The sequence below is a fragment of the Ictalurus punctatus genome, chromosome 8, assembly GCF_001660625.3.
Source record: "Ictalurus punctatus breed USDA103 chromosome 8, Coco_2.0, whole genome shotgun sequence".
NCBI classification, from domain to species: domain Eukaryota; kingdom Metazoa; phylum Chordata; class Actinopteri; order Siluriformes; family Ictaluridae; genus Ictalurus; species Ictalurus punctatus.
Window position 1 is genome coordinate 24,692,489 of NC_030423.2, and position 72,089 is coordinate 24,764,577.

At 39.3% G+C, this 72,089-nt stretch overlaps 4 protein-coding genes across 5 annotated transcripts; 2 read left to right on the top strand and 2 right to left on the bottom strand.

The window, feature by feature from the left end:
• Window positions 1–3,242: 3,242 nt before the first annotated feature.
• Window positions 3,243–33,646, top strand: LOC108269017 (C-terminal binding protein 1). Of its 2 annotated transcripts, none has more exons than XM_053682009.1 (9): window positions 3,243–3,332; window positions 16,983–17,137; window positions 24,002–24,146; window positions 24,291–24,497; window positions 25,061–25,275; window positions 25,628–25,758; window positions 25,988–26,115; window positions 27,781–27,892; window positions 32,216–33,646. In XM_053682009.1, exons 1-9 carry the CDS (start codon window positions 3,326–3,328, stop codon window positions 32,400–32,402), a joined length of 1,287 nt encoding a protein of 428 aa, XP_053537984.1. In that variant the 5' UTR covers window positions 3,243–3,325; the 3' UTR covers window positions 32,403–33,646. The 2 variants fall into 2 exon arrangements, with proteins under 2 accessions (XP_053537984.1, XP_017329979.1); XM_017474490.3 differs by lacking the exon at window positions 3,243–3,332 and adding an exon at window positions 10,073–10,384.
• Window positions 32,982–46,529, bottom strand: ppp2r2cb (protein phosphatase 2, regulatory subunit B, gamma b). Its single transcript, XM_017474489.3, has 10 exons — window positions 46,379–46,529; window positions 42,672–42,767; window positions 41,134–41,231; window positions 40,842–40,983; window positions 40,558–40,670; window positions 39,414–39,591; window positions 37,405–37,569; window positions 35,980–36,149; window positions 35,079–35,170; window positions 32,982–34,990 (listed from the first exon to the last, which is right to left on the bottom strand). The coding sequence occupies exons 2-10, from the start codon at window positions 42,727–42,729 to the stop codon at window positions 34,642–34,644; spliced, it is 1,365 nt and encodes a 454-aa protein (XP_017329978.1). The 5' UTR covers window positions 42,730–42,767; window positions 46,379–46,529; the 3' UTR covers window positions 32,982–34,641.
• Window positions 46,530–50,141: 3,612 nt separating this feature from the next.
• Window positions 50,142–54,896, bottom strand: si:ch211-175m2.5 (uncharacterized protein LOC568697 homolog). Its single transcript, XM_017474492.3, has 5 exons — window positions 54,720–54,896; window positions 53,620–53,781; window positions 53,351–53,450; window positions 53,099–53,229; window positions 50,142–50,621 (listed from the first exon to the last, which is right to left on the bottom strand). The coding sequence occupies exons 1-5, from the start codon at window positions 54,771–54,773 to the stop codon at window positions 50,331–50,333; spliced, it is 738 nt and encodes a 245-aa protein (XP_017329981.1). The 5' UTR covers window positions 54,774–54,896; the 3' UTR covers window positions 50,142–50,330.
• A 378-nt stretch (window positions 54,897–55,274) lies between these two features.
• On the top strand, window positions 55,275–58,197 carry smim19 (small integral membrane protein 19). Its single transcript, XM_017474493.3, has 3 exons — window positions 55,275–55,535; window positions 56,670–56,794; window positions 56,905–58,197. The coding sequence occupies exons 1-3, from the start codon at window positions 55,405–55,407 to the stop codon at window positions 56,961–56,963; spliced, it is 315 nt and encodes a 104-aa protein (XP_017329982.1). The 5' UTR covers window positions 55,275–55,404; the 3' UTR covers window positions 56,964–58,197.
• The last annotated feature ends 13,892 nt before the right edge of the window (window positions 58,198–72,089 follow it).

Genomic DNA, 72,089 nt, shown 5'->3' on the forward strand with positions numbered 1-72,089 from the left:
CCAGAGGACCTGGATATTTTGTTGGGATACATGGCAATAACAAATATCAAATATCTACAGATATTAAATGAAAACCTGACTGCCTCTACCAGAAAGCTTCAGATGGGCCGTGGTTGGATCTTCCAGCAGGACAATGATCCAAAATACATCAAAATCAACACATAAATGCTTTACTGACCACAAAATCAAGGTCCTGCCATGGCCATCCCAGTCCCCTGACTTGAAACCCACAGAAAACCTGTGTGGTGAACTGAAGAGGAGACTGGACCTCGAAATCTGGAGAGATTCTGTATGGAGGAACGGTCTCAGATCCATTGCCATGTATTCTCCAAGCTCATCAGGCATTATTGGAGCAGATTCAGAGCAGTTATCTCGTCAAAGTGAGGTAGCACAAAGTATTAACTAAAAGGGTGCCAATAATTGTGCCACACACATTTTTAACAATTTTTTTTTATATAAACCTGTTTTGTTTGCAAGTGTTTGATATCCATAAGAGCAGAGTTTTTTTGTGAATATTTTTTTTTAAACAAAAGATCCAAAGGTTAAACAATAAAGACAATTTTTCCCAGGTTTCTTTATTCATACTTACCAACTGTGCCAATATTAATGGAGGGCATTGTATATGATAGAATGATAGAAATGTTTCATGGAGTTAATAAAGTAGGACATTTTAATTGATATTTATGTAAGATTGTCTTAAGAGGTAATCATGCTATGTTGCATTAAGCAATTAGACTATTAGATTAGTAGGCTGGCCCATATGCATTTTTCTTGCATTGCTAGATTTTTAGTATGTAAAAGATAACTGGATTGTGCCCACAATCCCCATTTTTTACAATTTGCCTGTGACACACAATGATTTCATCCTAGCAAACATACAGCGTTTCCCTAACACTATCATTTTCCTTGATTTTAGTTATTTTTTGGGAACTTTTTCATAACAGACTGGGAACATTCTACTTCAGCTAGCAAAGTCAGTGCTTTTCCCAAAAACATTCTAGAAAAATACCTCCATGGTTATGTGACAATTGGCAAGGAATGTTTGCCAAAGGTTGTTTTAGGTACTATTTTTCTGTAACTACAAACTAATATTCCAGGAATGTTCCTATAATGTTGCTCATAAGAGGAAGGTCACCAAATAGGTAAGCCTATTATTTTTGTTACTACAAACTTAACATCTCATTAGTTATGGGAATATTAGGGTATTGTTCTGTGAACGTAATTCATATTGAAACTCCAGTGTTATATTTCCGTAAAGAAAACCTTCTTGAAAAACCAAACAGGAACAAAAAAATGGAACTTTCTCAGAATGTTTCAGGAACTAAAAACATTGTTAGCGTGTATATAAGCAGATGCAGTCTGTAAAATGATTCCTGTAAAATCATTATTCTGCAAACAAGGATTTTATTTGTAGTTTTATTTATAGTACAGTTTTTGTATTAGATGTTTATTTTTCTGCATTATTGAGTCAGTACAAAAAATCTTTCATATTTCCAAACATTTCTTTTCCAAGAAAAAATGTAATGTTTCAGAAAAATATTTGTACACCAGAAAAGAAAGCAACATATTACATAACAGACCGCTCCGGGGGAAAAAAGAAAAAAAGAAGACGCATATGTGACCGTCAAAGTCTCTAGAGGAACTGTGGCAGATTGTCCAAGATGCTCAGCAAAACTTACCAGCTAATTTCCTTATAAAATAGCACAAATAATACCTGAGATTACTATTTAAAAGAAAGCACACAACATACTGACTTCCCTTAGTTTATTACTGTTTACACTTTCTATTATTTTCTTTTATGTAGAAAAATATGAATTATTTTTCAAGGCATCTTTACTTTACAGCATGTGTTTGTGTGTAAAGTAGCAAAAAGTCAATGTGAATGTCAATGTGAACTCGTAATTGCGAGGAAAAAAAGTCAGAATTGTGAGATATAAACTCGTAGTTGGGAGAGAAAAAAGAAAAATTGTGCGATATGAACTTGTAATTGCGAGAAAAAAGTAAAAATTGTGCGATACGAACTTGAAATTGTGAGAAAAAAAGTCAGAATTGTGAGATGTAAACCTGTAATTGTGAGAAAAAAGTAAAAAAAATTGTGCGATATGAACTCGCAATTGTGGAAAAAAAAGTCAGTATTAAGAAATGAGAAATAAAGTTGCAATGACCTTATTTATTTATTTATTTATTTATTTATTTTGTCTCTTCTTCTATGTTGGAAACAGGCTTCCGTACTCTACTGCTACGATCATGGATAAACACGACGCTAGATGAAAGCAGCTGCTTCTTGCAGTCTCACCTTCCGTTCGTTTATAAGTTTCGTTAACAGACCACACCGATAAACGTTTCGAAACAGTCCATAAATGTAGATAAAATAAGATTTGCATGTAAAAGCCTGAAAAGAAATGCAGCAGCAGGCTGGTGTAATAAATGTGTGTGAAAAGCGTTTTCATTTGGAAACATGGCTGTTCTCTTGTCATCTGATCGCTCCAGGTGTGAACACAAACAAGCGTTCTGGAATGGACTTCAATTTTCCACACGGTTTTCTCAACCACTTTATACACTTGTGCTGAGGCGTCGGTTTAAAACGTTGTATTCCATCGTGTTTTACTTATCTTCCAGGTTATTTGAACACGTAAGAACGTTTTTAAAAAAACAGTTATTGCACCTTTAAGTAGTCAAGCAGTTTGTAAGGTACTGACATTTACAAAATGTACTGTAGTCTGCTTTAACCGACCCTGTATTTGGTCAAAATGGGGGAATGCTTCTAAACTTCCTGTGTTGGGAAATGTTTCTAAACTAATGGAAAACCTTTTGACCAACCCAGCCTTATACCAAAACTCATTTTAACCTTTCATCCTCAGCCAGCAAAAACAACTCATGTTAGCTTGGCCATTCCACCTCACTCCCTGTTCATCTCTGGTGAAACAACCCTCCCCCACACATTCACCTCCTTCCCTTCTTTCCCCTCTTCCCCTGGTTCTCCACCCCGTGCTCAGATTTCGTTTTCCTGTCCTAGCAAGTGACAGTGACCCTCCCTCATGAGCCATTCATACTTCAATCCCAAATCACTAAATAGTGCACTACATATTCTGTAAAAGTCAGTGTTATACACGGTTTAATAGTGTGCCTTAGTAGAAAGTAGGGAGGGGTTTGGAACAGCAGTTACAGCACGCCGTGATCCGATTGGCTCCTTCCCAAAGGTTGCCCATCACTGATTGGTTGGTTTGCGTTCCATCGGTTGTGATTGGTCAGCTTTTTTTCCTGCAATGGATACCCGAATCTCAGGCACGCTGAGGGACTGATTGAGGCTCCGAAAGCGGGCGATATGCAAGGTTTGTGATTGTTTTTGCCCCCTTTTCACCTACTTCCTGTGTGCTGTAGCCAGCTGGCTCGTCATGTGCATTGACACAGGCTTTGTTTTTGTTTTCCCCACAGGCAGGGAGAGGCAGTAAGGAGGGACTGGTTTAGTGTCGGCCGGCTTTTTAGCTAAACACACTGTATTCGCGGGAAGAGTGTTAGGTGTAAAAAGAAAAACAAAACAAAACAAAACAAAAAAAACCCCAAAACAAACAAACAACAGTCAAGCCTTTGATTTGGTGTGTAGGATGTGAATTTACATTAGAGAAACACACTAATACAAGATTATAGATCTTCAGGGTTATGATTGTGAATGAATTTCTAACCAACCAGGCTGATCAGTTATTTTAATTAACCTTCAGATATCAAAATGGGTGTTTCAGAGTTTTTTTTTGAAAATGTCCGTTAATGTTACGGACACTATTACGATAGCATTACGGGGGGGGGGGGGGGGACGACAACTTTTTCTTTTCGATGACTCATCCTGTACTAGTATTGTGTTCGTCCAATTAAACACTTTCCAGGTTGTATATGTCCCGCCCCTTGGATAGAATAGAATAGGATAGGGTAGGATAGAATAGGCTCGGCTGTTGTCCTCGTTAGAGTGGACAGGTGTAAATCAGTCCGAGTTTTTTTTTTTTTTTTTGTGATTGTTTCGGCCAAAAATGTTTTTTTGTGTTTTTTTTTTTCCAGAAAGCTACTTGAATTGGCGAAACTGCAATCGCAAGAAATTATCTTGCGTGCTCTTTCACGGTGATGTTTGTGGGTAAATGAGACCTTTTCGTTGTACTCGTTCGACGCACGTGAATCAAAGAGGGCTTTGGCTGAACGAAGTGTGATGACGTCACGTGACGTGTCTTGGCCAAAATCTGCATTAACTCCTCTGAATATCGCGGCGTTTCATTGATTTTCTGTTAATTTCTACGATCGCAAATTCCAGGAGGGATGGCTAAATGAAACGATGATGGGAAATAGTCCACCATTAAAAACAGGCCCTTGTTAAAAACTCTTTTTTGCTGGGTCTCAATTCGCCTACTATATACTATCCATCCTAAATACTATCCGAGATTAGAATGAGCGTGTCCCAGAACATAGTATGTTGAAATGAGCATCCCAAAAGTACCCGTATGGTTTACAGCTTCTTGCATGAAGGAGGAGGAGGAGGAGGAGCTTTGTGACAGTTTGCTTCGCCGAATTCAACCTGCAAACATGGTGGGCGAGTGTAACGTCTGTGATGCGTATTTTAGAGAGGCGTAAATGAAATGTGGAAAAATAACTCAACGGAATGGGAAATTAAATGATATAGTATAAATGATATAAGAAATAACGAATGAAGAAAAGCTTAAATGCAACGAGGAGGTTGTCTACGGCGACAGCATGCGTAACTAGGCAGCAACGTTCTCTTACGTTACGTGATGTGTTAGTGTGTCCCAGTACTCGCATACTCTCTTGCTACACACTCAAAAGTATGTACTTTTTCTTCACAAAAAGAGTACATACTCGTAGTGCATAGTATAAGTAGGCGAATTGAGAGAGCGTTTGTTGTTCTCCATATTTATCTAGCTTGTTAAGCTACCGTTAAACACGAGTGAGAACTGAGGGATGATCTAGGACAGGCCCAAGCATTATACGAGTATTTTCTGGCCTCTGTAGAACAACATATCCTCACAGTAGCACAACTAGACCAGCTAAAATCCTGTCAGAGAGGGTGTGGGAGTTAGTACAGCTATGAAAACAACTCGAGTACAACCCAAGATTGTGCCTCACAACAAAAATAAGAAGGAATTGTAGCTCACAAGTAATGAAAGTCTGCATTAAGTAAAAGGGTTTTGGTGTGAGGAACATTAGTCTTGAAGTTCCAGTGCACTACTAAAGAGGCAGTTGGTTACACCAGATTTGTTTTAGCTGTTACGTTTAGCGTAAGTAGGAAAACGATGCGAGTCTGCGACACTCCTCGTTCAGAGCGATCTCCATGGTGCATATAGCACAAAACAACAGCAAACCTGATTGACGTAGTGTTGTGGGTGAATATTCCTTTTTTTTTTCTTTTCTTTTTTTCCCCCGCTTCCCCTCAGACTTACTGGTCTGTTTTCTTATGTACCACTTGTTCTGGTTTCACATTTAGTCATCGTTCTTATCTCCGGTGAGATCTTTAGCAATGGAACATTGTCCAAAGGTCATGCTGAACTGTCAACAGTAAGCACCTCAAATCAGCGCCTTCAAAATAAGGAGAAGGATCATTTCAGGAAATGGCAACCTTGGCTGTAGGGATAGGTTTACCGCTGCAGGGATCGTTTGGATAAAATGGGCTTTACTGTAATGGTGGACTGCAGCGTCATTTTTAGCACAACTGCCTCATAGCCACAGTCTCTGTATTCGTTACAAGCGGAGTTGAATAGGAGGCGTGCGGTCACACAGAATTTATTACAAGTGGGAGGGTTGAACTGAACAATTCTCCATGCTGTTGTGTGTGTGTGTGTGTCAGCGAGGCAGCAGCCGTGCATGCCTCATACAGTTTAATCTTTCATTCTCAGGGGCTTCTCCTCTCCCCATTCGTCTCTTTTCCCCCGTTTCTCTCGTTCCATTCCACAATGGCATATTGTAGTTTTAAGCCATCCAGCTGTCACGGTCCTCTGACGGCTCTCTTCCGCTCTCCTTCCTCTGTCTTCCTTTCTTCCTATCAATAGATTGATCAGACCAGTGTGGGTGTAAAGTGTCACCAAATCATTACTACATTATTACTTTGCCATTTTCACAGTGGAAACAGAGCATGATGGAAAATGCCACTAATGGACAAAAAACATCAGTATTGGCCGGCTTTATATGCTTAATACTTGGGTTGTAATGAAATGTACTTTTAAATATAATCTTAAATAGGGACATAAAGAAATAAAAGAAGTTCCTTGTTTAAAGAATCTCATTTTAAATCCAACTTTTAATTTACTTATAGGACATAAAATTGTTTTCGTTTTTAATAAGAAAGTAACTACTAAATAGGCTGAACATCTCTAACCTTTACCCTTTTAGGATTAGTCATGAATCTGTGAATTATGCCATTTGAATGTGCCCCAGAATCCTCCTACTATCCTAAACAACTAGCTGACTATTTAAACACGAAAGTTCAGTAAGCGGACGTTTCCTCATCGGTCGACACGGTCAAGTTTTCAGTATCTGAGCTAGGATTTATAGTTATTGAGCTGGGCAGTATGATGAATATAATACACTGATATTGCGATTATGACGCAATACACCTTGCGGTAATATTGTTTTGTACTTGAAAAACAGTGAAACATTCTGGATGTAGCTTATTTCAGGATAAAATCTGTGTACTGAATTTTAAAATCGGAAGATGTTCAAAATTTTACCCATTTTTTTTTTCTCCACATATTTTCAAAGTTGTAGAGTTTCCCCAATTAAATGGCGTGAATTATCGTGATATCTTTTAGTTTTGTTAATCACTAGCTCGTCACAAGGACGATCTGTGGATAAAGGTTTTAAAGCACCAGACCATCCTTGAGTTATTTCCACTTTGAATCAGACGTGATTAGTTAGAATTATTTCCATATCAGACTGGTGATTGGTTGAGCATATTTTGTGACCTCACAAACTAAGTCGGTCCGTACAGATTTACACGGCGTTTTTTTTTTTTTTTTGTGATCGTTGCGCCCAAATATGCTTGATTTTGCTGCGGCTTTTTCCCAGATTTGCGATGCAATTTGCGGAGATTTTTGTGCTTTTCTTTTAGAACACTACTCGAATTGGTGAACTTGCAATTGCAAAAATAGTTTTGCACGGTTTTTCACAGTAATGTTTTTCGGTAAATGAGACATTTTAGCTGTACTTATGTTCGACTCACGTGAATCGAAGAGGGATTTGGCTGAACACGCGTCGTGATGACGTCACATGACGCGTCTCGACCCAAATCTGCGGTTATTTTGAAAAATCTCAAGCTCCTCCGAATATTACAACGCTTCCTTGATTTTGCGTTCATTCCTGCAATCGTAAAAATCCTGGAGGGACTGTTAAGTTAATGCAAAACTGCTTCGGGTTTTTTATGACTTAAAGGGAAAATTCTGACCATGTTGATAAATTATATAGTTGAATCAGCCATCCAAGAGGCGTTAACATTGATCCTAACATTTAATAACAGACAATACATTTGTAATAAATTTGTTCTGGTCAGATATTAAATGACTGACACTGAAAAGGACATTTCTGATTTTTCAGTTCTGTCGAGGGGGAAAAAAACTATTTTGCTTCATTTACTCAGGACATGAACAATTATCTTGGAAACCTGTGTACCAAGATTTCCCAGTAACACCACGGCAAACACATGGTTGTCACCGTCCTTTTGTTGGCTTAAGTCAACATGGCGCGAGGCCAAAGGTAGGGTGGGTCCCAGTGAAGTCACAAATAAATAAAAGAATCTTCTGCTTCAGTACAAATCGGCCTGGACTTCTGCACAACAGTACACGTGCCTTGTTTGCTCAGCTTCCCAGATTGGCTCGTTAATCAAGAACTTAGCAGCTAGCTGCTTTGTGTAGTATAAATAGCATCCCAGCATCACACCACTGACAGTTTGAGACTTTTCAGAATGAGTGTGAGGAAAAGAGGGCGTCATCTTGGTAAACGCATGTCCAATGTCTTAGGAGAAAGATATTGTATTTAACTGGAAAACAAATCGTCAGTCATTTTCAGGGTTTAACTGACCTTTTGTATGGCGAACAGAAGAAAACTAGTAAGGGCGCAAGAAACTAAGGAATGGAGCACAGCCTTTTTTTTTTTTTTTTTGCGAAACTCTACCAAAAATGCTCCCAAGGAATACAAATAATCCGAGAAATGAAATGTGATTTATACCTTCTTGACATCATATATTTTGACTTCTGTGCTAGACTACAGCTACGATGTTCAGAACTTATCTTAAGTATCACTTTACAGAGTTCTTTATCAGAATACAGACACTTCCAGTACAGTAAATGACTGCTGGCAGATTTTCACAGTCATCCATCTAAAGAATTTTGTTCAAGTTCAGTATTACTCGTCACACTGTATGAGATAATCCCAAGAAAATCTTGGCCAGATCGTATTACTGGCTGTACAGGAAAGAAGTTTACTCCATTCTGATTATGATGTCAGTGAGTGTGATCTGGGCATGTGCAGTGAATGGGATCGTGTAAACAGTAACATTGTTCAAAGTGAGCATGAGGTAATAAGGATAGCTTGTTCTGCTCATGACTGTATCTGTAGCTGTCTCGTGAGCTTCGTACCATGAGTGTCCCTTGAATTCCGCATCCTGTGACGTCCCCCTATTGGCAGCTTTTAGACTAACATCATATCAGCGATCAAATCTTGATGATATTTAATCAAAAAACATCTGACGTCTCCCAAACAGTCGTCAGCTGTCTTTGGTGTCTCACCATGTCACTAAATTGCCTGCTTGTGAGCATCTCGTATTACATGTCGTAAGACCACCAGTCTCACCGGACAACCAAAGAGTTATATTGTGTGATTTTTGCCTTACAGCTCCGGGGTAGGGGGTTGGATTCCCGCCTCTGCCCTGTGTGTGTGTGTGTGTGTGTGTGTGTGTGTGTGTGTGTGGAGTTTGCATGTTCTCCCCGTGCTTTGGGGTTTTCTCAGGGTTCTCCGGTTTCCTCCCCCAGTCCAAGGTATGCGTTGTCATTTCCCAATTGTCCGTAGTGTGTGAATAGGTATGCGATTGTGCCCTGCAATGGTCCAGGTTCCCTGGGATAGACTCCAGGTTCCCTGTGAGTCTGTGTAGGATAAGCGCTACATAAAATGGATGGACTTTTGTCTGACAATAACATCAGGTCAAAACTCAAACTCTGTAACCTGACTTCAGCTTTCAATGATCAACTAGCTGGAAAGTGTGATTTAAATGAGGCTGATTTTGTATCAGTGTATATTTATTTTATGATCGTTTTGGATCAAACATGAGCGGCCCAATTTTATCTCTCTTTTTCTCTTTGAAATTTTTGGACATTTCCTCATTTAGGGTCATGAACTTATATGCAAATATTTCTTCTTATGGCTTGTGTCGGACAAGCCGTAATAAATGTGTACTGTTTTCTTTGCTGTTTTTTTTTTTTTTTTTTGTGTGTGTGTGTTTAAACTGTGGATGTCATTTTGCCCCATAACATGCAACTTGTAAGATGTAACTTACAAGTTAATTACCCTTTTCTCTGAAAGTGTACCATAAGCAGGAATCCAAGCACTTCTATTTTAAATAATGCATTTATTTAAAAAAATAAAAAATAAATGTGTGTGTATATATATATATATATATATATATATATATATATATATATATATATATATATATATATACACACATATATATATATATATATATATATATATATATATATATATATATATATGAATAAATCAGATAATATGGTTTAGTTTTTGTTTGTTAGCTCTGAGGGGGCTAAAGCAGCATGTCTAATAATGACTATATGAAATGTTCTCTCTCTCTCTCTCTCTCCTCTTGTCCTGCCCTGTAGTTCTTCCCCAGAATTTCCATATTTTTTCCCCTCCTCTTTTTTTTTCTTCTTCTTCTCGGGAAACAAAAGATCAATTTTGCGCGAGCAAAAAAGGCTCCACCCCGTTTCTCTTCCCTCTTTCTTTCTTGCAGCCCCCCCCCCCCCTCTCCCCCCCCCTCTCCCCCCTCTCTGACACACAGCACACACAGACACAAATACACTGACACTTGCGTGTGTGTTGAAATAGAAAGTGAGGGAGCAAGGAGGAAGAGAGAGGGAGAGAGGGAGAGAGAGAGAGAGAGTGGTGGGGCGAGCGTGCGCATATGCTCGCTCGTGCGTGTGCGCGCGTGCGTGTGTAGCTACACTACAGCGGAGACGGAGGAGAAGGGGGAAAAAGGGAATAAGAAAATTTGAGGTAGCCGCCATATGCTGAGGATTTGGTGAATGTTTCGTTGAAGGGGGTTGTTCGTTTGGACCTTACACGATGGGGAGCTCACACTTGCTGAACAAAGGCTTGCCTTTAGGTAGGTAAATCGCTTTGCTTTTTTTTCTTTCTTTTTTCTTCCACTTGCGCGCGAGCCCGCACGTGAAGAAGAGAAGTGGTTGTAAGCGCGTGATATATGCGCGCGGCGATTATTTGGGCGTTGAGTGGTGTGTGTGTGTGTGTGTGTGTGTGTCTGTGTGTCCCCCCCCCTTTCCCCTCTTCCCCTCTTCCTTTCGCTTATGCTTTTCCTTTCGTCTTCTCTCTTCTCTTCTCCCTCCTTTCCTGTTATCTTTCACGCTGTCCATTCATCCTGCACACAATGCTGCATGCTTTTTCTGCAAAGCCCCTTCTGGTTTGTGTGCAGCGCGTGCTTGTGTGTGTGTATGTGTGCAATGTGAGGTTCTCTCTCGTTCCATGCTGTCTCTCTCTCTCTCTGTGTGTGTGTGTGTGTGTGTGTGTGTGTGTGTGTCCTCCTGCGTGGAAATATCAGGGGTTTGGCAAGGACATGGTTCCTCTCACATTTGGGAATCATCCCAACATGTTGTACAGTGGAAATGTGGCTTCCAGTCCCAGCCTTGACTCTCTTCCTAATTATTATTATTATTTTTTCACTCCCTTTCGAAGGAAGGACCTTTCTGTTTCAAGAACAGGAAGAACACAAGAAATGTATTTATTGATGTATTTATTATGCATTGATTACAGGCAGATAAAGAAAAATCCTCACCGTGAAATCAAAGCTGTTTTATTGCATGAAAATAGATCTGACACATAGCTTAAATGAAGTAGCCCTTCCACCGCTTTGCACTTCTTTTCACGAAGTCACAATTTCATTTCCGTATGCACCGAATTATAAAGCCAAATCCCCGTGTAGGGTCACATCAGAAGACCCTCACGTATTTCAACATGGGCCGGGTTGTTGGCTCTGCCCAAACAGCCAGCAGTGTCGGTTTGATTTATCGCCAATGGATGGCCGAGGTAGACCATATCTCGTTGCTATGAAGTGGCTAATTCAAATAGATCCCACACACACATCCCCAGAGGCCATGCGTTCGTTAACAACACTACCGCCGTCACATACATACAGCCTCGCTGCTACAACCCTGTCTCTTTCCACAATTTGTTTCCCACATGTACGTGATTCACCTGATTAGAAGAACATTTATACAGGAAGCTTAAACAGAACACTGTATCAGCCCCGAGTTAATATTACTCATCGTTCTGTTTAGTCCTTATTTGGTCTGATTGCATGCATGACACAGATTAGGTATGCTTATATCATGCTGGCAGTTTGTTTTCTTTATCTGGGGGAAAAAAAAAGCTATTAGTCTGGAAAGCTAGACACTGCTAGACTTCACAAGGGACAAAGTGAGTGAGCGTAGAGGTTTATGAGAGGAACGTAAACCTGGGTAGGGGGGGGGGGGGGGGGGGGGGGGGGGGGGGGGGGGAACTGGTAACTGTTTGTGACAGAGGGTAGGTGAGGGATTGGCTAAGTAATAACCAATGTAAATGATATAGGAAAAATGTATGTGTGTGTGTAGAGGGAGGTGGCCTGCATATATGTGTGTGTGTGTGTGTGTGTGTGTGTGGAAGAGATGTTGGGAAAAACAGTCACGTCATGCCTGCACACGCCAGATTAGATACAGTATACATGGATCAGGTATGTCTAATTCACAGATGCACAGATTACATTTAGTAGCGTAATACCTGCGGCGTCATGCGACCGTTATTCCGGGAGCGTATTACATGAACCGTGCCATTAAATGGTTCATAAATGGTTTTGCATTTGAATTACATACGTTACAGAATGACATGGCTGACTCTGGCTCAGGTGATGGAGAGTCAGGAGGATTAGGTAATAATACTAGTTATTATTACCCATTTACTTTATTATTATTGTTATTATTATTATTATTATTACCTAATAGTTACTGCTTTTGACATTTGAAATGAAAGAAGCCGAATTGTATTTGCTCATTCATTAGTTTATCCATAGTAAGCGGTTTATCCTGGTCAGGGTTGCGGTGGATCCGGGGCCTATCCCGGGAACACCGAGTGTGAAGCGGGAAGTGGGATGCCGGGCGGTCGCAGGGCACCACACACACACGCACTCATTTACACCTACGCATGATTTCCATCGAATTATTACGCATAGTCAAAAATGTTTACAAAGAATATCAAACAATATTTTATTTACACAAAATAACTTCAAAAAAAGTTTCTTCACACGTTTTTTTCCCCCACACAAGTCGTGTCGAGTGAAAGACACATGCAATGTGAGCTGGAAACGTGTCCAAAATAAACACCCGGACAGTTGGGCCATTTTTGGACACACTTTATTTTGAAGGAGCCTTGCTGAAAAGTGATTTATTAAATAGTCCACTGAGTCATATCACAGACAGAGCAGACCGACTGAAGAGGACCTGAGGATCAGGCCGTCTTTTGTTTGTTTTGTTTTTTTTTAAAACCGATTTCATCTGTGTATTTATCTAGAAGTTATCAGCACCCCTTATCAGATTAGGGAACAAACAGGAATGGTGGCATTTACTGACGTTAAACCTCAGCACACATGAATTTTTACCTTGCGTTATTTTTTCCAACCTGAAGGATCTGTACACGCACAGTTTGTGGGGCACCTTATCGAACAATGACTGCTGGGAATGAACACATATTTTTAATATTGAAAGAGAAAAAACAGAAACACACATCGGGGACATGATTTTAGATTGGTCCAATTGGAAGAGGAGCTGATCCTGAAGTGTTTTATTCCCCTTAGAACACAGCAATTTGCCACTGATTACAAGTATTCAATTATTCACGAAGAACATGCTGAACCGTTTATATTTATGTTTAATGTTGTATAACGTTCGCAAGAAGTTAGTTCCGCATCTTGTTAGCGAAAAGTGCAGAGTTGGCGTCCGGAAGGTTCTCCCATGACTGAAAACTCACTGAGTGTTGCGAAGTGCCAACACCAGAGACTACATTTTTCTTTGTTAAATAACCAGTTTCCTTTATTATTATTATTATTATTATTATTATTATTATTATTAGGGGCCAAGCACCGAAGGTGCTTAGGCACCTATTGTATCCGTTAGTTTTCTTTTTCTCCTTCTTCTTCTCCTTCTTCCCCGCTGGGAGTCTATGGCAGAAAATGATGAAATTTGGCACACTCATATATATGACCATGACTAGTATCTGGACCAATTATGGGGTCTGTAAGACCAACTGTATAGCGCCACGACTAGTTCAAAAATTCATTTTTCAAATGGTTAGAATTGTTGAACACTGTCCTAGAGAAAAGAAATTTAGTTCATCAGATTAGTCTCCTCATGCTGATCATAATCCATATCTTACATTAAGACTCCACCCATTACAATAGTCACCATTTTGAAATATACAGTGTGCAGTTTTTTCGTTAATCCTCATTCAGATTTTGTCCCAGTTCTTTAAAAAATCGGCTCAGACGATTAGTGGACAGATCCGGACAAAACTGACAGAACAGGATTTTGATATTCATATTTGTTCAAAAGTTATGATCCGGTATCTTTTAACATTCTAACTAAGGCTCATTCTCACCGTGAAAGCCCTCCTCAGCATCAAACCAAATGTGCGGTCTGTGTGGCGCACTGTGATAAACAACCCGCTTCACTTCTAATGGGCCTGGGTTTGAGTCCCATGTGGCGTAAGTTCTTAAAAGTGTCTATAAACTTCTGTCATTCGGTTAATATCTTTTGTGGCAAAGTATTGCACTAACCTTTCAACCTCTTGGCATGCAAATAAATGCCTCTGTTCTGTTCATTTCAAGTTCAGTCTTATTCTTAGCTGTGCTTCTGAACCTATCTTTTATTCATTCATGTACATTTCTATTTCTCCTTCGTGTTCTGCAGGCTCCGCATTGCACTTGCTGCGCCTTTAGTGCTTGGCCCCTTTAATCGCTGCTTGCATTATTTTATTATTATTATTGTTATTATTACTATTATTACTATTATAGCTATTGTATCTATTATTAGCCTTAAATTGTGAGACCACGGCCGTACAAGTCACTGTGAATGAGCTGCTGCTGTATAAAAGAAAACATTTTGGAAAGGGTGAATTAATATAAAACTGGGATTTGAATGACAGCTGGAACTACTGTCAGAACTGCTATTGTAAATAATTAATTAAGCAACAAGAATTCAACAGCACTGTGGTATAAGTATATAATGCAGTTTATGCATTTGGAGGAAATTTGTAATAATTTTTTTTCAACCAAACCGATTTACCCCCCCCCCCCCCCCCCCCCCAAACAATTTCCTTAATAGTACCAAGTAACTTTTTTCACAATTAACCATTCGAACAGTCACATCTGTAATTATTTGCACTCGTAGTAAATTGTCAGGTGAAAGTCTTAAAAATGGACAGTAGATGCAGGTGGTGTTCATCTGATATGCTCGTGAAGGTGACCTGCTTCCTCATTATCCCGCACTATGCACTGTGTGAAATGCGTGTAATCGTGTTCTTTGGTACGATTGTGTCTCAGGCTACGTAACAGTCCACTTCAGGATGCATCTGCGTTGCAATATGTTCAGGAAGTGCAAGTGTGACAAGTGCGAAAATGACCCAGCATGCTCAGTTATGTGCACTGTAATCAGTAGCAGCGTTTTGTCAAAGTCAGTGACAGAAGCTCTTTGCGTTGGTCCCAGAGATATGTAAATATCTCACTGGAGGTCAAGTGCAGAATTTATTCTTCAGGACGTGCTTTATTTTGGGAATCGTCCCTGTGAGACTAACCTTGAGTGTTAATGTTTGTGTCTATCCTTGAAGCTGGGATTTATTTTTCGCTCTTTTTCTTGCACAGTAACAGGGCTGGCATAAGAGCAAAGCTGTTTTAAGGCCCACAGGAGAGCAGTTGTTTAAATGGTTCACTTATTTTTTGCATTTTATTACTTTATACTTGTATAATGGCCTGGTGACTATGATTATGCTTCTTTCTTTGGTTTAGTCTGCAGGCAAGCGTTTAGCTCAGATCATGAGGAAATGTTAAAAAGAGCGGTGAAGTGGCCTTTTGTTTTTCTGCACCGAAGATCTGGAACACATCGCCAATAAACCAAAACTGTAATTATTTAGAATTTTTAAAAACTTTTATTATTTGCCTCATTATACTGGAAAATTACTTTTGGTATTTCTTTAATCGTTGTACTTTTATAGTACTTTTTACATGTTGATTGTTGTTATATTTTGTCTTTATATACACTGCATTTTGTATTATTTGGCTATTTTACTATTTTATTTCTGACTCAAATTTTTCCCACCTGTTTTTATTTTATTATTTATAAATGTGTAATCTTGATAGGTTAGTTTGAACCTGTACATTACACATATACATTACAGCACAGTGAAATTCTTTTCTTTGCATACCCCAGCATGCTAGGAAGCTAGGGTCAGAGCACAGGGTCAGCCATGATACAGCACCCCTGGAGCAGAGAGGGTTAACAGCCGTTCTCAAGGGCCCAATAGTGGCAGCTTGGCAGTGCTGTGGCTTGAACCCCTGACCTTCCGATTAGTAACCCAGAGCCTTAACCATCAAGCTACCACTAGTGTGACAAATCATGCTGCCTCTACAGATGAATACTACTGTATTCATCTGTGGGGGGGTGGGGGGGTGGTTGTAGGTCGATAGCCATTAAACAAATTGTCCGTAGAGTGTGAATGAGCGTATGTGTGTGATTTCGCCCTGCGATGGGTTGGCACCCCGTCCAGGGTGTCCCGCACCTTGTGCCACAAGTCCCCAAGAATGGGCTCCAGGCTCCCCCACAACCCTGTGTAGAATAAGCGGTACAGAAAATAGATTGGTGGAGTACTTTTCATTTTTAATTCCAAGTCTTAAAGTGCATTACATAAAAGATTGGAAGGTCAAAACGGGGTCTTTATGACAAAGCATGTCTAAAGAACCAACATAAATGAATTAATTGTAACTATATGACAATTACTATGAGTAATCTAAACGTATTAAGCAAAACAAGTCCCCATGCTAAGAACAGGCCAAAGTTTTCAATAACAGTTCTTGAGGTCGTGTTCCTTATGTTCTCCAGAGTTTAGATCGTCTAAACTTACAGCGGAGTCAAGTGCTCGAGGTTGTACAAAAATAGATGTCGGTGCCGAATCCATTTGCGTTCGCCGAGAGCATACAGCCATTGATCATTATTGCGAATTTTTTTCCTCGCATCGACTTTCCTTGTATGTTGTATCTTTATCTAGATTCATTGAACCATCTTGCTCTTTTTTAAGGCTGTAACGCTGGAGCGTGGGGTGGCCTCGATTTCCAAGCTGCAGCTTGTATTGCCATGATTCATTTCACCACAATGTGGAATTGATCCTTGCTTCACGGGGGTGGCGAGTCTTTCGTTCTATACAAGTCCCGTTGCTGTAATTGAGACATTCGAATGCATAATCCCACGGCACAGAAATGACAGACTCTCGAAAGGACATCTCAAGCATCCGTTGCGTTATTGTCATACGTATTAGACAACTTCTAGGTGGAGATGAACATTTGAACGAAGCTTCTGACTCCTCCTAATTCAGCTTTGAAATGACATGAGATTCAGGTGTCTTTAGGATTCAACACAACTGAAGTCTTGCTTACCTGAACTCTCTTTATGCAGGCATCCGGCCTCCTATAATGAACGGGCCCATGCACCCTCGTCCTCTGGTGGCGCTGCTGGACGGCCGGGACTGCACGGTGGAGATGCCCATCTTGAAAGACGTGGCCACCGTGGCGTTTTGCGATGCTCAGTCCACCCAGGAGATCCACGAGAAGGTAGAGGAATATTTTATTGCGTTTACATGTGAGCTAGTCAGAACGCTTGGACCTGTTCAGAAGAAAAACTCTTATTTTATCAGTCAGATACTGTATGTATAATATTCTAGCATTTTCTAGAATAGCTGTATACCTTTTTTTAGCATCTTAAACCCATGAGCCTCTTTATTAGGAACACCTGTACGCCTGCACGTTCATGCAGTTAACCAGGCAGCCAATCATGTGGCAGCAGTGCAGTGAATAAAATCATGACATCAAGAAGAGTTTCAGTTCATTCACATCCAATGCCAGAATAGGGGGGAAAACGATCTCGGTGACTGACTGGTCTGGTTTGAGTGTTTCAGACATTTTCACACAATATATGATCTATATGACTCTATATAGACTGCTGTGAACTATATATGACTACAGTATATGGTCTAGGGCTGGGCGATACATCGATATAATATCGATATCGTGATAAATAATTACAAATGAAATGGTACGGAATGGATGCCGTTGATTTGACGTTTTATTTAAATAAAAATCTTCTTTGTCTTTAATAGGCATGATTCAAAGTTTTCCGTCAAACTCAGATTCACGCTTTATTTTATTTTATTTTACTACTCTATTGCTAGCTAAATGTTAGCTAAATTATATATCGTGATACGCATCGTGTATCATAGAAATGTCCTCAAGTATCGTGACATGATACTTTTGTCATATCGCCCAGCCCTAATAGGATCTAATCTTTGCCATCGGCTACTCAGTTATAAAACCTACGACGCACCAAATCTCGAAGCTGATGGGCTACCTCAGCAGACGGCCACATCAGGTTCCACATCTGCCAGCCAAGACCAGAAATCTGAGGTGACGCAGGTTGTTTTGTTTTGTGTTGTTGGCTTTATAACTGAATAGCTGAAGGCAAAAAGTACATCATGTAATATGTAGTTGTATTGCTAATGATTTATTTGTTTGTTTTTGCATCCTACTGCTACAAATACATTAAGGAAAAAAAAACAGCAATTTTAGCATTATTATATCAAAAATATCTACAAATGTTTGATAAATGATTCAATATTCAGCTGTGGGGGTTGTTATGATGCTGAGGCTGAACCAGTGTAATATTGGTATAAAATATCCCATTTACACAAAGTAGTTGACAAAACACTCTTATTTATTGTGTTATTTGATGCGCTGTTTTAATCATTACTAACATCCCATAATAACTGTTACTACGGTCCATTATGGATTATACGAAGGGAATAAAACACAATGGGGCATGCTGTTATAGGAAAATAACCAATGATCAGGTTGTGTGCTGCAGCCGGACATGAAGCAGCAATTTGCCACCGATTACAATTGTATTAATTACAGAGTGACACATTATGCATTCGATCAGTTTTTTGTTACGTTTAATGTTGCGGAACGTTCTAGCAACTATAAACAGTCATTCCTTCACCAGCCTTCCATTTTTTTCCCTCTGTCTTGAAGATAATAAGAGAAAAAACAATGCAGATTGTCCTGACACTGAGAAAGTAGAACCACCAACTTTTTAGGAACAGCTTTACCTCCCGATTGTTACGAAGTGACACTGGAGACTCCTTCCAAATATGTTACGTAAACTTCTCCTTACAGAAAACGTCAATATATCAACTAGTAGATAATATTTATTTTTGTCTTTGTTAAATATTATTATTAGAGCTGCAACAACTAAGCGATAAAATCGATAATAATTGATTATGAAAATCATCAACGAATCTCATTATGGATTAGTCAGTCTGTGTGTGGCACGGGGTGCGTTTACTCGTTACCTTACTTCTGTTCTGAAAACATACTTCAGAGAGTAAATACTAAAGTTGAGTCCCAATTGACGTACTCCACACTTACACTATGCACTATATACTCTACCGTCTAGTGTATGAATTTTAGAAATGTAATATCGTCTCAAAAGGAACACTAGCGTTTTTTTTTTTACTAAGCGGACGTATACGCCGCTTCCTAGTCGACGGCGCATGACGTCATACACACGTAATGTGACGCCGCTAGCTTTAGCAGATACCCAGAGTGACCGACAATGACTTTCTTCAGTTTACTGTTTGTCAACGTTACCTTTTATAAAAAAGTAATGCATAAATACTAGTATTTAATATAAACTTATATATTAGTTTGTATTATATGTAAGTTTTTATGGGTGCACGAAAAGCACTGAATTAAACTACATGTATAAAAAATGAATAATATATATTCTGGTGTATGTGTGTGTGTATTGGGTTCTTTTCTGTTTTGGACAAACAGTTGTGTAAAGTTTTAGTTTGAAGTTTATATTTGTAATATTTATTTTAAATAAACGATAAAATGGTACTGGAAGTTTGCCCCCCCCCCCCCCCCATCCGATTAATCGATTAATCGTAAATAAATAAATAAATAAATAAATAAATAAATATGCGACCAACTAATCAATTATGAAAATAATCATTAGTTGCAGCCCTAATTATTATACATTAATGTAAACTTGTAATTTGCACTAAACCTGCACTACTGCCCAATCAGAATAGGGAATTGAACAGCACTGTGATATAAATGTTATTATAATTGCTGTTCGTCAGTTAGGATATTTTAAAGCTCATGTTCAGAAACAGTTATGCATGTTTGCACTAGTTTATAAATGCTAAATTAAAAACTGTCGGCAGTGGACTTGGACCGTTAGAGCGAACTATACATCGGAATGCACGTGTGAATGAATGGCCTGCGAATAGATATGGGTTTATCATGAGGATTTATTTATTTATTTATTTATTTATTTATTTATTTTGTAGATTGTAATTGTAAATTGCCGCGAAGCGTCGCTGTCACTATGCCAGCTCCAGTAGATATGCCAGTTAATTTGCGTGTTAAACAATAAGCAGTAGTAACCTGTGCAAATATGTTTTTTTTTCTGCTGTGAACTTGTGCATGCTGACCTACAGCTGGCTTGCACTTCCAGCCGTTCTAATTTCTAGGTCAAACTGGCAGCCGGTTACTACTACTAAGTTTCAGTTTCTTGCTATAATTATCTGTGGCTGTAAATCGAATATATTGGTGTATAATAGAGAAAGTGTCTTACATACTCCGTGCACCATGATCAAACTGTTTATGTAATATGTACTCATCCTGTGTAAGGAACGCTCAATCAGATCATAAACACGCACATGGCTTTCTATTTTTCTGCTGACTTGCGGCTTGCCTTTTTTTTTTTCCTCCTCTCTCTTTTTTTTTTGGCACGTGTTGTGTATTTTTGGACGGACGCCAGGCCCCAGCGTGCCCTCCCAGAGCTCGCAGAGACAGATGGCTCTCTGGTTTTTCCTCCCTGTCCGCTTCTACAAGCCAATTTAAACTTCCCGTGCTGAACGGATGGGGTTATTACACAGTTCCGTCTAGAGAGAAAAGAAGCTCTTTTATACTGCTGTTTCTGTGCCTGTGATCCAAATCAGTGATATTTGTCAAAATGACAACGAACAAGTGAACTACAGGGTCTGTTTCATGTAAGCTGTCGGCTTTGAAGCCGTGGAATTGTCGAATTCTACTTCCTGATTGTCGTTCTTCGAGTTCAATGCTGACTATTGTTTTAAGTGGGCAGCGGTTTTCAAGGCCTCTTTAATACCATCCTCCAAAAAAAAAAGTGTGTTTCTTGGCCTCACAGGCTTTAATCAACAATGCGTACTTTATTTATTATAACACAGTGTTGAATTCTCAAATCTGATTGGTCAGGAGGTGTTGACTAATATTCTATAACAGTATGACAGGTTTATATTAATTCAACTGTTCTAATCGATTATCATTACTATAGTAGATTAAAACCCTGTAGTGCAGAGGCCATGATGACGTTTTCTGTGACAAAACCTTTATTTAACAGTTTTGGAAGGAGTCTCCAGTCTGAGTACTTTGTAATGCTATAAACTGCTGTAATTTTCTAACTTCAGGATGGAGGGGTTTTTTTGTTTTTGTTTTTTTGCCTTTTGTGTTTTTTAGTATTTAATGAAGAGATTCTGGTAAGGAAATAACTGTTGAAAGCTGTGATAAGTGATAACGTGAACTTATTTGATGTAATCCTAAATGGATAGAAAGTGTGACTTGTCATTATCAAACAGCGAGATTGTTTGCATTCGCAAATTACTGAGGTAAAAAAGGAATAAATCACTTCAGGATATACTGGTATTACAAAATAAACAACCTCCTAACGGATGTTTTGCATCATGCCACATCGCACAACCCTGTCGCTGATTATTTTCCTATATATGCAAGCCTCCAAAGTGTTTAATTCCCTGCTTGTGCACCAAGAATTGGTCCTTGGAGTCCTGTTACAATATTGCACCATATTTAACACACAACCTTATTATAATAGCCAGTTCAAAATGTCATCATTAGAGATGTTACGACTGTTTTGGAACCACTAACCCCCCCCCCCCCCCCCCCCCCCCCCAAGAGAAGGATATATTTTAAACTGTTTTAGACTGTTCCTTGGCTCTTCATTTTATTTTATTTACTGTGTCTGTAGATTGTATTTAATTTCCTTGTGGCAGATAAAAAAAAAAAAAAAAAAAAGGTCAGTCTTGGTAGTCAACTAGTGTGATGTAGAAATATAATGAAAGGTCATTAGATTCTAAAAAGTCATTCTCATAACCCTAGCAGTTTGAATTTCTAGAGAAGTCCAGTAATAGGATTAAAGGAAGCCATATTGCTAAATTAAGCCCAAAGTGCTGAGGCAGTGTGTGCAGAATGAGAAGCACCTCATTGACCACGACCGTTTGAGTATGAAAGTTAATAAGGTGTAGCTGAAATGTTTTTAGTCATGTGGCCAACGGAGCAGAAACGCTTCCATGGTAACCTAAAAACCGAGGGTGACCAAGGGTCAGCACTTATTTCCACATACAGCAGTGTTCATGGGAATAAGGTTCTAATAGACATGCGCGTAGTTGAAGAGACTCGACGTTCGGCGTTTTTAACTATTCTAGCTAGATAGTACTCTGGAGTGAATCGAAGTAAGTGCATTTATTAAGTAATCCCATGTTTATGAGTGTAGGTGTTTGAGGAGCTGGACAGTGTAATGCAGTGTGTAACTGTGGGAGGCATGAATAGCAAACCTAACGTCATCGAATGCTTCACAGCACACTCACAGTGGTTATGTTTTTCTCCTCGTCTTCATGTTAATAACATTTCCGTGGCCAAGACCACAAAAACTGGATGACTAAAGAGAAATGCTGCCTGGAATTTCTAATTTGCTGTTAAGTTGCTCCCCACATGAAACTCTGAACAAACAGTTACAGTTACTCTTATCGTACAGAGCTCCACACAACTGGAACTTCAGTGGACCGTTATGAACATTTCCCTATGGTCATTGATGTGTGTAATCGTTTTAATGTTTGAATTTCCTCTTGATTTTTTTTTTGTGTCAACTCAGCACTATTGTGAATGATCGCCCTCTCTTCTGTTTGCTTTCCAAGCTTCAAACCTTTCACCTATTATCTCCTTGAAAACCGTTTTTAAAAATAATAATTTGCTTAACATGGTTCCCCTCACTAGGAAGTCCGGTTATTCTCTTAATATAAGAATTGGGAACACCCCTAAACCTTCTCTGAGCCTGCTCCTTATCTCTGGATTCATATCTTTGGATGCATTTGCATATTGGAACTTGATTGGCGCTTTTATTCTGTGAAGGTTGTTGGTGATGTCACTAACTGTTGTTTTGGGGTTTTTCTTCACAGCCATCACAGTGTTTCTGTCATCAAGGACTGTTGTTTTCCTTGGCCGACCTGTTCCACGTCTGGTTGTTAGTACACCAGTGGTTTCTTTATTTTTCAGGACGTTCCAGATTGTTGTATCGGCTATGCCCAATGCTTGTCCAATGACCCTGATAGATGTTCCCTCTTTTCTCAGCTTCAGAATGGCTTGCTTTTCTCCCATAGGCAGCTCTCAGGTTTTCATGTTGGTTTATCCTTTTTAACAACAAATGCAGTCTTCACAGGAGAAACGGAAGGTTAAAACCAAGAGTAGACTTTCAGAGCTATTACTTCTCTAAACAATCAATTTCACAGGGTGCACCTGGACAACAAGAAGCACCAATCCGTCTCGTGTTCCAATATTTTTGATCACTCGGGGGGTCAAACTAAAGGTGCGATGTTCAAAGTTGTTTAACACATCTAGATGTAAATATGAGGAAATGAAAGCTGAAATTCTGCTCTATCGTATCTATCTATCGGAGGGAAACGAAAAAAGAATCGGCCTTGCCGTTCCAATAGTTTCAGAGGGGACTGTAAAGGGTTGAGCCCGCAGCTGAAGAGACACCAGTACGACTGGGTCCTGGATGGGGTTGTAAAATTCACTTGAACGATTATTACTGTCTTTAATAAATGGTTATTGATTAATTATTATTGACACACACACAAGGCAGTATGCATATTTTCTCCTCAGACATACCACAGCTGAATTATATCTTGAGCTTAAACATGCGTAGGATAATATGGACCAAAAATAGCAAGAATTAGTACAATGCTCCCACACAGGACTTGCACGCTTTATGTCTCACTACTTCTGTGTTATTATTTTTTTTAAATTCATGGCTCTCACAGTGGGGTGTGGCCGGGGACCCCAAGGGATCTTTGAAGTATAGACGTTTTATTACAGTGGTGGAAATCAGAGGCCACAAAAAGATGTATATATTATTGTCATGTTTTTAACTGCTATTAAAGGGGTATGGTAAGGGGCATCAGAATTCACAAAAAAAGAAAATGTTGTTGGTTGTGCTTTTGCAAACAGATTCGACATAAAAGGACAGAAATAGTTCTACGTGTATTTATTTGTCATCGTGTGTCCTCGCTTTTTTTTTTTTCCTGTGCGGTCCTCCAGGTACTGAACGAGGCTGTTGGGGCTCTCATGTACCACACCATCACACTCATGCGCGAGGACCTAGAGAAATTCAAAGCACTTCGAATCATCGTCCGCATCGGCAGCGGTTTTGACAATATCGACATCAAATCAGCTGGAGAATTGGGTAATCTCATTTCCTTCCTTACCATGTTAATGCTGCCATGTTGTAGTATATGGTGTGTGTGTGTGTGTGTGTGTGTGTGTGTGTGTGTGTGTGTGTGTGTGTGTGCGCCTCTCCGTATAGTAAAGGGTGTGTATTTTTTTTTAGGCATAGCTGTGTGTAACATGCCCTCAGCCTCAGTGGAAGAGACGGCCGATTCGACACTGTGTCACATCCTCAATCTCTACAGACGCACTACCTGGCTGCACCAGGCTCTCCGTGAGGGCACGCGGGTCCAGAGCGTGGAGCAAATCCGTGAGGTTGCGTCTGGAGCCGCCCGCATCCGAGGGGAAACTCTGGGGATCATCGGCCTCGGTCAGCGTACACAACCACTGTTAAACATTTTATTATTATTATTATTATTATTATTATTATTATTTCCTTAACTAATTCTATTTCATTTTAGATATCATTTTAGAAATAAATAATGGATATTTCACATATAGTTTTTTAGGTGTAGTACCTGCACTTGTTTTTTATTTTTATTTTTAATTAATGTGTAAAAATCATTTTTTAAAAACGATTATTTTAGGATAAGGATGGGAGAATGTTCTTGCCATAACCAGGAAGTGAAAACATTTATAGTCCATTTATAGACAATTTACTGATGATAAATGAACGTTACGCACTATAATAATTTATAATTAATGCGATGGAATATTTACGACCTCTGTTTTATATTTAATTAAGCACCAGTTACGGACTCGGAAATCACAAATTACTTCGCTATAAAGTCTGTATGAGGCTCTAAATACGTCGTTGAATTAATCACTCATTTAAAGCCACTTAGAAAAGATTTAAAAGGGGAAACGAAAGCAGTGTGATTTGAGTAGAAGGAAAGGTTATTGATTCGTCGTGTGTGTGTGTGCGTGTTTCAGGGCGTGTCGGCCAGGCTGTAGCACTGAGAGCTAAAGCGTTTGGCTTTAACGTGATCTTCTACGACCCGTACCTGTCTGACGGCATGGAGCGAGCGCTGGGACTGCAGAGAGTAAACACACTACAGGACCTATTGTTCCACTCCGACTGCGTCACACTCCACTGCAGCCTGAACGAACACAACCACCACCTCATCAACGACTTCACTATCAAACAGGTAGCACACACAAACCCACATGCGCGCGTGCACACACGCTCCACATTTTAAGATCAGTGCATGCTGCTACGAGTTATCACTATAGAAGAAATGCACCAGTCTTCTTTCTCCACCAATAAAAATGTCAGCGGATGTATGAACTGGAAATGATTGACGTTTGTGTAGGTGTGAACCGACACTCCCAGTAGCCCCGCCCTCTTCTCTTTTTGGATTGTTTTTCCTGTGTACTCGTCCCGAATATATGTGCAAATGCTTGCTTATAAATGTTACTTTTAATATCTCCCGGCCTCGTATTTGCACCAGGGCTGCTCAGAGTGAGTTGTGGTGTTGTTTTTTTGTGTGTGTGTACTAGATGCGTCAGGGTGCGTTCCTGGTGAACACTGCGCGAGGGGGGCTGGTGGATGAGAAAGCTCTGGCTCAGGCACTGAAAGAGGGAAGAATACGCGGCGCAGCTCTCGACGTCCACGAGACGGAGCCCTTCAGGTGAGCCTTGAGTGTGTGTGGTAGAGAGCGACTGAGAAAGAGAGCCATGAGTGTGTGTGTGTGTGTGTGTGTGTGTGTCTGTGGGAGACAGAGTGCCTCAGGTGATCCGACAGACCCCAGTGAGGCATTATTTGTGTTTACCGGTCTTACTGCATGCTAGCATTCCACAGCGTAACCATTTTTCACACTGAATTATCAGTTGTCTGACTCCTCTAACGACCCGTCTCAGTTTCAGCCAGGGCCCTCTGAAAGATGCCCCTAATCTGATCTGCACTCCTCACGCTGCCTGGTACAGCGAGCAGGCCTCCATCGAGATGAGAGAGGAAGCAGCTCGGGAGATCCGCAGGGCCATTACCGGTACGTTTTAACACAACTTACACGTGCCTTAGTGAGGTTAACATCTTTTATATCCAAATAATGATTGATAAAAGTATGTACAAGCATTTGGAGGCTTGCGTCATCAGAAAATTGGACTGTTTTTTTTTTTCTTCTTCTTTTTTTCCCCCCATTGACTGTAAGTCTGGTGCTGTTACTGTGCTGGCACTGGAGACTCCTTCCATCTCCTAAGAGAAAACTTATAACACCATATCTAATATCACACACTGTTACATCCATTTATTACAAAGAGTACATTTTTAAATCAGTTTATTATTAGGTTTAGATTATGGGCCTGTTTACACCTGGTCACTTCATGCCTTCTCTCTGATCGGATAGCTGTCCGATTGCGAAAAGACCAGGTGTGAATGCCTTCCGAGACGGATTTAAATCCGATCGCTCAAACCACACCAGGAGGCGGTCTGGGACGCATTCCAGATGAAACCGGACCAGTCTAAACGCATCTGGTTGTTGAAACTACGTACGTCGGCGCTTTTCTCCACCCAAACGGAAGTACGTCACTCGCTTTAGCCGCGCCGGAAGCAAAAACAAACACGGACGACACTCGGGGATGGAGCAGCCGCGAAACGCAGACGCTTGGCGCTTTATAGAGCGACGAAAGCGTGCAGCGAAAGCTAACTAGAACTTCTAGAAACAAGTATATATGAAGAAATGTCGTGGAAAACGAGTGAGCACGGTTACACTAGAACGTGGCAACAGTGCCAAAGAAAATAACGGTGGCTGCCATTTCAATACAGCGGAACTGTGTATTTGAATTCCACGCCGGAATAGAAGATGGGATTTATATCTGTTTAGCTGAAACGCATCATGTGGCCAGGTGTAAGTGGAACCGTTTTATGCGATCAGAGAAAACGCGTTACGTGACCACGTGTAAACAGGCCCTATGTTGAGTGCCCCTATGAATTAGCTGTTACTATAGAAACAATAGTGCATTCGAATAAGCGCGTTAATATTAACTTGTGAACTGCCTTGCAGCTGGAAATACAGTCAGAATAATAGAATTAGATTCGTTATAGATTAAGCAAAACTTTCTGACAAATCCGAATTCAACATTAACGGTAAATATAGCGCTATTTTAACCTTAGCGGTTCTACAAAGCGCTTTACACTGTGTCTTATTCACCCATTCACACACACACACTCTCACACCAATGGTAGCAGAGCTGCCATTCAAGGTGCCAGCTTGCCATCGGGAGCAACTTGGGGTTGCTTGACCACGGAGACATGTGGAGTCACGTGGGCCGGGAATCAAACCGCCAACCCTACGATTTCAGTAGGTAATAATCTGGTTTGTTGGTGCTGTATTTTATTTATTTATTTCTCCAAAGAAGTGTGTATGCAGCGCTTTTTAAAAAAAATTTTTTGTATTTTTTAGAGAAGTGTCTGCACGACTCTGGTATTTCGTCATGCCAGGATTACTGCCGAATTTTCAAAAACACTTCCTCACCAAGGAAAATTCAAGTGAAGTTTTTATGTGTAATGCGAGATGATGCTTCACCGCCGTTTACCGTCATTACTGAGATTGTTCTGCTTCTTTCTCAGGTTTGTGGGTGGTGAAGTAGAAGTTGCTGGACTGTTGTGGTGTAACATGGCTGTGTTTTGTTTTTTGTTCTTTTTTTGCCTCAAGGTCGTATTCCGGACAGCCTGAAGAACTGTGTGAATAAGGAGTTTCTCACACAGACCACACACTGGGCAGGCATGGACCCCGCCATCCACCCAGAGCTCAACGGAGCCTACAGGTGCAGTTATGGATTTAATCCCTAAAATGCTTTTATCCAAAGTAGCAGCGTGATATCGAAATCTTAGGTTTGCTGCACCGGTAACACTATATTTTTTATTATTATTATTTTTCACATGGGAACTGTTTAGTCGGCGCAGAAGTTCACGCACCAGTTAAACCTACAGGGAGGATCGGATGGGGTGTGGTGGAGGGGAAGGGGCGGGACTGCAGAGTCACAGTTTGGGAGGTGCAGGAAAGGGTGTGAGTGGTTTGGGGGGTGTTTGTTTGTTTGAGATCTAGTACGTTGTTGCATATACGATCCCAAGCCACTCGTTAGAATCCAAACGCGTGAAATATTTAACCTCAAACGAAAAGAAAGATGATCATTTTCAGGTTCTTCCCTTGTCTCTTTGGCTTCTATTGGCTGGATTCTGCTCTGCTTTTTTCCCCTCTCACTCTTGCGCCTATATTTCGACCCCAAATGTGTCTGTTGTATAAAAAATTTTTTGTAAATAGGACAAAATGTACTTGGGTAGCTGTGAGCAAAGGAGAGATTCGCAATCTGTTCGAACTTAAATGCGGTTGCCAGATTTCTATCTTGTTCCCCACCCCTCCATTTCCTGGGTGTTGTTCTGGTTGTTGTTTCTCTTGTGTCCCCTGAGACTTTCCTCTCGTATATTGCAAGACGGAGACAACATATCTCGTAGGCTACAGTTAACGTAACGCCACGCCTCGGCTGAGTAAGTAAATGCCGTGTATAGGCATTAATCACGATAACATTATATAAATAAACTGACCAAATTTTTTACAACGTAAAGCTAGATTTTTTGATTTCCTTGTAGACAGTAACCCACTGTGGCGTTCAGTATAATATTCCACTTAAACAACCAAATTAGGAAAAGAAAACTAATCTCTAAATTTTTTTATTTAATTTTTTTTTGGATTGTTGCGGCTATTTTCAAAATTTGCGACGCAATTTGCGGGGATCTATTTATTTATTTTTTAGCGGAAAACTGCTTGAAGTGGCGATATCGCAATCGCGCGTAATTGTTTTGCACGGCCTTTGGCAGCGATGTCTGTTGGTAAATTTGATCTTTTAGCTGTACTCGTGTTCGACGCACGTGAATGAGATGAGGACGGGTTCCCTTCTGAGTCTGGTTCCTCTCAAGGTTTCTTCCTCGTATCGTCTTAGGGAGTTTTTCCTCGCCACCGTCGCCACCGGCTCGCTCAATAGGGATAAATTCACACACTTAAAATCTGTATCCTGTGTTTATATATTTCTGTAAAGCTGCTTTGAGACAACGCCCGTTGTAAAAAGCAGCGCTATACAAATAAAATCGAATTGAATTGAATCGATGAGGGCTTTGACTGAATGCACGTTGTGATGATGTCACATGACACGTCTTGGTCCAAATCTGCGGAAAATCTGCGGTAACGTAGAACAATTTGCAAGCTCCTCCGGATCTCGCGGAGTTTGCTTGATTGTTCTGTTAATTCCTGCGATCGGTAAATCCTGGAGAGACCGTCTAAAGCAGATTTCACATTTCGCACTCATGGTGCTTTTATCCCCCCTGGACTTTTCCAAAAAGTGTTTATAGGCTATGTGGGCCTTACAGCGTTTAAATAAACAACCGTGTGCCGTGATGTGCTGACCACGAAATGTCCACCATGATAGTGTGTACCTTCTCTGCATGTAAAATGGATTAAATTAACATTGTGAAGCTACTAGCTTGGGTTTTGTTGTTGTTGTTGTTGTTGTTGTTGTTGTTGTTTTACATATAAATATCTGTAAAAGAAAAAAAAAAGTATTGACAACACAGAGAAGACTTTTAAACAACGAAATGGGTCGAGGTTGTTTATGTCATCTGTACATGAAGCCTATTGGTAGCTGGTTACAGTAAATAGTTTAATGTAGTCCAAAATCAGAACTTTTAAATAGTGGGGGCGTACTGAATTTATTATTATTTTATTTTATTTATTTTTTTGTGGTTGTGTGTATCTTCAAATTGTATGCATTGTGAGTCTGTTTAAAATTGTATGTATAATGCATATTTATTGTTTTGAGCCCAAAATGTAATAATCGGCTGTTTAATTGACTGTCTTTGAGTGTGCAACGCCATGTGAAAAAGCAAGTAACATTTACTTGAATACTAAGAGTAGGAGGTGTAAACGCACCCAGTGCACCGCTGTACAATCACACGCATTTGCACACACCACCCACAGACGTTGAGATAAACTCGCGTGCTAACATACTTTTCGTGTGAATTTGTGCGGTGTCGCATGTACCCAACCAAGCCGTAAAATAAAATGAAGAAGGAAGTGTAATGTTTTGCTGTGGTAGACAGGATGAATAGAAGAAGCAAAGCCTTGTATGCAGTAGAGAAGAATTTCTCACGTAGCCTGATATTTTTACATAGACATCTCCGCATTTTTGTCTGACGTTTATCCAAAACATGTCACTTCCCTATTCTTGTAATGGTGTAAACATGGATGGTATATCTGACTCATTTTTCCTTTTGACTTAGTTCTGGTTTTTTGGGGAGGGTTTGTCCCACATACTTCTGGGAATGTCAGCATGTCTAATGAATACAATTCAGATAAGCGCTGTAGTCACACCTTAGACATGGATGTATTATGGTCTGCAAGTCTAATTGAAATAGAGTGCTGTGAAAAAGTATTTGCCCCCATGCGGATTTCTCCTGGTTTTGTGTAGATCTCATACTGAATTGTTTCAGGAATTAAAACAAAATCGAAGATAAAACAAAGGCAACCCGAGTAAAGACGAAATACAGTTTTTAAACGATAATGTTATTTATCGAAGCAAAAAAGTTATCCAATACCAACAGGGCCTGTGTGAAAATGTATTTGCCCCCGTAGTTACTAATTCCCCATATCTATGAAACTGCATTCATAATGGGGTTCAGCTGGACTAGACACAACCAGGTCTGATTACTGCAAACCCTGTTCAATCACATCAACACTTAAATAGAACTTTCTCAACAGTATGAAGTTGGTTTAAAGGTCTGACTCAGTAACACACTATGGCACAATTGAAAGAAATTCCAGAAATGATGAGGAAGAAGGTGATTGAAATACATCAGTCTGGGAAGGGGTACAAAGCTATTTCAAAGGCTCTGGGACTCCAAAGAACCACAGTGAGAGCCGTTATCTCCAAATGGAAAAACTCGGCATGGTAATGAACCTTCCCAGAAGTGGCCGACCTTCCAAAATTCCTCCAAGAGCACAGCAACTACTCATCCAGGAAGTCACAAAAGAGCCAAGGACGTCATCAAAGGACCTAGAGACCTCTCTTCAGGCATCAATAAAGGTCAGTGTTCATGACTCCAATATCAGAAAGACACTGGGAAAAAATGGCATCCATGGAAGAGTGGCGAGGCGAAAACCACTGCTAACCCGGAAGAACATTAAGGCTCGTCTGAATTTTGCCAAAACACACCTTGATGATCCTCAAACCTTTTCGGAGAATGTTCTGTGGACTGATGAGTCGAAAGTGGAACTGTTTGGAAGACAGGGGTCCCGTTACATCTGGATTACATTGGATAACTTTTTTTGCTTCAATTAAAAAAATAAATAAATGAAAAGTGTATTGCGTGTTACTCGGGTTGCCTTTGTTTTATGTTGTATTTCGTTTGAAGATCTAAAACTATTTAGTCTGAGATGTACACAAAAACGGAAGAAATCAGGATGGGAGCAAATACTTTTTCGCAGCACCGTATTTATGTAAGAGCGTTTTCACACCTGGCTCGTTTGGAGCATTTGTTTCAGAACCTGGTGCGTTTTCTCCCTCGGTTCGGTTCGTTTAGACATATATGAGCGTGGCAGTCGCTCTCAGACCCACACCAAAGCAATCGGGCCGAGACCACCTGAACGAACTCTGGAGCGGTTCGCTTGTGGTGAGAAAGTAATCCGAATTATGGGAACTGCGTTACATAAAAAGCATGTTTGTTTTGTTTTGGCTCTCAACATGAACATGGCACGTTTGCCTCGCACCTCCGTTTGAATCCTGCCTTTGCCCTGCTTGCCTGGAGTTTGCATCTTCTCCCCATGCTTTGAGGGTTTCCTCCGGTTAATCCGGTTTCCTCCCCCAGTCCAAAGACATGCATTGTAGGTTGACTGGCGTTTCCAAATTGTCCGTAGTATGTGAGTGTGTGTGATTTCGCCCTGCGATGGGTTGGCACCCAGTCCAGGGTGTCCCCCGCCTCGTGCCCCGAGTTCCCTGGGATAGGCTCCAGGCTCCAGGCTCCCCGTGACCCTGTGTAGAATAAGCGGTACAGAAAATGGATGGATTTAAGTCTTGTTTCTTTCCGTGTCCGCTCTACAGGTACCCTGCAGGTGTGGTGAGCCTGGCATCCGGCGGTCTCCCGCCACCAGTGGAGGGAATTGTGCCGAGTGCCGTGCCGATGAGCCACAGCCTTCCCCCTGTAGCACACCCGCCCCATGCGCCATCTCCAGGCCAGACGGGCAAAGCCGAGCCCGACCGAGAGCAGCACCCCAACGAGCAGTTGTAGCCACACACTTCTGATCTAGAGTTTTCCATACCACTAGAGAACTCTCCTGGTCCTTCTTTACCCCAAAGAAGAGGAGCGCCACAGGCTCGAAACCAGCCAAGAAAAACCCCCACAAAAACACAAAACACAACAAACCGTGACTGTCTGAAGTAGCCGACCGTTTGAACTGAAGGTGGTGGATTGTGTTCGCTCTCGCATTCTCTTTTTTAAAAATATTTTTTAATTATTGTTATTTTTTATTTTGGTGTGGAAACATAAAAAGAAAATCTCGTGGATTTGGAACAAAAAAACAAAACAAAAAAAGTAAGTAACTCCCTAAAACAAACCCTGCTGGTTTAGCTCGTAGTCCGTCTAAGTGCAGTGGGCGAGTTTTATTTTCGTTTTCTTCCTGTTTCTTTTGTGCCCGATGGGTTTCATTGTTAAAAACAGCCGTAGTTCTGAATGTGACCTGTTTGTGTACAGTTTTTAGGATATGATCAGTGGTTTGTAGAAAAGAAAAAAGGAAAACACCATAAAGGGAGGTAACCCATCTACTAATAGATCAGTTTTTCTATTATTATCATTGTTTTATTATTATTATTATTATTATTATTTTTTTTTTTTTGGTATGATTTTAAACATAGCCCCGAAAGAGGCCTGTTTTGCACACCCTCTCAGGAAGATTATTTTCCCCCTTCCCTCCCGCCCTCCCTTTGGAATTAAACCACATAATGCATCGTTTTTATTTTTTATTATTATTATTTTTTTCTGTATCTATGTGTCTTTTGTAGTCTAACTTAGGACAGTACTTTCAAAAAGTATATTCAGTGTTTGTTTATTTTTATTTTTTAAATTTTCTGTTTGTTAACTTAGCATGTACTACCTTACGTGTTAAAGGTAAAAAAAAAAAAAAAAAATCTGTCCTGTTTTGACGGAAAAGAAAAAAAAAAACCCAGTTTGTCTTGTGAAAAGCTGGCGTCATGTTTGCCTGTTTCTGTGTGACTTGACCGTACCGTGTTTTACGAGGCAGCTCCGAGCTGCTGGGGTAGTTGCAGAGCTCCATTGCCTACATAGTTTCCTTCCTGGTTAAAGTGGTAGGCTAGCAATATACATACTATATATATACTATGAGATATCATTATTTTTTTGTTAAACAGAATTAAAAAAAACAACAAAAAAAAAAAACCCCAGCAACAACAAAATGTTTGTGACTGTATGCATTTGTATGAATTATTTTAAATGAAATAAAAGTCCAAATTTAATGACATGGCTTTCAGGATGATAACACTGAATTTCTTAAGCATGACATGGCGTTATTCGAGGCGCTGATGTATACTAAAATGAAGCTCATTTTACACCAGAAGCACCGCAGCACTTTTAATTTGAAATCAAGCACGGACTGTGTTCTTCAATTCAACACAGAGAGGAGCATTTATTTCGGTTTGCACTGCTTTAGTACATAAAATATGTATATGAATATCTGTATAAACATGCATTACTACTGCAGTGCTTACCACGGCTGGTGTAAAATGAGCTTTACTGTTTCTTTAATCTCATTATTAGCCAACAGTGGACTCCACGGTAACACTTTGTCTCTGATACGGGAGAGTGGGTTCAGTTGAAACCGCTGTAACAGCTCACCCCACTCTCCCCTACCCTGTTACTGACATCTTCCGTGACATCAAAACCAGCAGCACAATGATTTAGCATGCTAAAAAAAAAAAAAAAAAAGTCCTTGAAAATCCAGTTTTCGTGATGTTCCTTAGAAACGTTGCTCCTCAATCAGACATTGATTGATTGATTGATTGATTGATTGATTGATTGATGATGTAACTGCTTCAGTTTCGATATCTGATATGAAGAAGAGGACGTCGACGTCTACTGTCTCCGGTCAAGAAACATGAAACCTGAGAAGAGCCACCAGACGGTGGATGCAGTTCATAAATTCAATAAATAAAGGGTACGATTTGTTTGTATTCGTCATTTGCCGTTATAACGTTTGTCAGTTAACGAAGCCGATTAATTAAGGATAATAGTGTAAACATGCAGTAGTGATTTAGACACTGACAGGCAAATATATTTCCTGGTTCAGGAAGTCTCCTTGTGTTACATTTCATGCATTAGTGCTGAAATACAATCCCAATCATAATCGTGGTTATAATATCCAGCATTATTATTAGGCGTCTGCGTTTATACTGAAAACGTGCTCTAAGTATTAAAAACAAAAATTTCAAATGGTACGCATGTCCTGTTGGTCGTTTCACTGACGAGTTGTATCCTGTAACTGCAGAGGTTTGTCTTGTTCTAATTGATGGCCCCCGTGATGTCCGGGGCCGTGTCTATCCTGAAAGATGTACAGGTTGTTGCTGGCAGCGATGGCGATGATGTTGTCCGTGGGATGCCACGCCGTGTGCAGGATCTTCTTCCTGAAGTCCAGGCTGTCCACACTGATATCATTCTCCCTCCTCTTCTTCCCCACACACACGCGGCGAGGCCGGAGCACAGCGCGCCGCTTACACACCTCCCGGCTCGCCTCCAAAGTCACATCACGCCGACTCGCACGGTCAAACATCCGAAAGAAATTATTGTACGCCCCCGTCATGATGACACTGAGAGAGACAAGGAGGGAGAAATGAGGAAATAGGAAATCGTTGCGGAAGTAGCTCAAAGCCGAAAGGTCGGAGGTCGCGGCCTCACCTGTCAGTTCCGTTCCAGGCACATTCAAACTTATCAAAGATGCAGTCGCTCTCGTAAAGCGCGCATAGCTTCGAGCGCAAATAATCCTGGACCTGCGAACACACACAGACTGTTCATATATAAACAATACATGTATAGTCCGAAGAGTGCTTTCTTTCTGTCCTGTTATCTCGAGTGAACCAGATCTCATGAAAAATTCATCTAAAAGTCATTCAATTTGACTTCATATGAATGAAGTCTTTAAAGAAAAAAAAAAGGTACAAACCTACACCTAGCCTTATGCATAACCTTAAACCTTCTTACGAAGTGATTTGGGCAAACTGTTACCGATTTGTTGGACAGACACACAGCTTATGTTCTCTTGTGCTCTTGAGATAACTAACTGAATGCTTAAGCTTGTAGAAGCAAAATCAAACTGCAAATTTTCCAATCACCCTACTTCAAAAACTCATAATACTGTTCAACACATTTTAAGCTTTTCTATCTATCCATCTATCCATCTATCCATCTATCTATCTATCTATCTCATTGGAAATCCAAAATGAATTAGTACTAAACATGTGACAGACTGTTGTTGTGTCATATAATTTAAGAACCAATTAGGTTCTAATATGCACATGGTCTGCTGTATGTGTAACAAAACGTCAGGACATGCTGTTTATAGGAAAATAATCAACACCAGGGTAATATGTGTTAAATAAAGAATATTTATTTATTAAGACTCTTCTAGTTATAACTACCTCTTAGGCCTGATATTGAGTGCAGGTTATGTGATTGCAGGAAAGTTATTTTAATTAATTAATTAATTAATTAATTAATTAAATTAATGAGTGCAAAATAATAACGCCTGGCCTCTTTGGGCATCAGTGTATAACAGCGGGATGTGAGAGTGAGATGAGACCTGATATATCTCCACTGGTTTGTTCTCCATGTTGATGTCCCAGACTTTAGCAGTGAGGTAGTCTCGGGTGAGCAGGTAGCGTCCGCTGTGACTGAACTTTACATCCGACACAGAGGAAGTGATCTCAGAGAAGAAGGATCGATGGGCTGGGTCCACTGACTCCTCAAATACTGAGACAACACATACACACAGAAGCAGAAATATTACTTACAGATGTATTGTATTACCCCAAAAAAAAAAGATTAAGAGAATGGAAAGTTTTCATGACACAGGATATAAGAACGTTTATTTATTTATTTGTTTGTTTGTTTGTTTGTTTGTTTGTATGAGCGATTAATAAGATAAACCATTCATAAATATCATAGCACTATGCATCAATATATTTTGACAATACAAATAGATTTGCTAACAAAGTGCCACCAAATCTATCATTTAAAAACCTACTAAGGATCTAGATTTATTTAACATCTACAAAAACAAATTATTTAACAAGGAAAATCAATCACCTGGTCAAGTATAATTAAACGTCCAATTAGCAGCTTGATATCAGTGATACTCTTGAAAACGCGACATTGTGTTGTGACATCATTTATTAGAACGTCACTATTATGAAAGGAATAAAACACTACGGGACATGCCGTTGTAGGAACGTGATCAACGATGCAGTTGTGTGTGGAGTCACTGCTACTATCCCGAATTGCTTCAAATGACAGCACATCCCAAAGGGTTTAATTCCTCTTATAACACATTATACATTCTTTCTGTATATAGTTGCACTCCGTGTTATGGAACATCCGCGAAACAAGCGAGTTCCTATAAAAAGTCATATTGAAGTAAATAGACTTTTAAAACGTTGAAAGTGCCAACACTAGAGACTCCTTCCAAAGATGCTAATGAAATATCTCCTTACAGAAAACTATACGAGTGTCTCTGGAAGTGGTTACTATAGAAAGAATACGTATTAGAATGAACACGTTAATATAAACCTGGAAGCAGGAACTACTGTCAGAGCTACTGTTATAGAGAATTAATCAACTCCTTCTGACCAATCAGATTCAAGAATTCAACCACGCTGTGGTATAAAGCGTCAAATAAATAGAATTTATAGCAACAAGGTGTTTACTGTGCTAGGTTTCTCGTTATTATCCCAAGTAACAACAACGGTTCAATGTTTAGATATTAATAATTGTTTTTTAAAAATTATTATCTTAAAACCACATGAATTTTTTTTATGTAAATGAATGTAAATATTCTCTTTCAGCACATTTGCCTTTATAAATGCCTCCAGAATCCTCTGAGCAGTACTTGTATTCACTCGGTTGTAAACATTTCACGCCTCACTTTGCTTTGCTGTTTCTGTACAACTACTAATCTGATGTCTGTGTTTCTCAGACGATGAACGCAGGACGAGTGAAAGATACTTACGTTTAGCGGGTCGGTCACACAATGCGCGAGATCTCATATCACAAAGGCGTGTAGCACCTGCACTGCTACTGAAGGCCAGTAAGTGGCAGTGATGAGGGTGAAACTCAGCCACTGTGATCACCTCACTCAGGTCCTCCATGTTTTCTGGCTTCAGGTCAACAATATCTGAGAAAGGTGTTCAAGGAAACACATACACACACTGGATACACATACAGTTGCAGCCATAAGTTTATATACGCCTTGCAGAATCTGCAATATGTTCGTAATTTTTTTTAAAGAGAGAAACAAAAGAGCCAGGGGTGTGTAAACTTTTGAACAGGATGATCGGGGTAAATTGTTATTATTATTATTTTGTTTAATTATCTTTTTTTGTTGTTCATTTAATACCGCCCTTCAGAAGGTACATAAGATATTTACATGTTTCCCAGAGAACACAATAATAACAATTTACATTTACGATCGTCCTGTTCAAAAGTTTACACCCCCCTGGCTCTTAACATATCGTGTTGCCTTCTTGAGCATCAGTGAACGTTTGCACCTTTTTGTAATAGTCGTGTACGACTCCCTCAGTCGTCCTCAGTGTGAAAAGTTGGATCTCAAGATCATATAGTCGTGTTAAAAGGAAAGGAGTCAGATATGTAGAAGATGCTGGAAAAGTTAAGAATGTGCAGGACCTGGAGGATTTTTCTGAAGAACAGTGGGCAGTTTAACTGCTCAGGACAAACACGGGACTCGTGAAGAACTCTCACAAAACATAAGCACATCCAGGTAACGACACACGGGATTAAGAATCGACCGTGTGTAAACTTTTGAAGTGGTTCATTTTTGTAAATTCAGTTATTATCGTGTCTTGTGGATTATATGTAAACATCTGTTCTGTGAAATAGCTTATTCAGGGCAGAACTAAATAAACAACACAATGCACTTTTTAACATTTTGCAGATTCTGCAAGACGTATGTAAATTTATGACCTCAACTGTACCAGCATGTTTTTAGTGGGTGGGAGGAAACCAGAGTGCCCAGAGGAAACCCACACCGATATGGGAAAAACATGCACAGAAACTCCACCTGGACAGTATCTCGAGCTCAGACTTGAACAGACGATCATATTCCAGGTAGACCCAAATAATTCGATTATTGATTTTCGTCATCATAATAGCTGCGTTTACATGGACAACAATAATCCACTCTTAATCCGATTAAGACCATATTCTAATTAAGAAACTACCATGTAAACAGCTATTTTTACTTACCTTAATCTAATTAAGGTCATAATCGAAGTAAGCAATAATCTAATTAAGACAGGTGGAGTACTCTCGTTTTAGTCGCATTATGGACGTGTAGTAGTGACACGTAAACACCTTAATCACATTATGAACGTCGTGTGGGAGTTTTCACCGCATTTTGCGACAGGACACGATCACACACGGCAATTTTATGTTTTACGGTGAACAAGAGAGTTCGGCTGTGTCCCAAATCGCATACTTTCCTACTATAGGCCTGTAGTGGGGAAAAATACATGTATCTCGGCTACTATATAGACGGTAACTACGCGATTTGGGACACACCCACCGCTTCAAGCAGTTGTCTATTAGCACGTACAGCATGACAAATAATTAACTGCACTTAAAGCGTTCGTAAAAAAATAAAAATAAAAACACCCAAAACTGTATACGGTACCATAACGAAGACGAACTGTACGTTGATACGTGAAATTCTGGAGGGACGTCGGACGGCGTGGCGCGGTGACGTAATGACGCGGGCTGTTAATCTAATTATGTTCTAAAACATGTAAAACGGGAGCATGACAGGAATATTCTAAAAGCGACTCATCTAAACACCTTAATCACATTATTATCTTACTCAGAGTAAGGTCAATAATTAGATTAATGCTGTCCATGTAAACGTAGTCAATATTGTGAGCAATTCAGCCAAATGTATCCAAATATACCATAACAACAGATCAACACACCCAATCACACTTTCAGAAAGCTGTACGGGCAGGATACTGAAGCTGCGATCTGTGATATTGAGATTCCACAGGTTGATCCTCAGGTCATCAGCTGACAGGTAAGTCTCACAGTCACTGTTAATGCTGATAGAGTTGATGTGATAGGCATGAGCATTAGAAAACACACGCCGCGGAGACGCTTCCACCAGCAAATCCATCGGCCGCAACACAGGGACCTACACAAAAACACACTTCGAGTCAAATAAACTGTGCAAATGTTTGATCTGTGATCTAAAAGTTGTTGTTGTTTTAAATTATGGCCCTGATTGTGTTTAGTGCTATTTTTAACTGTGTATGTGTTTTATAAATCCATCAACAACTGTTCGATATCCATGAGAGTAGAGTATTTTTGTGAATTTTTTGAACAAACGATCAAAAGTTTAAACAATAAAGACAAATATTCACAGCCTTCTTTGTTCATATTTACCAATATTAGTGGCTTGATATACAAGTCATTCAGGGTGGATTTTGCCTTTAAGTGCAAATAATGAATGAATAAGTTTTGTTCATACTCGAAGGGTGCCAATAACTTTGGAATCAACCACCTAATTGTGCACATACAGTCGAGTACAAAAGTCCGAGACTACTATTTAAAATGCTTCTATATTGCATTCTTTTCTGATTTACTACAACTATTTTCATTACAAATGGGATTATTGATAACAACCTGAGTTAAAAGTAGAATCTTTGAAATATGTACTTGAATTTCAGAGCTTCTTAGTAATTGGGACGTCACCCTTTTGGTTTAATGACAGTGTGCACTCGAGCTGCATGCACTTCACAAGTTTGTGTAAAACCTTATGATCCGTTTTAGATCTAATCCATTGGAATGTCGCCTGAACACACGCTTAAATACAAGAGATTATGCATGAGGAAAATCTGTCCTTTTGTATACAAAGCAGTTAACATGAGAAACAGCACAACTTTGCTTACATTTAAACAGAGACCTATAAATAGTGCCGAATCTTGAATATTAAATAGATTAAAGATATTACACTTTTACTTTCTTCGTTTGAATTATTTCAAAATTCTCAAACCTTTTGCTTATTTCCAATTTTAAATGGAAAAAACAAACAAACAATAAAATCCCAGATTTTCAGTGTGGTCTCAGGCTTGTAGCTTAACTGTGTATACAACTGCACCTGAAGAGATGTGATTCTGGAAATGTCCTTCATCCGGCCCTCCTCGTCTTTCAGGTTGTAACCTTCAGGCCTCTTGTCTCTCTCGCTTACCTTCCACAGCTTAATGGTCTTATCTAAAAAAAAACAAAAAAAACAAAACACACACGACAAAAATAACAAATAAATCAGACATCATTGAAGATACACTCAATTAAAAGTAGACATAGTGTGAGGAATATATGTAGAACCATTTGGTATTAAAAGTAAAGACTACTCTGATTTATCAAACTCAATGTATTAGTCACCGTTGGTGGTCAGGAGGAAGTGGGTGGAATTGATCTGAGGTAACCAGCGGATCTTATTGATTTTCTCCTCTATCTCTAAGCTCTTCAGGCAGTCGAACTCCGGCTCGTGGCTCTGAAATGTGCTGTACACATTATATTCCCCCTGAGAGAGAGAGAGAGAGAGAGAGAGAGAGAGAGAGAGAGAGAGAGAGAGAGAGATGTACCATATCACTATATTAACTATAAATTGTCATACGTTTCCATTAACTCGTTTGCACGTCTTTGCCCAGAGTGCAGTCGAGTAAAATCTTACCTGAGGTTCTCTTTGAAAGATGACCACTCTCCCACCCTTGTCCCCTGTGGCCAGGAACTCTCCTGATTGGCTGAACTCCACCGTAGAGATGACATCAGCTGAATCAGGGTTTGAATGAAACGCAAAAGAACAATTCCAGCATTACGGAATGTGACATAATATGAACCGACATTCACTTGCAGAGCGTCTCACACAAGATTAGCATCAGCGTGCACATCTGGTCATGTAACCATTCACGGAGGGCTGACATTCTACAAGTAACTTCTATATTGCAGACACAGCAGTTTATCAGCGTTATAGATACTCTATGACATCACATAGACAGTGTTTGGGGAGCCAATAAATACATATATAATATGAAAAAGACTTATGAACATAAAGCAGAGTATGTAGATCTGTTTGTAAATACATCACTGAGGGAAATCTAGCATTATGTACATCCATCCATCCATTTTCTATACCGCTTATCCTACTGGGTCATGGGGAACCTGGAGCCTATCCCAGGGAGCATCGGGCACAAGGCGGGGGACACCCTGGACAGGGTGCCAATCCATTGCAGGGCACAATCACACACATACACCTATTCACACTTTACGGACAATTTGGAAATGCCAATCAGCCTACAATGCATTTTATACATGGAGAGGAAACTGAAGTACCCAGGGATTCAAACCCCCTGCCCTGTACTAACCACTAAGCCACCATGTCCCCCCTTCTGCACTATAAACGGAGAATTAACGTTCAATTAACAAAATGGTCAACATTATTATTTGTTTTGGAGCAATCCTTGATCTAGATTGGAAAAGGCCAAAAATATATACCACTCTAATTAGGCAGTTCGAGCACACCACATAGTAATGTCTGTCAGTAAATATTAGCATGGTCATGAGTCTTCAATCAGTAGACTTTCCCTCCAAGTGTGCTTGTCTTTAATCAAGTACTCATTTAGAGTTGAATATCTGACAAAGAGCAGTAATAATTTCCTCAAAGATTTAGGTTTCCTTATTGAATTGATATTTCTGTATCGTTTTTTTTTTTATTTTGGTTTGTGTCCAAACAAATCGTTGCATTTTATTTGTGCAAAAAATACATGTACATAATTGTCTCATCTGTTTATCACTTCTTGTTTTTTTTAAATATTTATTTTAAATCCATATTTAAAAGGTTTACTCGCTTAACCTGGTGAAAATTCTGAAAATGCTTACAAATATTTGAAGATTTTGCACAAAAAAATGGTTATAACATTATTATTATTATTATTATTATTATTATTATTATTATTATTATTATTATTACAGCACTTAAAAGAAAACCGGTGCAAACTAATTTTTCTAAACTGTGGTTTAACCCACAGTAATGTAATGCGAGTCATCTTCTTGAGTTTGTGGTGTGATTACTCATATGAGTAGCTACTAAAATGTGACCACTGGCATGTGGTGAATGTTTTCTGGCCACATTAAATGAGACGTGTGTAGACATCAGACATGATGTAACGGGCACTGTAAAGGTGTTGTAAAAGTGAAGCTCATATGCATTACCATCTGTGTACTCCGGCTCCAAGGCCGAGAGCTCAGATCGGAGAACGGGGCTCAGCATTATTGGACGTTGTTACAGCAGCTACATCTGAACCAATCCTGTGAAAGGGGAGGGAAATTTCTGAAAATCCTACACAAATTCAATGTACTGACAGCATAATGTCTTGATTAGGTATTTAATATCTGATGGAATCAGTTGACACTCAAACACACTCTTGCACACACACACACACACAGAGAGAGAGATAGAGAGAGAGAGAGAGAGAGAGAGAGAGAGTGAGAGCGACAGAGAGAAGGACACTGAGTACTGAGATTAGTGAATCTTATCCTGATCCTGCAATTGACGTAAACAACAGATTTTGAGGCAAAATGTGACACAGATCACACACACACACACACACACACACACACACACACACACACACACACACACACACACACACACACAATCTGTCTGGTTCACAAATCGTGGATTATCACAAAAAGTGTGTTTGGAGTTACATCATATTACTGAAGACAACAAAATCTGTCCTGGGAAGAGAATTAGCTCTTTATGAGATTTTGTCATATAAAATGACAACTTTTAAAAGGTCGTGACAATTAAACCCATAAAATAACATTTTGAGCTGGGCAATTTAATGATCTGATATTTATATCACAATAAATTACAACCTAGTTTTCTGAGAGCATTATGAATATTGTCGGTACTCATATAACACCGTCTCCACTGTAGCAAGCAGCCGACTGGATGTTTAAAGTGAATTTTGTTTGTTCTTTCATTATAGCAGTTATAGCAGTGCCTATATATATATATATATATATATATATATATATATATATATATATATATATATATATATATATATATATATGTATATATTAGTTTACTTAGACCTTGCACCTGCGTTATGATTGAAATGTTAATAATTTAAAAAGAATAAGACGGACCATAAAAATTTCATTTAGTTGTTTATTTAGTTCTACCCTGATAATCTATTTCACATAACAGATGTTTACATACAGTCCACAAGACACAATAATAACCGAATTTACACAAATGAACCGGTTCAAAAGTTTACACACGCTCGATTCTTAATCCCGTGTGTCGTTACCTGGATGTGTTTATGTTTTGTGAGAGTTGTTCACGAGTCCCGTGTTTGTCCTGAGCAGTTAAACTGCCCACTGTTCTTCAGAAAAATCCTCCAGGTCCTGCACATTTTTTACTTTTCCAGCATCTTCTACATATTTGACTCCTTTTCCTTTGAACAGCGACTATATGATGTCGAGATCCATCTTTTCACACTGAGGACGACTGAGCGACTCGTACACGACTATTACAAAAGGTGCAAACGTTCACTGATGCTCAAGAAGGCAACACGATACATTAAGATCCAGGGGGGTGTAAACTTTTGAACAGGATGATCAGTGTAAATTGTTATTATTTTGTCTCCTGGGGAAACACGTAAATATCTTATGTACAGTAGCTATCTTTATATCGGACCATTCACTCATGCCCACATGAAGGAAAAAAAACTTTTTCGTTGCATCCCAGTCCCAATGCTTAACTCTAGTCTAAACCAGATGCCCCATGAACCTTTCAAGTGTTCTATAAGAAAAACTAATTCTCTCCTCCTATTCATATCTATATTAGTATTTAAAACATATTATCTGAATAATGCATTTGTATTATAAATCGGAATAATATAGTATATATATATTAGATCAGGTCTACTTCCTTCTTAAATTGTTTCCTTTGTAAATATGAAATAAATAGAATTTAAATCAGTGGTTCATGTACATCTATTTTTGTACTGGTACCTAAATATCTATATAAATATCTAATAAATACATATTGTGTATTCTTAAAAAAAAAAAAAAAAAAAAAAAAAAAAAATATATATATATATATATATATATATATATATATATATATATGTATATATAAGCCTCCAATTATTGTCAAACTCTCTATAGTAATTTTTGTCACACAGCCTTCATTTTATTTCAGCTGTCACATGATTGATGTCCACTTCATCAGAACGAAAGTTACAAACATGTTAATGTATAAATCCATTTTAAGACATATTAAAGCATTTTACATGTCATTTAAAATAAATAAATAACTAAATAAAGACACCAGTATGAACAAATACTGTAATGTGCCAAATTAAGTGTTTAAAGCGAGAGACATCTCAAAAGGTCTGGATTATACACTCCGAGAAAAAAAAAAAAAAAAAGACGTAAATTAAGGTAGAAACCTTAATGGTACATTAGTTTCTTCATTAAAGGTCTTACAGCAATGTTTCCCAACCTCAATCTAGACTGCAGAATCTGTCACTATCTTCAAAAAACAGCTAAAAACCTACCTCTAACCCCTAAAATGCTAACCCTACATTATCCTATAAAAAACAACAAAAAAAACCTTACTCTGGCTCTTACACCTCGACTCTGCGCACTTTGCTTTTCTGGAGCTCAATTAAAAGATCTTGTATAGTAGCACTACTTGTATTGTTCTCCGCTTGATATATCGCTTTGCTTGTATTTCCTCACTTGTAACTCGCTTTGGATAAAAGTGTCTGCTAAATGTAAATGTAATGTTCCAAGTAGAACGTCTTTACGAAGATAAAAACCCTGAATGATCCAAAGGAGCCTTAAAGATGTGTTTAAGTGTAAAGAGTGTATAACATCAGTATTGTAGGATATTACATTTGGATATTAATAATACACTTTTCTGAGAGTGTTATGTCTGTCACTTGGTCACTTTTCTGAAACCGACACGCTCACGGTGACATGTAACTGACGGATGTGAAAGTGATTGAGATTTTCATCCTTTTCCTCATTCAATAGTTTATTTAGCAGATAAAAATGAACTTACGTCTATACAATGTTTCAACATGACATTAAAGAAAAGCCTGGGATTTCAATCGTTTTTTCCTCTTTCTTGAAGTAAATAAAAAAAAAAGAGAAAAACGCAGCATGTCATGTTACCCAGAATTTCCAGTGTTGGACATCTTCAACTGACAGATTTACCTCGAACTATTACAAAGCGCTGACACTGGAGACTCCTTCCAAAATGGTGAATAAATGCCTCCTTACAAAAAAACTTAGCGCATCAACGATTACACATTCTTAAATCTGCTTAAGTGAAGCGTCCGCTGTACAAGGCCCGGTGAATTAGTTCTTACTGCTGAAAGCGTAACATGTTAGAAATAACAAGCAGATGAATATAAGGCTTGCAGTCAGCGGCTGTCGTGGAAAATTAATCAACACCTTCTGAGCAATCAGAAAATCGAGAACAGCAGTGTTGTGTAATTTCAGTTAACGGATCAAATGGGCCCAGTGGATCAAAACTAATGCTGATGTGTACTTTCCCCACAGTACACAATTATGACCAAAAGTAAATGGGTACATTTTCAAAAACCTTGAAAAGAGGCACACGGTTTCTGTCATAGGGGTACTCAAGGTCTGAAATTCAGATACTCACACCTCTGGGGAAATGTTGTGCTACTGTAACTCACACTTTTTTTTTTTTGTAGCAAATCATAATCATGATACATATCGTGTTGTGGAAATGTCTCTAAGTATTGTGATATGATCTTTTGACCATTTCGCCCAGCCCTATCTCAAGACACAGCTTTTTTTTTTTTTTTACTAAGCCCTACTCTGCTCTCTCTTTCATACACACACACACACACACACATCTTTCTTACCCTCAGTCACATTGTTGTACCTTCGATCCTCAGATTTGTGGATGTTGGTTTCTTCATTCGCCCCCATGGCTGAGCTCTGAGTGTGTGCGTATGTGTGTGAGCAGTGGTGCATCCATTCTTCCTACATCAGCACATCCACTTGCTGCAAAGCCTTATGGGGCAGGAGGAATCCCAAGCAAAAAAAAAAAAAAAAGAGTGTGTCACGCACACACCCACACAGACGCTCTCCTGTATCAGCTCACCTACAGGAGACACACACACTTGCCGGTGAAGAGAGGAACGGCAGACGAAGCCAACGCTCTAGCCAGGATAATCAGCTGCTGCTCAAGTGCTGATGTGAAGCAGACCTCGGTGTAGGCGTATTGACGTGTGCGTGTGTGTGTGTGAGAGAGAGGGAAAGAGAGAGGGAGTGGAAATCGGTGTGTATGTTCTGCTGCATAGACTCCTCCCCCTACACTGAGAAACAAAGGTCCTGACTGACTCAAGCTTAGCCAGTCTTATGTCAGATTGAGAAATCTAGCCAATCAGAGAGCAGCGCTCGGGTTTCACGGTCCTACAGCCTGTGTTGGTTGCCTAGCAACCGCATCATTTTACCAGGCATAAACAGGATTGTGGGGGAGCAATGCAAGATAAGTGTGGGTACAGAGAGACTTTCCAATGATCAAATTCTCAGCTAATATTTTTCCTTCATAAAACTTTATGGAAATTTATGAATATCCTTAAGCATGGACCTACTTTTAATAAAAATGGAATAATGTGGATGAGGAAACTGGCTTATGTTCCACGTGTCCATTTTATTATATTTTTAGGTTAAGTAAATGGAAATTATTGATGTTTTAAAGCTGCATATAGGACCAATTCACTGTCTGAACAGGTTGTTTTGTTCAGTACCACATACTTTTGATACTAATGGCCATTTTATATTTTTAGTGCATGTAACAATGGAATGTATCAAATCCAAATATAAATCATCATAAAAGAAACTTTTATTAAATGTAAATGAGTTGCATAGAGTATGAGACTTTAATCAAATATGGTCATGACATCCATCCATGCATTTTCCATACCGTTTATCCTACACAGGGTCACGGGAAGCCTGGAGCTTATCCCAGGGAACTCGGGGCACAAGGTGGGGGACATCCTGGACGGGGTGCCAATCCATTGCAGGGCCCAATTACGCACACCCATTCACACATTACGGACAATTTAGAGATGCCAATCAGCCTACAGCGCATGTCTTTGGACTGGGGGAGGAATCCGGAGTACACGGAGGGCAGAGGCGGGAATGGAACCCCCAGCCCTAGAGGTGCTAACCACTAAGCTACCATGTCTGGTGATGACATAACTTTTTCAATTAGAAACCTGAACAACAAAAATAAGTTACAGTGACTCAGTCACATGATAGTCACATGACTATCTCCTAAAAAACCTAAAGGACTATCTCCTGTAAAGAAACCTGCCTACAGGCTCCTTTATGCACAGCACAGTTTTGCAACACCAATAATTCTTTGAAAGTAACAGGAAGTATATTACAATACACTGAGAAACATTTTCGGGGGGTCAGAATGTTTGCTTTTTTAACAACTGACCAGTCCGTGTGCATTACAGTGCGATAATACGAATATTTTATTTTAATGGATACTAAATGAATCGTGTGGCTCTTTTTCTACAACAACCTTTGATGCAGATTATAGGTTAAAAAATAATATATATCATGTAATTTTCTTTTCTTTTAATACATTTTAGACTAAAATGGTAAACTTATATTTCATACATACACATACATTCACACACATTCCTGAAAGTCACACTTACAGTATAGTATGAAAGTGCAAAGGCTAGCTGTCTCGCTCTGCTGACATCATATTTAAGACTACCATCTCGAGTTTTTAACAGTGCAAGGCATATTAACAATCTATTACATTTTATTCAGATATAAAATGTAATATATACTTCACATATATATTTCAGAGTATTTGTTTAATCCAGTACGCATCAGATCCTCTCCTTTGTCTAAACATTACTAGTTTTATAAAGCCAGATCCTTTAGTTCTGGTTGAGTGAAACAATTCTAATAATACACAGCTATTTCTAGAACATGTGTCGATGTGAATGTCTTTTTTTAAGCAAAACATCCTGATAGATATTAGAGTAGGCCATAAAATGTAACATTTGGACTACGTTTTTATGTCTAAACCCACAAATCTGCTCAGTTTAAGAAGAAACACAGTTTAGAAAAATACATTGGGTTAACAATGTTATAAAAATATAAAACATGTACTCCCTTGGGGATTATAAAACTTTATCTTAAGTCACCGGAAATCTGTTGCATCATCTGTTTGGATCAGTATTACATAAAAACCTACAGCACCCAGAAGCCCTTGCTTAGCAGGAATTAGCAGGAGAGACAGACAGAACAAAGTACTATTCAGACTGGATAATAATAATAATAATAATAATAATAATAATAATAATAACAACAGCAACAACAATAATAATAATAATAGTTATTATTATTATTATTATTATTATTATTATATGAAGAAGAAATCACTTCTAAAGTCATTTTAAATGTTGTTGATATTTTATAGCATTAAACAAGGCCAGTACTTGGTTTTGGATTGGTTTTGGTGGGAGAAAATACAAAAGAGCACTTTCTGGAGTATCTTTAAAGTGCAAAACCTCTTTTTTTTTGTTGTTGGTAAAAACAGAATTTTTACCAACATATCAGTTTCGAAGGGATATACTGTATATTACCTGGGGTTATTTATACTGCTCATTTGATACTATGGTATAAGATGGTGTAATCTTTCCAATTCCTGACATTGGGCCTCATTTATCAAGCTGGATAAGAACGAATTTATTCAGAAATCGTTCGTACAAGTGTTTACACAAGAAATTTGGTTTCCATGAAAATCCTGTAAATTCGTTTAAAAAAAAAAAAAAAACCCCCCCAAAAAAACGTTCGGATCCTACTCGTGCTCCTGAGCGTGTGTAAATTTATCATTCAATTATGACAAAAGAAATGGCACCGTATAAACAGAAGACGGGCCAGTCTGTCTGCATACAGCCCTAAACAAATGGATGGAAGCTTTAGCACTCACAAAATAACTTCAGTTTTTCAGCCTTTACCCTCATCATTCATTTCGTGCTCCCAGCCGTCTGTGCAATTGACCTTTTATGGAGTTTTGTTGGTGTCAATAAATGCACATGAGCTGTCAGGAACATGTTTTACACTTTATGGGTGATCGACATACTATCTACACGCAAATACTAAGAAAATCTGCGTTTCCAAAACTTTTTTGTTCAGTTTGACTTATACAAATATTTACACACAACTTTACTAAAAAAATGATAATCAAGAGGTGCAATGATGGACTTGGATTCCAGAGATACACCAGTAGTGATTACATAACCCCCACCTGCCCTTGTGAAACTAATCCCGTCTGAATAGGGCTTAAGATTTTGACAGACTGAAAAATGACCCCATTCATAACATTTCACAGCTCATTTTTTTAGGGTCAGGGATATCAAATCCACAATACGCATGTATCTGGTTGCGCCAATTGGCCGATAAACTATGAGCAATTTAAGAGAAAAGGATTAGACCTAGTTTCACGTCTGTAGAACCTCTGCTCTAAGGCTAATGGTTTAATATTATATCAATACCACAAGAAATGAATATCATAATACGCTCTTATAGATCCTTTTAGAACATTGACCAACACCACCTACAAACAAATTTTTTAGATTTGACCAAATGTACTACTAAATGATTCAGTTTATTGGTTGAATAAGTTATCAGTTCAATAAAAATACCATTCAGCCCCTAGTTTGGCTCGCAATTCTGTAACAAACCTAAATAATGCGATGTATCGTTTATCATGAAAATCTCTTCAGGTATGGTGAGGATGATATTTCATTCACATCTCTACTCTATCACTACTTTGCTCTATGACCTGTCGTTCTCTGTGCCTGGTGGACGTTTGTCTCGAGGCACTCTGCCCAAGTTGTAGAACTCTGTGTTGGGTCTCATGTCTGTGAGGTGCGCCATGCGGTTGGACAAGGCAAAGAAGGCGGCGATGGAAGCGATGTCCCAGATATCCTCGCGATCAAATCCTTGAGCCTCGAGTGAGCTGAAGTGCTCGTCTGTTACTGTCTCACTGCGACACACAATCAGGGCAAAGTCCAGCATGGCTCGCTCCCGTGCAGTAAGCTCTGCAACTTTATAATTCACTGCCACCTGCGGGACAAGAGAAAATCAGCTGTGTGTAAACAGCTTATACAGTCCTGTCTGAAAGTATTGGAAATGTAGGGCCAATTCTTTTGTTTTTGCTATACATTGAAGATATTTGGATTTGAGGTCAAAATACAAATGAATGAGATGATAGGTCGGAATTTCAGCTTTCATTTCATGATACTGGTGCTTGACAGTTTGAAATTTTCTATATATGCGCATAAATATGACCTGAAACATCGGATTTTCACACAAGTCTTAAAAGTAGACAAAGAGAACCCAATTATATTACAAAAATATTATACTTGATCATTTATTTATTAAGGAAAAGGATCTAATATTACACATATGTGAGTGGGAGAAGTATGTGAACCTCTAAGATTAGCAGTTTAATTTGAAGGTGAAATTAGAGTCAGGTGTTTTCAATCAATGGGATGACAATCAGGTGTGAGAGAGAGCCCTGTTTTATTTAACGAACAGGGATCTATCAGAGTCTGATCTTCACTATACATGCTTGTGGAAGTGTATCATGGCGCAAACAATGGAGATTTCTGAGGACCTCAGAAAAAGATAAATTTGTTGATGCTCATCAGGCTGGAAAAGGTTACAAACCCATCTCTAAAGAGTTTACGCAATCAGACTGTGTACAAATGGAGCAAATTTAAGACCATTGTTATCCTCCCCAGGAGCGGTCCACCGACAAAGGTCACTCCACGAGCCAGATGTGTAATAGTCCACGAGGTCACAGAGGAACCCAGGGTAACTTCTAAGCAACTAAAGGCCTCTCTCACATTGGTTAATGTTAATGATTGTGAGTCCATCATCAGGAGAACATTGAACAACAATGGTGTGCATGGCAGGGTTGCAAGGAGAAAACCACTGCTCTCCAAAAAGAACATCGCTGCCCTTCTGCACTTTGCTAAAGATTACCTGGACGAGCCAAAAGGCTGTTGGAAAAATGTTTCATGGACAGATGAGACCAAAATACAACTTCTGGTTTAAATGAGAAGCCTTATGTTTGGAGAAAGGAAACCACTGCAATCCAGCATAAGATCCGTATCCCATCTGTGAAACATGGTGGTGGTAGTATCATGGTTTGGGCCTGTTTTGCTGCATGTGGGCCAGGACGACTTGCCATCATTGATGGAACAATAAATTCTGAATTATACTAACGAACTCTAAAGGAAAATGTCAGGACATCTGTCTGCAAACTGAATCTGAAGAGAAAGTGGGTCATGCAGCAAGACAACGACCCTAAGCACACAAGTCGTTCTACCAAAGAATGATTAAAGAAGAATAAAGTTAATGTTTTGCAATGGACAAGTCAAAGTCCTGACCTTAATCCAATAGGAATGTTGTGGAAGGACCTGAAGCAAGCAGTTCATGTGAAGAAAGCCACCAACATCCCAGATTGAAGCTGTTCTGTACTGAGGAACGGGCTAAAATTCCTCCAAGACGATGTGCAGGACTGATCAACAGTTACCCCAAACGTTTAGTTACAGTTATTGTTGCACAAGGGGGTCACACCAGATACTGAAAGCAAAGTTTCACATACTTTTACCACTCACAAAATGTGAGTGAATTTGATCATTTCTCAATAAATAAATAAATGACCCAAGTGTAATATTTTTGTCTCATTTGATTAATTGGGTTTCCTCCCTTCAGTTTCCTCTTCAGGAGATGAAATGCATTCTCAACTGGTGATTGACTTGGCCAGTCTAAAACCTTCCACTTTCCCCCCTGATGAAGTCCTTGGTTGTGCTGGCAGTGTGTTTTGGGTCACTGTCTTGCTGCAGGGTGCAGTTCTCTGTACAGTGGCACACAGAATGTTTCTCTAGACTGATTCTGCAGCTGCCGTCACGAGTTACATCATCAATTAAGATTAGTGAGCCCTATACATTTGTATACATGTTGTTTTCTAGATAAGCGGCTCACTTTTTTTTGGCATTCAGAATCTTTTGATAAGATTGGAGTTCAACATGGTGAAGCCATCTGAGGCTCTGTCTGCAAGTGCAATTACAGTGCAATTGTTTTGAGGAAAAAAAAAAGTCGTTTCTATGTAATTTTCCAATCTGAGACAAATATTAATATTTCCAGCATTTGTGACTAATGTTTGACTAATCTGGCTCTTATTCTCGGCTACTTTATGCTAAGAATTTGGCTGTATTTCCCAGTTGCCTAGCAATAGTGCTCTCATGACTTTAACATGCGTGAGATCATCAATTCACAATTTTCATTCGAAAAGCACTGTTAGCTACCTCAAAGTAACAGACTCACAGTTAGAATAACATTTGTCAAGATGATAACGTACATAAGGAAGGAATGACCACTGGTTACTTTTAGTTCATTAAAGAATGTAAGAGAGCCTACTGTGAGGAATCTGGGAGGTTCACAGACTTATATGGACTTATATGGCAACTACAACAATTCCTCATAAAACAAGCAAAAATTATAATGAAGGAAAGAAACGAGAACACACACACCTGATCAGCTAGCTTGGGCTTCTTAGAGTAGATACGGTGTAGTGCACTGTGTGATACGACGCAGTACAGGCAGTTATTGAAGGCGCTGGTTGCCACCACAATCAACTCCCGATCTGCCTTCGACAAACCTCCTGTAAAAACAACAACAAAAAAAACAAAGACACAAATGCATCTACAGTTTACTAAATACTATTTACTAAATAATTAAATACAAATCATAATCCATTGTGTGTGATATGTCTGTTTTTATACCAGTCTCTTTGTTCATGAGCAAATTATAATAAGCGAAGAAAGCTCGGAACTCGGCGGGTCGGTGAGCAAGGACCTTGAATACGTTTGGCAGGAAGCCACCCTGGGAAAGGATGTCATATTATATAGTACTATTCCTCAAATACACACACACGTACATATATATATATATATATATATATATATATATATATATATATATATATATATATATACATATACACACACACACACACACAGAAAGTAAGAGGGGAGATGACTAGGTTCCATACCTTCATCTCAACCTCCTCCATCAGCTCCACAATGTCATAGGGCAGGTTTTTCTTGTAAGGCACAGGATAGCGGCTGATTTTCTCCTCTTCGCTGCTGCTGCAGTGGCGGACGCTGACTGGTGTCCTGTGACACACCTTGTTGTCCTTCAGCTTGAGACTGGACTACAAGGGTTTAAACACAGGGGAGTTTACTGTTTGTTTTGAACTTATCATGCCAACATAGCAGCAACGTTAATCAAGTCATGTTAGTCTCTATAGGGGGGGGGTCACCAACCCTCTTCCTTGAGATCTACCTTCCTGGACATTTTCACTTAGGGGTGTACTCGCTTTTGTTGCCAGCGGTTTAGACATTAATGGCTGTGTGTTGAGTTATTTTGAGGGTACAGCAAATTTACGCTGTTACACAAGCTGTACACTCACTACTTTACATTGTAGCAAAGTGTCATTTCTTCAGTGTTGTCACATTAAAATATATAATCAAATATTTACAAAAATGTGAGGGGTGTACTCACTTTTGTGAGATACTGTAAGTACAGGGATGGTTCTGATTGTTTTACCCTAACATTACTAGGAATTTTTTCCCAGCCATCCTGAGTTAGTGCAATGTTATTTAAAGGTTATAGGAATGTTAGGAGAACGTTCTCTGAATCATAGTTCGCAATATAACACGAACGTTACATTTCCGTAAAGAAAACGTTCCTGGAAAACAAAATATCAGGTACCAGAACGTTCCGGGAACCAAAAACAAACGTTTCCAGAATGTTCTGGGAAAACTGTAAGCAGAATCCTGATCACATACACGGCCATGTTTACAATGTTACTGCTAATTACAGTATATGAAGAACACAATATGGTGGATTATAATAAAAATCAGAATGACATCATCCTAAAATAAGCCGGCAAACACTACACTTAGACATGAGAGTGATACAAAGTAATCAAGTCTAAAGCTATTTAAATTCAAGGTTAACACAAGGTATGATGCGTAGCACTGTTAATAATCCAACAAAGAAGAAACCTGCATTAGACAGGTTATTAGCAGGTAATAAAGCACTATATCATTCTAGCCTCATGCTCGAAATGATTAGTACAATCCTTACCCACAAGCCCATAGCAGAAGGTCGAACGACCCTCATGACACCGCGACACAACATTTCCTAACTTATTTTAATATAAAATACTAGCGCTGGAAAGTTTGCGAGCTAAAAAGTCCACAAGCAAAATCAATGTCAAAATAGCAAATTCTTTTGCGGTGGGGCTAGAGCACAACCAATCAGCGCGCAGGATTTTGTCACGCCTCCTTTCCTTTAACCAATCGTATTTTTGGAACGGTGAATATATTTAACTCCAGGTTACGCATCTCACTTCCTGCGAAAAAGAGAGGAGGCAAAATAAAAGTAACAGTTCGTTTAGCTGTTAGGTCTTCAACTTTAACTACAGACAGACAGACAGAGAGAGAGAGACACACACACACACACACACACACACACACACACATCCCTGTTTGTCTTCTGTGTTATTATATATTGTTATACATTGTGAATATAGCTTTACAAATGAATCATTGAGGAATCAAAGAAAGCCTCTGCGTCTAATTAAGCAACTATAACAACAACAGTCAGACTTTAGTTTTGACAAAGCGGAAGTGAGCGACCCGGAAGTTTATGTTCCTGCTACGTTCACATCCAGGAAGTGAATTCAGGTTTTGTTTTGCTAAATTGTGACTTTTCAGTCTATGTATTTTCTTTTTAATCAGATTGATTAAGCTCTGTGTTTGGGCTTGTAATGGGAGGATTTGGAGCGATGGCTAATGAAGAATCTCTGGATTATTCCGTGCATGAAGCGTGGAACGAAGCGACTAATGTTTACTTGCTGGTTATTTTGGTCAGTTTTGCACTGCTGATGTACGCCAGGAAGTAAGACCATTATATATATTAATATATATAAATATAACCTACAGTGACTATTAATACATATACACTAATGCATGGTTGTTATTTATTTATTTAGTTAGTTAGTTAGTTAGTTAGTTAGTTAGTTAGTTATTCATTCATTTGTCTTTGTAGCGCGTTAAATATTGCGTGAATATTCCCTTCACTGAACTTTGTCAACATTGTGTTGTTTTACAACCTGGAACTGAAATGGACTTCATTAGGATTATGTCTCATGAACGTGCACAAAATATTCCAGAATATTCAAATCAACAGCAAAATTAATTTACAAATACAAATTGCGAAACATCTCGATTAGTCCTCATGCAAACGGTTGATGTCAGAAATCACACAATTAGTTGAGTGGATAAACAAACAGCGTTCTGAAGGCCAAAAAGCTCTCAAAACCTGTCAGGAACAAATTTCTGGAAAAGTATCAGTAAGGGTTTACTTATAAAAGATATGTAGTGATAATGTAGATCACTATTAAATCCACAGAACACGGCACAACATACAACTTTGCCTAGAGAAATAACCAAGAGACTATCACACAACATGATGCAACCACCACCATGCTTCACTGGTATTCATAGTTTGAATAAATTGGTAAAATATAGAAATTCTATTAAATACTATAAGCTAATGATTCTCAAACATGTATAGCCCCTTTAATTGTAAAATAAATTAACCTTTCCTCTATCAGAACACACTGGATCCAAGTGACATTATTCATGCGATACTTGTTTCATTGATATGCGAGTTAATGAGGTTTGGAATAAACCTGTTTAATTCAAGTTACTGTGAACTCAGTAATAAATCTAATAACTCTGATAATAATGGGTTATGATTTCAATCTCTGTAAAAAAAAAAAATAAAAAAAAAAAACCTTTGGGAAATTCTGCTATAATCACTTCAGTGATGAAATAATTTATAGGGGCATGTAGTACTTCTTAGTTTTGTTACATCATGAATCATAAAACTCCCCTCATGTACTTATCTGTTTTGGGGATTCAATTTAATTTGCACACAGAAAACAGCCCCCTAAACAAGATATTTAACATCTGAACAATATGTTAATGTGTTTCAGCATTTTTTCTTCCATATTTGTTATTTCCGCAGGAATAAGAGGAAGATCATGCGCATCTTTACCATGCCTCCCGCGGTGGGATCTGCTCCGGAGCCGAATTTCTACGACAGCCTGCAGAAAGTGCGGCTCAGGCAGCAGCTGGAGATGTATTCTCTCTGTGAGTCAGACACTATCCTGATAACCTGCTCTTTTACACGACTAATTCAACGTCAACGCTTTCACAACAATAAAAAAAAAAACAACCCTTTCTCTTGTTTATCTTTGTAGCACGAAAGTTTGATCAGCAGGGCCAGGTGCAGGAATGTGTGCAGCTGTCGATGGAGTGAACGAAACCCAAGTGATTACACTAATGTGAAGAAGTTGTGTGTCGTAGTGATGTTTATGTGGAAAATATTTCAGCTGCAGCATTTTGATTTCTTTGGTCATCCAGAAGTTGAAAACACACACACACACACACACACACACACACACACACACAGAGCGCCCATTTTTTTTCACAATTGTTTAAAAGTGGAAAATGAGCGATATAGAATAAGAAAAGTACCTCATGTAAGTGACACAACTGAATTATGAGCATTTGCTGCCACCTAGTGGTTGTTTTTCAGTATTGCAGGTTCATGTACTAGCAAGATTATTATTATTATTATTATTATTATTATTATTATTATTATTATTATTATTATTATTATTCCTGTTTCTACAGCTGGATGAATATTAATGATTAGAAATACAGTCGTCCTTCTACAGTTATCTTTAAAAAAATTTACGAATATAAATATATAGGTTATATGGTTGGTCCCGTTTAATAGGTTTAAATGGTGGTTTACTTTTGTTTGGTAGTGTACGGATTTGGATGGAGCTCAGCCGTTTTTCAGAAAGCATACTTAAATTATTTGCAGTTCCTCATACTGATAAGGTGTAATATTATCAACATTTTCTAATTTTTTAAATTAAGATTTGGTGTAATGTTTTACGTTTGAAACGTAATGTGTTTTGAAAAACTAGGTCTGACTCCTGTCGCCCTCTGGTGGCCATTTGAAGTAATAGCAGTTCTGCCCTGTACAATTTATGTATTATATAATAATAATAATAATAATAACAACAACAATAATAATAATAATAGTAATAATAATAACATTAATTATTATTATTGTCTCTATGATGAATCATTTTCATTTAGAATTCCTCTACATCACACCTCATTTAAGTCTTTTTAAATTCCTGACCAGTGATTTGTTAAGACCATTAACAGCTTAACATATGTATATATTTGTGCCAGTTTGGGCTGTTTTTTTTTTTTTTTTTTTGGCCCAGAAGTGTAGAACCTTAGCTTTTTTGTTCTTCTGTTTCCCAAAGAACAGCATGGGTAATTCACATGGTTAAATAACATTTTGTTAAAATGAAAACAGATTAAGACAGACACGCCCCTTTTAAAAAGAAGGAAAAATTCTAGCAAAAAGCAAAGTGTAAATAAAGTAGTTAAAGAAAAATTGTTGTTTATGTTTAATGTCATCAATTTAAAGTAACTATTTCCTGGAGTAAATGATACACTTGAACCAATGCCTTATTTGTCAGACACCATTTCTTTCTTTCACAAGCTGTGTCAGATCGGTCTGGAAACTGGGATGGATGGGGATTTTGAGGATTTAGTCATTCAGGACAACTGAATCACATGTTTCCTTTTCTTTCTTTTAACCCCTGAACACCAGCTGCAACAACCATTTCAGTTACTCGCTTCTGCAATTAATTTATTAAGAACGAAACCTGAAGCAGTCTGAAATGTTCAGGTTTGAATAAATATACAACCTGGTGTTCTGTCGTTATATCACAGTTTCTGCTTACAGCTCGATATGTCGGTAAGGATCGAATCGAGTTCTCGATTCTGATTGGTCAGAAGGTGTTGATTAATTTCCTATAACCATAGTTCTGATAGTAATTCTAGCTGCAAGGTTTATATTAATGCATTATCTATTTCTATAGTAAAAACTCCTTCACAGGGACTTGTATGGTGGACTTTCCAAATAAACTGATTTAAAATGGTAGTGTAATTGTTGATACGGTGCATTAACTTCAAGAAAGAGAAAGTGGAGGAAGAACTGGATGTAGCTGCTACAACACGAGAGATAACAGGATTATTAACTTGGTTCATGTTCCGCAACTTTAAAGTTTAAGTATACACCGATCAGCCATTACATTAAAACCACCTGCCTAATATTGTGTATTCCACCCTTGTGTCGGCAAAACAGCTCTGACCCGTTGAGACATGGCCTCCACAAGACCTCTGAAGGTGTGCTGTGGGATCTGGCATCAAGACGTTAGCAGCAGATCCTTTAAGTTTTGTAAGTTGCGAGGTCGGGCCTCCATGGATCGGACTTGTTTGTCCAGAACATCCCAGAGACGCTGGATCTGATTGAGATCTGGGGAATTTGGAGGCCGAGGCAACACCTTGAACTCTTTGTCATGTTCCTCAAACCGTCCCTGAACAATATTTGCAGTGTCACTGGATGCGTTATCCTGCTGAAAGAGACCACTGACATAAGGGAATACCATTGCCATGAAGGGGTGTACATGGTCTGCAACAATATTTAGGTAGGTGGGACATGTCAAAGTAACATCCATATGAATGCCAGGACCCAAGGTTTCCCTGTAGAACATTACCCAGAGCATCACACTGCCTCCACCGGCTTGCCTTGCCTTATCGCTCAGATCCTCATGCTTGCCCATTGTTCCTGCTTCCAACACATCAACTTCCAGAACTGACTGTTCACTCGCTGCCTCATATACAGTAAGTGGCATTGTAATGAGATAATCACTGTTATTCACGTCACCTCTCAGTGGTTTTAATGTGATGGCTGATTGGTGTAAACCGGTAAGAAGTATGAGATTTAAATATATAAAACAGAATATTTACACTTGAAGCAAATGTTTGGATCAAAATGCCGCATCAGTGATTATTACAAAATCTGAGCCAAAGATTGTGGAAACATAATCTTCAGCTTAAATTGTACATATCGGTATATCTACTTCTCTAGCTTGAATGATTAGGGACCAGGCACCATGGATTAGCGAAAATGAACCTATAGTAAAGGAGAGAGAAATGTGTGTCAGAGGTGAAAAGGAGTCAGAATTCCAGTGCGTGTAAGTCATCTTTTACTGTTCTACTTTGATGCACATGAAAACTCGGAGATCTATGTAAAAAAAAAAAAAGATATATAGCATAATTCAAACAAAAAAAATCCCCATGTGAGATAATATTTCATATCGTAAGGTATTTGCTTTTTAAAAAAAAATTCTGACCCTGTGTCACTCATCTTTCTTTTTCCTTGCTTTCTGATTCATGCTTTCAAAGTTTCATCCCACGATGATTCACTCCAGTAAGAGAAATGGAATCTGTCAGGCTGATGCCTTATTTCCCACGATCCCTTGAGCTCAGGTCTCCATAGAGGTTTTATATCCTGAGCTTGTTTTCATCCAGAGCTCGGGGTGTCGGAGGTGTAATTTCATTCTTCAGCATCTCTTGTTTCTTTATCATTTATCAAATTAAATCCTCCTCTGTCGTTGTTATTATTATATAAGAGAATAGTCGAGTGTCCACACGTGTGTCGCACGTGACAGACACCAATAGATGTCACTTGTTCCCCTTTTTTTTTTTTCTTCTTCCTCTATCTGTTTTTTTTTTCTTCCACCAATCAAATAAAGACCCTGCTCTTGGACGTATTATTTGAGGGAACAGTAAGTGTCGATACGGCACAGACATCAACAATCATCTTCGCCGTCCGTTTCGAAAGGCTCTCGAACTAAAACAAACAGCAGGGGGGCCAGGGCCAGCTGATTTCAACACGTCTGTCAGTGGCGGTTTTGTGTTTACGGTGGCGGTGCCACCCTGCCTGCTCCGCCCTCCCCGCCGGCCTGCTCTGTGCTCTGTTCAGCTCTTCTGGGAGCTGCAGATCCAGACAGACATAAACATGTCCCGACCACACGGCCTGGATCTCCTCCAGCCGCCTGCGAAAACACGAGCGCATCCACACACTCCGGCTTAACGTGACAGCTGAAACACTGCTGCTTTATTGGAAGAGTTCAGCTACACAGCATTATAATGTGTTTTTAAGGCTATCTGCGAAATCTTTATAATGAATGACTGGATTAGGATTGAGATGTCTGAGTCCATGAGCGTCGCATTGTTCTCACATTATATCCATACAGTGACGTACTTGTGCTCGTATTACTGACATCAGCAGAAAGAAAGGAATAAAACACTTGGGGATGTGCTGTTATAGAAAACTAATCAACGACGGTGTAGTGTGACGTGGTACGATGGTACTGTTCTACAACAAAGTGGATCATTTTCCAATAAAAGAGTTCCTAAAATGTTGTATTCCTCTTATACCACAGCAATTTGCCTACACTTCCAACGGTCATTTATTAAAGAATGACACGTACTCTTTATCTATTTATAGTTACATTCGTTATTACATGAAAGGTGCAAACGTTCACTGATTCTCAAGAAGACAACACGATACATTAAGAGCCGGGGGTGCAAACTTTTGAACAAGATGATCGGTGTAAATTGTCATGTCTTCTGGGAAACATGTAAATATCTTCTGTAGCTACTGAAGGGCGGTACTAAATGAAAAAAAAAAAAAATCTTTAAACAACATGATTTACACTGATTATCCTGTTCAAAAGTTTACACCCCCCCCGGCTCTTAATGCTATATCGTGTTGCCTTCTTGAGCATCAGTGAACGTTTGCACCTTTTGTAATAGTCGTGTACGAGTCCCTCAGTCGTCCTCAGTGTGAAAAGATGGATCTCAAGATCATATAGCCGCTGTTAAAAGTAAAAAATGTGCAGGACCTGGAGGATTTTTCTGAAGAACAGTGGGCAGTTTAACCGCTCAGGACGAACACGGGACTCGTGAAGAACTCTCACAAAACGTTAAAACATCCAGGTAACGACACACGGGATTAAGAATCGACTGTGTGTAAACTTTTGAACTGGTTCATTTGTGTAAATTCAGTTATTATTGTGTCTTGTGGACTATATGTAAACATCTGTTATGTGAAATAGTTTATTCAAGGCAGCGCCAAATAAACAACTAAACGCAAATTTTATGATTTCTTTCTTTCTTTTTTAATTATTAACATTTTGGAGATTCTGCAAGGCGTATGTAAACTTATGACCTCAACTGGAGTTACATAATGTTGCGGAAATTCTGCAAAACAAGTTAGTTCCTGTTATCGCTTACGGTATAGCAGCTATAAACAGCCATTTCCTCTCCACTCTCTCTTTTATTCTCTCTCTCGAACATGAAAAACAAGCAACTTGTAATTTTACTGTTAATCTGAAAAGTGCAAAAAAAAAAAAGTTACAGCTTTACCAGCGGCTGTTACAAAGCGCTGGCACTGGAGACTCCTTTCTTAATCAGTGTATAAGGACCGTCTGCAGTACAAGACCCTATGCAAGTAGTTACTATACAAATCTTTGGAATGAACACATTAATATAATCTACTGTAAGAGCTGCTGTTATGCGAATCAGTTACTGATGTAGAAAATGATTTTTAAACTCTAAATACATAAATAGTAAACATTTAAAGAAATAATTTGGTGATTTTGCAATTACTGTCTACACCAGAAATATTGGCACCTTTTAAGAGAATGCATTGTAAGCCAAATAATTGTATAAAATAAACGTTACGTTCAGTGATTGGACTTTCACACTGAAACAACTGTAAAAAAAAAAAGTTACGTTTCCTCTAATACTTTTAAAAGAATATTAGTTTCTTTCAAAAAACATATATGGCAAAATTATTGACACCCCTTATACATAATACATAAACATTAAAAAAAACAACAACAACACCATTGATGGCAATAAGAAAAGTTTCAAATGTCTGGACAGTTAAAAACATTTTTATTTATTTATTTATTGATTTATTTTTGCAGAGTGTTCTACAGAAAAAATATAGTGGTTAACTAATACTATAGTAACGTCATTTTTTTTCACTCTATGTATCACTCACTCAAACTGCACTGCATATTCATATTATACTGTATTGCTCATGTCCATGGAGGGTGCCATTAATTTTGGACCTGACAACAACTCTGCAACAACCGTTGTGATTTTTTTTTTTACTTTGATGTCGTATTATTTACATTTTCATGCTTATCTCTAAAATGTATTGCTAAACACTGTTTCTGCACATATAGGGTAAAATGGTGCTGCTACAGTGGTGCTTGAAAGTTTGTGTACCCTGTAGAACTTCCTGTCCGTGAACTGAATCTGAAGAGAAAGTGGGTCATGCAGCAAGACAACGACCCTAAGCACACAAGTCGTTCTACCAAAGAATGATTAAAGAAGAATAAAGTTAATGTTTTGGAACGGATAAGTCCAAGTCCTGACCTTAATCCAATAGGAATGTTGTGGAAGGACCTGAAGAAAGCAGTTCATGTGAGGAAATTCACCAACATCCCAGATTGAAGCTGTTCTGTACTGAGGAACGGGCTAAAATTCCTCCAAGACGATGTGCAGGACTGATCAACAGTTACCCCAAACGTTTAGTTGTAGTTATTGCTGCACAAGAGGATCACACCAGATACTGAAAGCAAAGGCTCACATACTTTTGCCAGTCACAGAAATGTAATATTTGATCATTTTCCTCAATAAGTAAATAAACGACCAATTGTAATATTTTTGTCTCATTCATTTATGTGGGTGCTCTTTATCTACTTTTAGGACTGATGATGTTTTAGGTCATATTTATGCAGAAGTATAAAAACTTTATATTTATTGACGTGCGATTGATCAGCTTGCGTATTGATTGGGACTTTCAGTTTCTGCGTGCATTCGTAAACGTAGCGTGTTTTTATAAGACGCCTTGTCAAACTCGCACTTTAACGCTGTTACAAATGCAGGCGACGGCCTTAAACAAACGAGACATGCGTCGAGACGACTCGGCGCTGCTCGTTTGTATTAATTCACAGGGACAAATGTGGGTCACAATCAAACAGCCATCTTCTTGTGAAAAATGTGCATCGTTCATTTCATCTCTTTCCCTTTTCTCTCAGTTCTCTCCAGCACTTTCGTCTTTCAAAGGCCTACATACCACAGCGAGCGTGTGCTTCCACATTGCGTGTCTCTGGATCTTGCTGCAGATCAGATGTGACAATTGCCTTCATCCTCCCCTCCGCTCTGGCGTTCCGAGTCCCTTCTCATCTCCATCCCTCCGTCCTCTCCCTCTCTTTTCTTTTTGTCACAGGTGGAACGTGGCATCGGTTGGGAGCGAAAAAGAACAGGTGCTAATTAGAGGAGGGGAGCGAGACAGCACAGTGAATAATAAGACATTTAGAAGATGAAACTCTAATCTGGGAGCAGTGGAAGCAGATGCGCTTGGTTCTTGTGTGTTCTTTTCCACGGTTCCTTTGCTCAGGCAGCACAGACGGATCAAACGAGAGCCGGTGGAGGTGTGTGTGTGTGTGTGTGTGTGTGTGAAGTTTGCATTGCTGTTGTGCCTCGTTTCTCATCCTTCATCCCCGAAAGCTTTAAACCAATAAAGAACAGCAGGCTCATTTGTTGTCACTAAGCACAATCAACTTCTCTTTCTTAAGTTTAGCAGGAAGAGGTGTTTGAAGAGTTCATAGCACCGACCACAGTAATTCTTAGTCATTCTTTCACAAATGGAGCTTGAATCACCGCTCTCATACTGTATATATAAGATTTTGGAAGACATTTTGCTAAAAAGCGTTAATTTCCCCTATTTATGGAGACTTTTGGGACATGCTGTATTATCGTAGATAACTATAGACATAAAATACGATTTTTCTAATTTCGATGTGTCCTTGTAAGCTGAATATCGCATGTTTTTTGGGGCACAAACTAGGCTGCGTATTAAATAACTACTACTCTTGACAGTTTGGAGGTAAGATATTTTTTTCAGTGCGTAGCCAAGGATATCTTGATTCTGCTAAATCACTGGTTTGCTCAATGATTTGTCTGTATCAGGTGTTGTTTCGAATTTTGGCAGGAAAGTTCTCGACATGAAGTTCCCTTCAAGTTGTAATTACATGTGGATGCTCTGTAAACACATACAAGCTCTGTAAACACCTAGGGGTGCACCGCAACAATAAACTGGACTGGTCAGACAACACTGAGGCCCGCTATAGGAAAGAATAAAGCAGGATGTTCTTTAATGTGTGCACTAGGCTGCTACGGATATCGTACCAGTCTGGAGTGGGCAGCGTTATTTTGTGGTGCCAACAAACTGGGCAAGCTGGTGAGGAAGGCCAGCTCTGTGTTGATGATAGAACTGGACAGTGTGGAGAAAGTGACTAGAAGAGGATGAGACGGAAGCTGAAACCTACCATGGGCAACCTTCTCATCCTGTCTACGCTGAGGTGAGGCGGCTTAGGAGCACATTCGGCTACAGATTCATCCAGCCACATGCCTCGAGACGTCTGGGGGGCTCTTTTGTGCAATCAGCCACCAGACTACACGATGCAATAATAGCCAGTACTTCCAATATTTATTACTTCTGATGTACAGGTATTTATAGAAATTCTGTTCTTTTCCTTGATGTTACTCCTCCTACATGTGCTGCTGTGTTTACTTGAATTTCCCCTTCAGGGGATCAATAAAGGTACATCTTATCTTATCTCAGACAATTTTGATACCTGAGGTTCTACCCTTTCCCACCGTTTATCCTTTCGTCATGGATAGTTTCAGGCGTTCATGGCAGGTCATTCTAAATACAAGTGATCTTGACTGGTCACTGATTAGCTGTAGATACTGGCGTATATCTGTAATCGCTGGTTACATTAAGTACATCTGTACAATGGTGGGATAAAATTAGGAAGATCCCAAAATAAGTATATAGGCTAGCTAACTTCTTAACATTAGTCGTGCTGACTTGAGGTGTGACAGGCAAATAAAGTGTACAAAAAGGAACAGAATATTGATTCACTAATGAATTAAAAACAAGAAATCTTACAGCAGGAAGAACAAGAGTCAAACGTAACAGTAAATTTTTAGTCCTTACAAATTTCCTCAAGTAAGCTTGAGAAGTACCTGCCAATAAACTAATCTTACAAGTATAATTCAATAGAAATTTACTGTTATGGAGTGAATGTACCATGCTACTACACACCTTTCAATATAAGTCCAAGAGTGTCTCTGTTTCAGACATGGCGTCTCGTTTAAGGTCATCTTGTCTTCACACTTGAGCTCCAGAGTTCCTCTCAGAGCCCAGAGCCATCCGTCATGGCCGCTGTGTTTATCTGTGCACTGGCTAGAGGCCCTCAGGGGCTCATACATCAGGTCTGCTCCGGTCACTGGCAGAGAACAGGCCTGAGTGCTAGCTGTCTCTGAGGCCAGACCTGAACAGCAAACACAGGCCTACCTTCATCTCTGGCCCAGGTTTAGGCCTCACACGACCCCCTCCCCCGCTGAGTGGAGCCAGGCCGACTCCGTTCATCCTCTCTCTGACGGAAAAAAAAAGAGCAAAGAGAAATGAAAGCCAATGATCATGGTTGGCCAACAAGACACCTCTGTTAATATTTACCCCATCATAAAAACAGGCACAAGAAGAACAAACCCAGTACAGTTTGTTTGGGTGGAGCGCCAGCCGCTTCTGCCAAGCCGGAGTTCAAAGCTATAAAATCCAGCAGGTTAATTTAGTAACATATTTTGATTAATACGATCGTGATCTAAGAGCCAAGGTGAGAAGCAAAAATGACTGTTTTTTTTTAAATTATCTGGATTTTTTTTTAAAACACTACATTACTACATTTCTCTATACATTTGTAAAGTCATTAAGTGAATTTTTCACATCAGAATACAATTTCCTAACAAATCTACAAGCATGACAACAAGCATGGGACCTAACGCATCACTGTAATCTATCTGCTCTCGTTGTATATATCAAGGCATTTTGTATTGGGACAACTAGCTATTAGTGTGGAGCTAGTGTGTAGTTATTATCATGCTAACTAACATTTGAGAGATTAGCAATGAAGCTGTTTTTTAATTAGCCTTAGCTAATGTTTTCTCAAGTTCCTTGGTTCCTTCAGTAACTTAAACCACTGTGTGGTTTGAGGCAGAATTGAATAACATTGATTATCTTGTTACAATGGCAGCTGTCAAGTAGTGATATATTAGGCAGCAAATGAACAGTCGGTTGATGTGTTGGAAGCAGGGAAAATGGGCAAACGCAAGTATCTGACCGACTCTGACAAGAGCCGAATTGTGATGGCTAGACGGCTGGGTCAGAGCATCTCTAAAACAGCAGGTCTTGTGGGGTGTGGGGTAAAAAGTCACTAAGATAATTTTATTCACCTTTCTGATGATCGATGTGAAGATTAACTGAAGCTCTTGACCTGTATCTTGTATGTATTTTTGCATTGTGCCACTGCCACATAGCCTGATTGTATAACTGGAGGCCACATCCTGGAGATTGGTGAGGACGGTGCCGCTTGAAGTACAATGAAATAGTTTTGGACCTCAATTCCACATGGACGTTCTCGCTGTGGTTGCTGTGACTACGGTTGCTACTATGGCCTTGGGACTGCAATTACCACATGCAGTTTTGCACTCAGGTCTCCTTTAATGAACAGTGGACTCGTTCAACAAACAGACTTCATGTTAAACCCATAATGAACTTTCTTTTACTTTCACACTATCCGTTGTTACGCAGATGAGGACGGGTTCCCTTCTGAGTCCGGTTCCTCTCAAGGTTTCTTCCTCTTAACATCTTAGGGAGTTTCTCCTCACCACCATCACCACCGGCTCACTCAATAAGGATTAATCCACACGCTTACAATCTCTCTCCTGTGTTGATATATTTCTGTAAAGCTGCTTTGAGTTCATTGTAAAAAGCACTATTCAAATAAAATTGAATTGAATTGAATTGAATATAATTGCAATGATGTGTATGTGTACAGGTATTCCTAATAAAATGGTCAGGGAGTTTATTTATATCACTATTTTAATCCGAATCAACATTTCTAAAATACTTTTTTTTAAACTCGTTTATACATTTTGCTCGTTTTTTATTTACAGCTGGAATATTCTAGCGTGTTGGACGCTGTATTGCAATTGCCCTGTCTGAAAAGTTTCAGCTTCCTCCGGATCACTGTGCCAGCTTTTGATTATCGCCTGTCTCTAGACTGTTCACTTGACAGTGTCAGTCAGGTAAACTGGCCAGCTGGTGTTAGTTTGGCTCCTCAGTGCCATTCTCACAGCTTCATCAGGTGCCTGTCTGCTATTGACACAGACAGGCTGCCTCCTGCCTGTTTGTCAAGTGTTTCTGAGAACGCTCGGCCTGGCAGCAGCTGTATCCGTAAGAGAAGCTCGTTTCCTTTCTCGATAGCCTTTAAAGAATAATCTATTAAACCTTAAAGTGGTAGGCGTACTTATAAAGCTGGCTGGTGTTCCCCCGAGGGCCTTATCAGGTGAAACAGATGTGACTAACAGCTGGCGCTAGAGCGGCAGTGCAGCTGCCAGGGTTTCGGCAAAAACGCTAAAGTCTGCATCCTCCATGGCTATCAGTTCCATCATCATACATTAACCATGTGTCCATGCGAAACCGATATAGGGTCAGATTCATTTCTGTATGGCTCTTCTGATCTGATGCTGATCAACCATACTCATACAGTATGAACGCAAGAGCTTTATTAACGATATAAAAATTGCTTGGATTGCACCTGGAACCGAGCAGAAGTAAATGAGATCTAACACGTTCCACATGCGATCGTAACCGGCTGCTGGCGGTCACGTGTGACTGGTTCACGTGGATGTTAGCTTACTAAAGAACCACATCTAAGCCACCAGGCACCCGTTCCAGCTTTTCTAACCACATTTCACCGGATATCCTTTATTGTTTTTACACTCATCTCGTTCCTGTCACACATTTGGCAGTTTCTGAAGCACCTGAAATCGGTCCACTTCCTCTTCTTGTCAATGGTGAAAGGAAAGATCTGCTTCCTGCTTTTTTAACATTTCTTCTTCAGGGTTGAGCATGAGGACAGAGCCAGACGGATTGCTGCTGCACTTTTCGAGGCTGACCTGCTGATTGATTTCGAGCCACTCTGACATTCAGGCTTCATTGATGAGCGCTAGTTAGCTCCAGAGTCCAGCCCGCTCTCCCTAACAAACCATTACAGACTAAGAGCACTCATACTGTATCTCCCACTCACACACTGCTCATTCTCCTTCACTGCTCCTCTAAGACACTGTTCACACAGCAGGAAAAAAAACCTTAGATTGATATAGAAAACAGATTTTAAAGCTGTCCTCATTGCAAATTATAGTGAGAGAATCTGATGTTCTGATGTGCAGACTGTCATCATATTGGCTCGAATATCCACAGTGGCTGATAGAGTAATGCTAGAGATATGCCACATAGCGCAGGACCAAACATATATCTCCGACAAAACAGAAGAACAGACGTGAATTGATCATCAAAAAGTACATATTTTACCATATACCCTTATACAGTGCCTTGCATAAGTATTCACCCCTTTAAACCTGCCCACAGTTACAACCTGGAAATGAAATAGACTTAATGGCAAAGAGCACACACTGCTTCTCCTTTATTCTGCACATATACCCTGGTGAATTTGATCTACAAACACTCTCCCTGCAGAATGTGTCATTTTAGCGGCAAGACAAAAGTGGAATGCGAGTTGCACCACTCAATGATAAATGTTACTATGGCAACAAGTAGTAGGAACGCGACTACTGGCGACTTCATAGTACAGCGACTGGGGACTTACAGTGATGAAATCCCTGTATGTGTGAAAGTAGCTTTAATGTTGTCATAAAACATCAGAATGGGGAAAAATATGATCTAAGTGACATTAACCATGGCGTGGTTGTTGGTGTCAGACAAGCTGGTTTGAATATTTCAGTCTATAGAGTTTACACAAAATGGTGCAGAAAACATTTTCAATGAATGGGAGAATGGCCAGACTGGGTCAGAGTAGTAACTTCAATACACACTCTTTACAACTGTGGTAAGCAGAAAAGCATCTCCACACATCGAACCTTGAGGGGGGTGGGATACAACAACAGACCACCACATTAGGTTCCACTGCTGTCAGCCAAGAACAGGAATCTCCAGGAGAAGAACAAGAGACTAGAGTGAAAAGGACCAGGAGACTGTGAACGTCACTGAGAGCACTGAGATTTTTTCGCCAATTCTGATATTTGATGTGAACATTAACCAAAGCTCTTGTCCTGTATCTGAATGTTTTTATGCATTGCGCTGCTGCAACATGCTTGGCTGATTGAATAATAGCACGAATGTGCAGGATCTTTTGGAAAGAGATGTGCTTACAATCACAAGTCCAGTCACACCCAGCTTTGAATGACTACACAGGCCACCTCTTAAAATCTTCACCTTGTTCCTGATGTCCTTCTTGATGACAAGAATAGATGTGCACCGATGTCCACAAGACACATACAAATATGACTTGAATCGGACCGGAAGAATGTATTTCAGGTCATGTTTGATGTTTAGGAAGTCTTCAGGAATATTTTCCATTGGTCATAATCATTACTTGTTGGACTGCATGCTTGGCTTTCAGCTAATTTACTGAGCTCACACACCTGCTGATACTCACAGGCTTCACCATTGCTGGCTTTGCACTAACTTTTGCTCGGAAATAAAACACCCCCAAACGTATCCTATTGAAAAACATTTAACCTGACTGATCATTAAATTTCTTCAGTTTTCTCATTTTTATGTTCTCTGCACTGTAAAATCTATAATTGAATTCAGAAGGATGCTGAGACTATGTTACTGTCGGTAATTCATCTGGTATTTTATCCAGCTCTGTAATATTTCCTGGCCATAAGTACTTATGAGCTGTGAATATGTCTAGTCTAAATGCATAGCAGGAATTTTTGTGCCAATCTGGCTGTCGTTTAGCCTGGTAATAAAAAAAACAAACAACCGAATTATTTTGAACTTCACCCAATACACACATGTGGGCACGCGCTCTATTTTCATCTCAGTTTGTGGACACGGTTGGAATCCAGCGACACGAAAGCTGAGAGCTTGGGGACAACGACGATGGAATTCGGTGAAAATTCCCCCGGTTGTTTAAAACAGGGCCGTGCTGACGGAGCTCTAGAAATAAAGAGCATGAGTAGTGAATGTGGTTGACCATAATTACAAAGCTCTTAAACTCTGGCTCAGATGCTCTGTCTGACTGCTGCCTGGCTCACACACACACATGCACACGCCTCTGTCTGGTGGAACTAAACTATGTTTTTCACTCGATTTTCACATGTCTGGGACTATAAAAAGCATGTTAGACGATGTATGAGTTCTCACTTGAGGGGAAAAAAAGGAGAAGAGTTCTGCTGTGACCACGGTCACTGTTTTTCAAAAGACAAATAGTCTGCACTTATATCCAAAGCGCTTTACACTGGTTGTCATTCACCCATTCACACACCAATGGTAGCAGAGCTGCCATGCAAGGTGCTAACTTGCCATCAGGAGCAACTTGGGGTTCAGTGTCTTGCTCAAGGACACTTCGGTATGTGGACTCATGTGGGCCGGGAATCAAACCGCCAACCCTACAATTAGTGGATAACCCGCTCTACCACCTGAACCACAGCCATCCAATGATATAAATGGTTCAAAACTAGCTGTCGAAATGACACCTGACCTATAGACAAAGTAACATCTGTTGTGTTAATCATCATGCAACATTTGTAGGGCTGTAAAGCAGAATCAGAATTCTAGTGAGGTCCACACTGCAAAAATGTGACCCACTTTATAGTCAATCTACTACAATACCCAATGTGTACTACACCAGTTGCTCATTTCTAATCTTTTATACTTTTAAACTTTATCTTCTGTAAACTGATCTGACTCTGGCTAGACTGTTGAATTTTAATCAGTTTTAAATGAGTTTTAATGATCTCTTTCTCTTTCTCTGTGCGTGTGCTCATCCTCCCGTTCTTCTCTCTCACTTCTCCTCATTAATTACCGAAAAAAGCATACATTAATAATGCCACGTACAGCTTACATCGGTTACAGTGGTGCTTGAAAGTTTGTGAACCCTTTAGAATTTTCTGCACAAATATGACCAAAAACATCATCAGATTTTCACACAGTAGATTTTGATCTAAAAGTAGATAAGTAGATAAATGAGATGAAAATATTATATTCGGTCATTTATTATTATTATTATTTATTTTATTTTTTTTGAGGAAAACAATCCAATATTACATATCTGTGAGTGGCAACTATTGGTAATATTGGATCATTTTACCATTGGATAAACAAATCAGAAAAAAAATATTGTACTTGGTCATTTATTTACTAAGGAAAATGATCCAATGTTACCAATATTTGCCACACACAGAAAATAAATAAATGACCAAGTATAATATGTTTGTCACGTTTGTTGTTAATTGGGTTCTCTTTGTCTACTTTTAGGACTTGTGT

Excerpts from the sequence above, each read along its gene's own strand:
- LOC108269017 (XM_017474490.3), top strand. The coding sequence starts at position 10,345 with ATGGGGAGCTCACACTTGCTGAACAAAGGCTTGCCTTTAG. Across the intron at positions 10,385-16,982 it reads GAACAAAGGCTTGCCTTTAG|GCATCCGGCCTCCTATAATG; the intron begins GTAGGTAAATCG and ends CTCTTTATGCAG. Across the intron at positions 27,893-32,215 it reads GAGCTCAACGGAGCCTACAG|GTACCCTGCAGGTGTGGTGA; the intron begins GTGCAGTTATGG and ends TCCGCTCTACAG.
- ppp2r2cb (XM_017474489.3), bottom strand. The coding sequence starts at position 42,729 with ATGCTGAGCCCCGTTCTCCGATCTGAGCTCTCGGCCTTGGAGCCGGAG. Across the intron at positions 41,232-42,671 it reads GGAGCCGGAGTACACAGATG|CTGATGTCATCTCTACGGTG; the intron begins GTAATGCATATG and ends ACCCTGATTCAG. Across the intron at positions 40,984-41,133 it reads TCTTTCAAAGAGAACCTCAG|GGGGAATATAATGTGTACAG; the intron begins GTAAGATTTTAC and ends TCTCTCTCTCAG.
- si:ch211-175m2.5 (XM_017474492.3), bottom strand. The coding sequence starts at position 54,773 with ATGTTGTGTCGCGGTGTCATGAGGGTCGTTCGACCTTCTGCTATGGGC. Across the intron at positions 53,451-53,619 it reads TGGAGGAGGTTGAGATGAAG|GGTGGCTTCCTGCCAAACGT; the intron begins GTATGGAACCTA and ends ATCCTTTCCCAG. Across the intron at positions 50,622-53,098 it reads AGCCCAAGCTAGCTGATCAG|GTGGCAGTGAATTATAAAGT; the intron begins GTGTGTGTGTTC and ends CTTGTCCCGCAG.
- smim19 (XM_017474493.3), top strand. The coding sequence starts at position 55,405 with ATGGGAGGATTTGGAGCGATGGCTAATGAAGAATCTCTGGATTATTCC. Across the intron at positions 55,536-56,669 it reads CTGCTGATGTACGCCAGGAA|GAATAAGAGGAAGATCATGC; the intron begins GTAAGACCATTA and ends TTATTTCCGCAG. Across the intron at positions 56,795-56,904 it reads GCTGGAGATGTATTCTCTCT|CACGAAAGTTTGATCAGCAG; the intron begins GTGAGTCAGACA and ends TTATCTTTGTAG.